The following is a 72,089-nucleotide window of genomic DNA, read 5'->3' on the forward strand; positions in this document are numbered from 1 at the left end:
TACAGAATGGTTTTATAGGGTGAGCGTCCCATCTCGCCCTAAATAATGCCTTTGTAATTCAAAATATAAATTTATAAAGAGGGATTTTTAAAGCCCATTTTTTTTAAGGCTTGAATTAATCGCTTCATTCTTCTGAAAGCTTTTGTTATTCGACCAAACGTGGTGTCTCTCCCAAACTCCTCCCCTCTGTGGGAGCCTCACACCAGCCTCATTCAGAGCTGTCTGCCATGTGTCTCATGAATCCGGTTGTGAGCAGCCTGTGGGCCCGCATCCTGTGGGCCAGGGGTGTGTATCTCTGCACCCCAACATGTAATTCAAGAATTATCAGCACACTGGAGGTACTGTGTCAATGTTATATTAAATTAAGCACTTTTACACTCTAGTGACTTAAGTAAGAATTTCGAAGGCCCTGTGGAGGAGGCGATCAGGAGACCCCTGTCCTCCAGTCACACTACTGTGACACTTAACTCCCAGCCAAGCTCAGGAGCCAGGCAGGAGCAGAGATAGGACAGGGGACAGGATGGGGAGAAACTGTCCCAGTCCCAGCAACGGAGCAGTTTGTCCCTGGGGACTCTCCCTCTGCTCTTCAAGATGTCCCTTTCCAGAAACGCTGAAGCCATAGCCTGTGAGAGAGGGGGGCTGGTACAGAAAAGGCCAGCACAGCCTTGAGATGCTGTGGAGCCCACAGGAAACTCTTGGCTATATCCTTGTCCCAGGATCCTGCCACCATTACTTGGCTGGCTGTCCTTGGACAAGTCTTTTTTAATCTTGCTGGTCTGTTTGGTCATCTGCAAAATGAAGACCAGGTAGGCGCTAGGATCCCTTCCAGCTCTAAAAGGAGCTAGGCCCAAGTTAGGCCTGTGTGTCCCAGTTATCTGTAGAATGGGGACGGCAACAATGACAGAGGAGACATGAGCATCCTCTAGTCTCAGATTTGGCAAGCTTGATAAACAAGTGCCAGAGACACGGGGTTACTTCTCCTGCCGCATGAGGAACAGATGCTCCCAAAGGAACAGGGCCACCGGAAGGCTGAGCCATGGGCAGGTAGGCTGGACCTTCTACAGAATCGAGAGGCTGGTGCTGTTTGGGAGGGAAACAATGTCGGAGCCCATCCTCACACCCAACCCAGGGGTCCAAGAGACAGACAGAGCCCTTTCCAGCTGGGAGCCTGCAACAGCTAGACAACCCATTCTTTTTTTTTTTTTTTTTTAAAGATTTTATTTATTTATTTGAGAGAGAATGAGAGACAGAGAGCACGAGAGGGAAGAGGGTCAGAGGGAGAAGCAGACCCCCCAGCTGAGCAGGGAGCCCGATGCGGGACTCGATCCCGGGACTCCAGGATCATGACCTGAGCCGAAGGCAGTTGCTTAATCAACCGAGCCACCCAGGCGCCCTAGACAACCCATTCTTAATGGCTCCTGCTTTTTGAGGAGGGGGTGGGCTATAGGAATTAGGAAGAGAGAGATGGGCCCCCACTGATGACAACAAACAGCACAGCAATTGCTGCCCATTAGAACATTTATTTCTCAGAGAGAAAATAAGTTTCAGACAGTCATATTATAGTAGGTAAAATTAACTTTTGTATTCTTTACAAGCATAGATTTTTCTCTGTTTATTACCTCTCTTATACCATCTGTTATAAACAATTCTAGAAAGCAAATAAAATCACTTTCTACAATAAATAGAGCATCGTGTGCTTCACAGCAGACGCGACTGAGACACATAGGCCCCATGCCACAGCAGGATCTGAGCCGCTTCCCGTTCTAAAAGAGCAGTTTTAAAAATGAGACTCAGAGAGAGACTGAAAGAGTCAAGGAGACTGGAAAAAAAAGAGACTAAGAAAGAGAAGGTGTTGGGGGGAAGAAAGAGATAGACACAGAGAGAGAGAGAGAAAGCCCCGAGATCTTACAACACAGGTTGAGACAAAGGTCACAGAGTCCACAGCTGACCGACTACCTGGGGAGAGGGGGACGCATTGCTCCTTTAAATAAACCACACTGTGTGCATTTAAAATACTCAGCCACACAACGGAGGACTCAAGTAATGGAAACTATAGGCCTGAATAATTTAGAACAGTATTTTACAATTATATACACCATGTCCTTCCCTAGCCATATGCTGTACTGTATTTTTATTATTGTACAAAATCCAAAACCCCATCCTTTATGTTATAGAGAGTTTCGTTGGTTCCCTTTTAAACTCTGGCTCGTGTCCCAAATGTATAAGAAGTTGTGGTGGTTGGTTGGTTGTATTTTTAAAAAGTCGAGTGTGTAAAAATGGCAGTGATCTCCCCAGTGACTTTGTTTTGTCCAAAACTCCCCTATGAAAAATTTAAAACAATTAAAAAGAACGTCAGGTTAAAAATCAACATGGCGATCAGTGGCCTGCGACCTGGCCCTGCGACTTTGGTGCTTAAGAGGTGAAAAGAATCATCCAGAGAACAGACATTGAAGCCTCTGAAAGTTGTGTTGGTTTGTCAGTCAGCATTCCCCATTTCACAGTTTTTTTTTTCCTTCCATTTTTGAGAAGGTGAAGGTGGGGAAGGGGGTTGAAAGGAGGAGAGGGAAGGGGACAGAGGGTGTGAAACAAAAGCGTGGTGTCCCCTGGAGTTTGGGAGCGGGAGCAGCAGAGGCTGGGCAGGGCAGAGCACAGGCGGGAGCGGCTGGACCGCGGGCACCACCATCCGTAGCAGCGAAGAGTGAGGCCCACAAAGATAGGAGGGGTGAGCAGCAGACCCAGCTGAAGAGCACGGCTGCACCCATAGCCCTCGACATCCAAGCAGACGGATGGATACTCGCCCAACCAGCCTGGTCTGACACGAGCCCGCCAAGCCTCAGCCCGCCACTCGGCACACAGGGAGAGGGCCAGAGGGGCCCCGCCTCCATTCAAGGGGCAAGCTTTCACAGCCTGGCCTTAGCTGTGTGTCTGCAGCAAATCTGGGGTGGGGGGAGATGTGCTGGTGGAGGGGTCACCCGAATGGGAGGCTGTCCTCTGTCCTGGGCCCTGAGGAGCCAGGCGGAGGCACCCACCTAGCATAGCAGCTGGCCTCAAACGGAATGAGACATAAAAAGAAAAAAAGACCAGTTTGGTGATGGTTTCTGTCCATTTGGCACAAAAGAAAGGAAAGGAACATGGGAAAAAGAAAAGACGGCACTGGTGCAGAAGATGGGACAGGGAAGAGATATGAGAATGGGTGATGGAGGGGAGAGAGGGTGAGTTCCGTGAGCTTCCCCGCGGGACCCTCGTGTATCCACAGCACCTCTGGGGTCAATGTCAGAGCCTCGCTTGCCCTGAGGTGTAGTTAGCTGGGAGTGGGGAGGAGGGGGCCAGGCACACCTTTGAGAAAGAGCCTAGGACCTCTTGCCTTCTGGGCTCAGGTCCATCTCCTTGGCCGGGCCTAAGCCTCACAGCTATTTCTACTTGTAACTGGTTCTTCAGTGGACTAGCCCCCGAGCGAGCTCAGGTGGGAGTTTTTGGCACACAGCAGGCCTACCAGGGGAACCACACAGTTGGTCAAAAACTGGGGCCTTGCCCGTGGGGAGGACACAGCCCAGTCCCTGGCCTGCCATGGAAGGGGGAAGCTGCCGGCCATACGACTGGCTGGGGCAGGAAGAGGCCTCTGTGCCTCATGGGACAGAGGCAGGGCAGGCGGACGCAGGCCGGGCCCTGCCCTTACAGGTAGCTGGAGGTGACGAAGGAGTGGGGCCCCCGGACCCGGCTCAAGTGGATCATTGCGCGGTCGTAAGCCACCTGCACCGACTTTCGGATGCTGGTCTTGCGGCCTTCCAGCATCTTGAGCTTGTCTACGGTGTCTTCCACACCCAGGGGCAGCACTTTGTCCCTTGGAAGCCACTGCCTAAAATACAAGCACAATAAGAGGCCTGGGCTGTGGTGGGTCGCATGAGGGGCTCCTCTGGGCCCATTTGCCAGGACAAGCAAAGCAGGGGAGGGGATACAGCAGGAGGAGACAGACTGGGACACCCCAGGCAGGAGGCCCCAAGGGACCCGTTTTGTAGCCATGCCCTTCCCTGAGCCCCACAGCACTCACTCTGCTTAGAGGGCCGTCAGGACCTGGGAGCCAAGAGAGGCCCATGTTAGCGTTAGCCCTCACCCTGCCTTGGGGCATCAGGGAGCTACGGCTAGGAACTGGGGCTGATACCAGGAATCAATGATTCCTTGGTGGTGCCCACACCTGGTGTGTGTTTTATTTTTTAAATCCCCAGGTGAATCTAACATACAGCTAAAAGCTAGCCTTTGGAGCCAGATCTTGGTTTGTATCCTAGTTCTGGCTATGGGGTCTTGGCTTTCCGAGCCTCAGCTTCCTCAGCTGCAAAATGGATTGGAGAGGATTGGTGAAGATTTAATGAGGATTAAATGAGATTATGTATGTAAATCAATTTGCATAAGGGCACGGAGTAGACAATAAATGGTAGCTATTATTATTTGGACTAGTTAGCCCTACCTCCTCATTCTATAGAAGCAGAGGTGAAAGAAGTCTCCTGCTGCTAAGAGAAACTTTGAAGGGCAAGTAAGCCCTTTGCCATGGACCCCGCACTGCCCAGAACCACGCTACCTCCACATCCCCCCACCTGAGGACTAAGATACACATGCCCACAGCCACAGGGAGGCTCTCAGCTGAGTCCTCTCCAGGAATCACCTTCCACCAAGGGAGCTACCAGGCCCAAGGTGACCTCCCCACCCCCACCCGGGGGCAGCCAGCATTCAATGACTAGTTAACACGAGGGTACAGAGGCACAGACCCAATTCCTGACATCACTAACAAGCCCCCCAGCTCCAGAGCTCCCCTGAGGATTAGCAGAGGCCTCTGTAGCAAGTGTGACGCCGTTCAACAGGTCCCTCCGCCCAGCCCTGCATCGCTCAGTAAGCCTCCTGATAGAAATCTCCATCTTGGTGTTTTCCAGGGAATCCGATCTGAGACACTTCTCAGTTACTATTAAAGTGTCAGGGGCAGGCCAGCTGCTGGTAATGCCTCACCTTACCTGGGTGAAGGCAGGGTCACGGAGTCCACAGCCCCTCTGCGGACCTCCCCAGCATGGCAGTGTGTGCACAGCCTCCCAGTCGGGCCCCTCAGCCCACACCCTGATGCAATCTCCTGGCGGTAGCACCCACTTACCAGGTGCGCTTGTTGTCAAAGAAGAGGACAAGGAAGAGCTTCTCTCCAGCCTCGGCCTGTTTCTGCTCTCCCAGCTTCAGCACATCCAGCGGGGGGACAGGGATGGGGACACCATTGTGCAGGAGGCCCTCCCGGGGCATCTTGGGATCGATGATCTGGAGGCAGGAAAGGAGACGGCACTTAGCTGCGGGTGGAGGGGGTGAGCAAAGCATACTGCGCCAGGGCTCCCTGCTGAACTGCCCCCCACCAACCTATGCAGGGCCTTAGCCAGGCCCACAACCAAGTGATGAAGGGGGCTGACCTCTTCTGTGACCCCCCGAGGACCCCAAAATGGAAGTCTTGGCTCTCCTTTCCCAGTTCATTGGCCTAATCCTCCAGCCCTGCCCAATCAATTCTTCCGATGAGGGAGCTTGCTCCACGAACCTTTGGGGCCCAGAGCTGAAACAGAAGCAATGTGAATCCAGTATGGCGGGGGTCAGAATTGAGGAGGTATCTGTGATGTCCAGGCCAGATTGGCAAATTCCTTCTTCCCAACGTCCCACAGAGGAAGGGAGTGGAGGCCATTTTTTTCCCTTGTCAATTTCCCTTTAAAACCTCTGCAATTCACTTCAAAGGCCCTGGGGCCTTCCTAGACACCATGGCTATGAAGGAGGTTCTGTATCAGCAGCAGGGCCCATCTCTTTGGTTCTACCTACCACAGCCCCTGGTTACACATTACTTTCCTGTCTGCCTGTAATCTTCGTGCTGTGTGGACTAGGTATATTTGTGGACACCTCCATGTAAGATCAGAAAGAAGCTGTAAGACTGAACTCGGAGGGTTGCTGGAGAGGGGAGAATGATATGGCTGGAAAGAAGGGCCACTGGAAGAATTAATGCTTGAGGCTGCAAGCTCTACAGGGCAGGGGCTCAGCAAAATGCCCGGTGGCACTGACAACCGTGATCTCTAGCTCTAGGAAGCACTGAAAAAGTGACCAAAGCTCCTAGTTATTCACACATCGCCATCTCATTTCATGTCCTTGCTGATGCCGAGAAGTCTGCTACAGCCATCAGCTGACAGAGGAAAGCACCAAGCACAGGAGGACATGGCTGGCTGTGGCCACGGCGGCTTGAGCCTCTGCTGCCTGCTGCCCTCCACAGCCCCCGTTTCCAAAGTAGTGGGGTGATCATCTCTGTGTGCTAAGGCCAGAGGGGCCTGGAAATGTACTGAGGAAGCAGCTTTCTCCAGAGATGAACAATCTTAGTTTCTATACCCTGTCCCAGGGGGCCTGTTCTCATAATAAACTGCTCTGGCTGTTTACCTTTGGGTATCTGCCAGCTTCCCTACTTCCCTCTCGAGATAAGCAGCTGAAAGCAGGTGTTCTGGTTCAGCGTTTGCTCTAAGGAAGAACCACCCCTCCCCTGACCCCAGCTGTGTAATTTGGTCAAAACTCTTATCTCCCAGCCTGTCTGTCCCCCCTGGGACTGAAGCTAACTAAGAGGGTCCTAATAAGAACCACCACACAAGCCCTCCTGAGCTTCCTCAGTTGAACAAGATAGCGGGGGCTACTCTTGATTAAGCCATGCTGGTTCCTGCCTTAGAACGGGGGGCAGATGGTGAAAAATGTCTCCCTCCACCAGCCCCAGCAGAAGCAAGGTGGGTAAGTTGCCCCTTGAGGAGAGCTCTCATCCCTTTTTAAAGAAGATACAGGCAAATATGTCCCAAAATAACAAACGATGGACCATTCGCTCAAATGTTATGCAGATGTAAAACAACATGGCTTGTGATACACTTTAACACATTATCTAATAAATGTGTATATACACTATTACAGCTGTACCACATAGACAAAGACAAGAAATGATGCAAAATGCTTACAGCTGACATGCTAGAATGGTGGGGTTCCTGCTGTTTTTCTCTATTTTTCCAAAACCTCTATAACACAGATACATTATTTTATAGGAAAAAAAAAACCTTTTTTTTAAAGAGCCAAAAAAAAAATTTAAAAACTGTATATTCATTATGGACACAATTACATATTTAAGTACGCATAGGAGAACAACTGGGAGAGCATAAACCAAAATAAAAACACAGGCTGTGTTCAGGTGGTGGGTTTTCTCAGGTGGTGGCTGAATTTATTTAATCATGAAAGAAAATGTATGATTAAGAAGATAATTAAAAAGGGGAAAAGAAGACTAGTTTTAGACTGTTGTTGTTGTTTATTTTTGCACTGTGAGACTTAAAAAAACAGTATCAAACCTGTACAGCTTTAAGCACTTCCTCGACAACTATGTTGGGGGTCTCAGTGACAACAGGGCACAGAGCCGTGTGAAGGCAGACCCCAGGCCCAAACTCCTCAGCAGCTGGATCACAGTGTGCACCCCCCCAGCTGCCACTGCTAAAGGGGAAGTGAGGTAGGCAAAAGCCATTCCAATGTGGCCCCAGCAAGTCGTATGACTTCTTAGAGCTGTAGCTTCCTCCAGTCCAAAAGGGTCAGAGTTCCTGCCCTCTTGACCTTAAGACGCTGCTATTAGGCCTGAAAGAGCTGCGAGAAGTCCAGAACTCTTGTAATACATGCAAGCAGTTGGCAGAGTAGTTCACAACCTGACTACATATCATCTGGGAAGCTTTAAAAAATATTTATAGCTAGGGGCACCTGGTGGCTCAGTTGGTTAAGCATCTGACTCTTGATTTCAGCTCAGGACATGATCTTGGGGTCGTGAGATCGAGCCCCGTGTCAGGCTCCACGCTGAGTGTGGAGCCTGCCTAAGACTCTCCTCTCCCTCTCTGTCTGCCCCAACCCCTCTCGTGCTTGCTCACTCTCTAATAAAATAAAATTAAGTTAAATTTAAATTAAAAAAAATATTCATTGCTTAGTCTGGCCTTATTCTCACTGGGTTGCTCTGAGATGGGGCCTCAGTATCTGTATTGTTTAAAAAATTCCCCCATGATTCTGGCATGCCCCAAAGGTTTAGAATCACTATCTTCCAGCGCCAGATAGACATTACCTTCCCAATACAGAGAGAGTTCTAAGAAATAACAATCAAAGTGGTAAAAATGAGAAATTTTAGCTACTACCGGTGGGAGAAGACACTAGAACTAACTTTCTAAAGGGCAGCTTGGCAATTTGTATCAGAATTTTGCAGACCTTGCCCCAAGAAGGCACCCCTAAGAATTCACTGTACAGAAATAATCATGATTGCACAGAGTAAAACTATGTTTACTGCCAGTTATTTATCATAGTGAAAAACTCAAAACAATCTAAATGTGGTTAAATAAGGTGCATGCATACAACTGAGGATAATGTAGTCATTAAAGGGATGTTGATAAAGAATGTTTAATGGCACAAGACATGCGTGTTCATGGTACACCGTTAAGTGAAAGGGAGGTTAAACAGAGTATAGTCTCATATTTATGCATTTAAAAAAAAAAAGAGCTGAGTGGATATACACCAAGAGGTACTCTCTGAATAGATGAGACTATGGGTGATTTTGAACTCAGTGGCTCGGAACACAGCCTTTGACAACACACACGTCGAGCTTTGGGTTCAAATTCCAACCCTACCATTTAATAGCTACATGACCACAGGCAACAGATAGATCTCAATTTTCTTCCCCACAAAATGAGAAAAACCATATCTTCCTCAGTATTTCAAGAATTTAGCATGACAAAAGTTTAATAAATTCTCTACGACAAGCATAGAATACTTTTATGCATAAGCAAATAAATAAATGCTATTAAATCCTTATGAGCCCTAGTCTCTATCTTCACACGTTTACCCTATTTTGAGTGCGCCAAGCTGGGGACCTTGATGGTTTGACCCACCCAGGCTGGGGTAAAACCTCCCTCTCTTCTGCAGCTAAAAGTACCCCTGACTCCCACCATACTCTGCTGGCTTAATCCAATCAGATAAGCCCCCAAGGCAAGACAGGGGCCAGAACAGCCCAGGGGAGGGAGGAGAGTGGTGTCTGGGGCAGACTCACCAAGGCAGGGTAGGAGGGATAGCCTCGGCACTTGGCCCACACCAGCTCCAGGGGCTCCAGGTCTCCGCGGTCTTCAAAGGGCATCAGGAGGCTTCTGCCTGGGGGTGGGGGAGGGGAGGAGACAGCACCCAAAGGGGACTTGGAATGGTGCCCAGGAGGCCTGCCTGTGGCCTCCATTTCACTGGGGCAACCCAGGAATGAGTCAATCACATCCCCTCCACCCTTCCTCTTCCCTGCCCTTTCCTTAATTCTTAGACTAGACCAGGGGTCGGCAAACTTGTTCTGTAAAGGGCCAAACAGTAAATATTTTAGGTTTTGTAGTCCACATCGTCTCTGTCGCAACTACTCAACTTTATTGTTGCAGCATGAAAACAGCCATAGATATTCTGCAAAGGAATGAGTATGGCTGTGTCCCCATAAAATTTTATTTTTAGACACTGAAATTTGAATTTCATGTAATTTTCATGTGTTACAAAATATCATTCTTCTTTTGATTTTCTTTTCAATCATTTAAAAATGTAAAAACCATTCTTAGCCTGTAGGCCCTACAAAAAACAGGTACTATGTTAGTTTGCTGACCTCTGGACTAGAACCCTAGGATGGTATTCCTTGGAAAAATATGACTGCTTCATCACCAGGACCCTAGGAAGAGAAATAACAACCCAGCTTGACAAAACCACAAACTGCTCTCTGGGCCTCCCTGCATGGTGGGCCTCATGATAGAGGCTTCATGGAAAAAGATGCCTGGGACAGACATCCCAGTAAAACCACTTGCTAAGTGAGTTCTTTCCTGACAGGGCCACTCCTGGCCATCCAGGTCACCTGGATACACAGCACTCAGCAGAGCCAAGCAGGTCTGCAGATCCTTCATGGGCATGCTTTTCTCAAGAACCTTACACTGCGTGTCCTGCCTGGGGCAGGCACCACATCTCTCCAGCTTACTCTGTTCTGCACCCGATGCACTAGCACACATGGACGGACTTCACAAACACTCCTGAACAGAAAGAGGAACCTCCCTTCCCCTCCCCACGGCTATAAACTGAGAACTCAAGGTGACAAAGCTCAACCAAGGAAAAAAGCCCAAACCCTGAAAAGTGGAAATTATGTTCTAAGGAACTATTACCACCCTCATTTATAATTTTAAAAAAATGTACTACTAATAATGAGGTATTGTTTCTTTTTTAAAGATTTTATTTATTTATTTGGGGGGGGTAGGGAAAGAGAGCACATGAGCAGGGGGGTGGGGTGTGCAGAGAGAAAGGGAGAAGCACACTGCCCGCTGAGCAAGGAGCTGGACACAGGGCTCGATCCCAAAACCCCGGGATCATAACCTGGGCCAAAGGCAACCGCTTAACCGAGTGAACCACTCGGGCGCCCCGAGGTATTGTTTTTTTTGCATTTGGTCAGTAGCAATAACAACAAAAAGATAAAATCCAATACTAAAGAGGAAGGCTGTGGGGAAATTGGTACAATTACACACTGTTGAAGAAACTGCAGACCAGCCTAATCCTTAAGAATATAATTTGGCGGGGGGCATGTGCGTGGCTCAGTCAGTTAAGCATCTGACTCTTGATTTCTGCTCTGGTCATGATCTCAGGGTCCAGAGACTGGGCCCCGAGCCAGGCTCCATGCTGAGCAGAGAGTCTGCTTGAGATTCTCTCCCTCTCCCTCTGCCCCTCCCCCTGCTTGCACGTATACTCTTTCTCTCTCCCTCTCTCTAAAAATAAATAAATCTTAAAAAAATATATATAATTTGGCGGTATGTCTCAAGAGCCATTAAAAAAAATGTATGAATCATCTGCTTCAGTACATTCCTTCCATGGGAATTTATTCAAAGAAAAATAACTTTAAAAACGAATAAAAGGATTTTGAACAAAAAATACACATTTACTACATTATATAGAACGTTAAAAGTTGGAAATAACCAAATGTCTAACAATAAAAGAGTTAAGTAAATTATAATGCACTGATTGGAAGATATATTGTTCCAATCATATGAGATAAATAAAGATTGTGTCGACATGAAGAAAGTGTGAGAGAACGTTGAAAAATGCAGAGAACGCAATGTTCTGGATTAACATTTTGTTAAAAATGTGCCTGAAATAAACAGAAGGCCACACAGAGAAATGAAGACAACTGTGTTAAGGTGATGATGGGACAGTAGAGGGTCGAAATTTTTAAATTTCCTTTGGCATCATTTTATAAGTATGTGCTTTTAAAAATAAGAATAAAATGTCACTACCAGAATCACAATGAATGTGCCAATCCACTGCCAGTTTTGCGCTAGATGCTGTTCCAATTCACCTAGATATGAGCCCTGCTTTCTGGGCGCTGACAGACAACAGTGAAACACGCAGGCATGCATTCCTCAACACACATATGAGAAAGAAAACTGATGCTAAGGGAAAGTAAAGCACTTGGGAAAAGGAAAGAAGAGAAGCCCTGACGCCTGTGTGTTATACGGAAGCTTCACAGACAGGGAAGCCAGAGCACCCCCCACCCCCCACAGGAGGGCTGCAGAGAGCTGCACTCGGAGAACAGCCCGCCCTGTCCCCAACTCCACCTGAGCACCAACCAGCCCTCTCCTTTGGCTCTGTCTTGTCTGTTCTTGAAACCCTTGGTCCATGTACTTCACTGTTTGGACCAGCCAGAGTAGAATGTCTCATGAGGACAGGGCTGAAAGCACTGGATCCCACGAAATCCCAGGGCAATGTGTGATATTCAGCAATCCAGGCTATCACTGATCACTCCAGTGAGGGCAGACTGGCAATGTCTCTGGAAGCTACAAATACACACTTCTCTCAAGTACAGCAACTCCACTTCTCTATGCAACTGTGTGCTCGCCAGCAATACAAAATGATCTATGTACAAGGTTGCTCATTGCAACACTGATTATAACAAAGGAGTGAAAACAACCTAAATGTCCATCTGTGGAGGGCTGGCACTCCTAGATAATGGGACATCAGGCAGCCAATAAAAAGCACAGAAGGATCTCCAAGATACATCATTAATTGAAAAAAGGCAGGGTTTAGAGGAACATGTGTATATTAGCTTCTCTACTCACTCTCTTAAACATACACACAAGTTTTGGCTTATATATGTATAAACTTCATCTAGAGAGACACAAAAGAAACTGCTAGCAGTGGTTGTTCTAAGGAGGGGACTCCTGGCTTTTCATTATGCACCCTTTTGTATCTTTTTGATTTTTGTTATCATAGGCATATATTACTATTCAAATTTAAGATGAACTTAAAAAAAAAAAAGAGTATGAATGACCTGGGAGGGGGTGCCATCTGCATGTCCAGTGCCCAAGAGTTTGGAGGAGCCATGGGTCTGGCTGCAGCTCACAGAACTGGTTCTTTGGAAGGCCTGGGCCCCCCAGATCCACCGTACACCACTCCTCACCTGAGCTGCTGTAGTCAGAATCTCCATTTACACCTTCCAGGAAGGGGACGCGAGATAGGGCTGGCTTCCCACGGCTGCGTTTGGGGGGCGTCAGACCACTGCATATAGAGCAAGAAGGCAAAGGGGGCGAAATGAGCAATTTCAATGACTAACACACCCACTGCTGCTCTCCTATCTCTGAGAGGAGCGGAGCTACAAAAATCCTTCAACAAGAATGGTTTCTCACCTTCCCCTAACAACTTGCACTAACCCATGATACGCTTCTGACCACAAAGTTCCCATGAGGCTCTGAGGGACCACTTCATCCACGTGGAAGGACTCTGGAAAGAGATGCCTGCTTCCCTGCCCAGGGACTTTTGGCCTTCATCCAGAGGAAAGGTCACTCCAGGCACTTGTCAATCCTTCCAGGGTCTAAGCAGCCTATTCATGAGGAGGGCCAGTCTCACATCTGTCCAGAATTCTTTTACTCTGTGGTTCATGCTGCTTCTTTAGAAACCAATTTATTTTTGAGGTACAAAAATGTGTCTCTTTCCCAAATTTTCTATAAAGGACACGTCTTACTTCCTTAATTAGAAAAGACATTTTTTAATTGAAAAAAAAAATCTACTTCTCACTTCCACTTTGTGTGTGAAGTTTTTCTTAGAGATGGATTTTTTTTTTAAACAAACAAGCAGACCTTTTTTCTTCCATATGGTTACTGCAGAGACGTAAAAAATATATATATATATGTATTAGACAAAAACTAGAAGGTAATAAAGCAAAAATGAGAATGATAATACCAGAGTAATGGTATAACTGGAACCCACCCAAGCATCTGTATTTTCAAATAGTTCTCAATGCAATTCTAACGTACGACCGTAGTTGCGAGCCTCTGGGCAAGAATGATGTGGCTAGGGCTTGTTCCCACCCAAACTTTGAAAAATATCACTCCTATGTAATTTTTTCAATGAAAAAGAAATGCTTAAAAGATGGGGCAACAATCTGAGGAAGAGTAGAAATGCTTAGGACACCCCTGGTGGGATAAAAGGAGGCTGGTGTCAGGACTGGCTGGAGAGTAGGATACTCCCGTTTTACTGAATCATAGCTGACTTTATTATAGTTTTATTCAGAAAACCTTGCACAACCAGAACCCAATGAATCCTAATCCTTTAGTAACTGGCAGGTTGGTAGTTTTTTCCTGCTAGTCAAAATTAGGACCTGTTTGGAAAAAAAAAAAAAATTAACACCTGCTTTACATTTCGGTTTCAGTTCCCACTCAACCTATAAAAATCTGCCACTGCGTTTAGAGACTCAGAGGCCTCTCAGAGTTCCTATCATGGATCTGGGGAGACATCTTCAAATATGACAAAAGAGGGCACAACAAAGTGGTTAAGAGAAACTCTGGAGCCAGACTACCTGGGTTCAGAACCTGGCTCTTCTATTCATGAGTTCTGTGACCTTGAGCAAGTTACCCACCCTCTCAGAGGCTGGCGTCCCCAGTAAGCACCCAGTACAGCGCATACCCAGTACTCAACAAATGGCAGATGGTAGTTATACAACAAATACTATTATATGAATGGCAGTAAATTTTAATGTCTCACTTTAAATATTATAAACTACTAATATTGTACTATCAAATGATGAGCTCTGAGGAGGAGGAGCTCAATAAAATAAGATGCACCACCACAACTAGGTCCATGTACTCCTGTTTCATAAAAAAAGCACAGGTGACTCAACCTGGCCTGCATTTCAGCCCTCTTTCCAAGTTACGCAGATCTAAGCAGCCAGCCCAATCTGTAATTATTTTGTTTACTGGTTTAACATTCATCTCTCCCTTCTAGAAGATAAGCTCCATGAAAATACACCTTATCAGTACTTAGAACAATGCCTGGCTTGAAATAGGTGCTCAATTATTAATAATTGAGTAAGTGACCCATAGAAAGAGGGCACAGCCCCAGTCTGCTCAGAAAATCATCAGGAAAGATAAAACCTGGGACAGGTCGGGAGCGGGATGGGATTAGTGAACACTGGTTCTTTCAAGGTTCTTTCTAATTCTGGGATTATATGATTCCAGTCTAATTAGTAAGTAAAGGGGCGCCTGGGTGGCTCAGTAGGTTGAGCAGTTGACTCTTGGTTTCTGCTCAGGTCATGATCTCAGGGTCCCGGGATCAAGTCCCACATCAGGCTCCGCAAACAGCAGAGTCTGCTAAAGTTTCTTTCTCCCTCTCCCTCTGCCCTTCCCCGCCCCCCATGCGTGCACTCACTCTCTCTCTCAAATAAATAAATAAATCTTAAAAAAAAAAAATTAGTAAGTAAAATCTTCCTATATGTACTTACCACCAAAGTGTAGGGGGAGAAAAGGGAAAGAAAAAGAAAAGAAAATCTTGCAGTTGGAGTCCCAAACCTCCTGTTTTAAACCCTGAAATTCCATTGAGATCCACTGAGTTAAAGAGGAAATGCCTTCCAAGGGCATTGTTCCCACACTGAGCAGGGCTCTAGAGAAATCGGGCATGGACTGGAGTTCTGCACAAAGGCAAACACACGGCCTGACCACAGGCTGACCAGAGGCTGGCCTGGCTTCCTTCCTGTGGTTCACGGCTGGGACGAGAGCCCTTCATGGAGCGAAGGGCCAAACACACCTTCCACTTGACTAAAGTCAAAGGCTAGGAGGGGACAGTTTGATAATCCCACTCCTACCCCACCCCGATGAACTGGGTTTCCAGGCATCGTTATCTTTGAAGGGAGTCAGGAATTCCAACCCAGGACTGGGGTGAAAACATCTTGTAAGATTTTGAAGGCTCTGCTTCCTCTATGCCTAATAACTGTGTTTTCTCCCATCCACTGCCTCTATATCTCTAGAGACAATGGAGGAAGAAAGCTAAGGTGATTCTGAGGCTTGGTGGGAGGAAAAATCTCAAAGGAACCACACGCCACGGCAGGGGTCCTCCTGTAGCCACCCCCCCACCCCCCCCACCCTCCCCACCCTCCCAGGAGCCCAGTAGCCAGGGTAGAGTGAGTCTCTAACAACACACACACTCAACCTGCCTTGGAAGCACTTCAAACCTAGACGCAGAGTCTTTTGGTGCTGCCCTGGGACCTTTCCTCCCCTACTCTGAACCCAGGATCCATTCAGTAGCCATGTTGGGGCACCATGAGTTAGCCTTCAGGACAACCTCTTTCTCCTCTGTGGCACTGAGGGTCTCCCATTTCCAAGAATCCCACACTCCCTGGTGTCTTGCAGAGCACCCATAACAGAGTAGGGATTCAATAAACTCTTGGACTTGAAAGAAACTTTAATGTTCTGGTCTCAGAAATCCTCCCTTTCGGTAAAAGAATGGAAAAAGAAACCCACCCTTTCCCAACTCAAGGATGGCAAAAGATCTAGGGCCTTTGAATAAATGGCTATTCCAAACTTCCTATCTGCTCATGTCTTATTTGCACACCACACCTCTGAAGACTTGCCTTTGCTACAATGCCCCAAAAGGCAAAGGGCAAAACCATGTCTGTAACTGGGTTATCAGAGTGGCCCAGCGGGGTAGGTGGGGGATTGGCTCATACGTTAACGTGAATCACTGGGCAATAGAGATCTGGCTATCCCTGCCCTCTGGAGCCAAACTCAGCTCTACAAACCCTGTAAAGCATCAGCACCACTCCTCCCCTCCCAGTGAGATCAGGCCTGAGAGGCAAGGGTCACCCCGTTTCCTAGGAGCTACCAGAGTTACAGACCAGAGGCCTCAGGAAATAGCAGGGGTGGGGGAAGAAAGAACTTAGATAAGCAGGAGAAGGTTTCATCTGGAGCTGAACAGAGAATAAAGGGGGAGGTGGCAGAGCTGCCAACAAAGCTTTGGGAACAACTGTTCTTACCTGCAAGCTTCAAATGCCAGTCCACCACTGAGACCCAAACTACATTCGGAGTCAGACCCGCTTTCGGTGTGTTTTCCAAAGCCATTGGTCACACCTGCCAAGGACACACAGAGTAAGCCTTGGTGCGGAAATCCCCTTCCCCTGACCCACACTGTCGTGTGAAGCAGCTGCCTCGGGACGGCTCAGTGAGGAGGGGTGGAAAGGGTGGCTCTTCCTTCCCACGTGGGAAATGGGGCTTGGGTGGCGGAAAGAACCTGGTGAAGATTTGGGGGAAATGTTGCCTAGAGCAATGAGCAGACACTGCATTTTCCTTCCCATCCCACTGGTTTAATTTTAAGGAAAACACAGCACACAGCTCACACCAGTTACTGTCATTTGGCTACAAAAGGAAATACCAAGACTTCCCTACTCCAGCTGGCTCCTAAGTCCCTGGATCTGCTTCTAATTTCAAGCCTCAATTATCAGGGAGTCTCCTCTGCCTCTTGGGGAGCCCACCCGCCTTGCCTCTTCAGATAAACACTCACACACCCTATCCATCACACAGCTGGCAACAGCTAGCTTCATTCTTTTGGGATGGTGTCAGGGGAGGTTGGGGCAGGGTAACGGCTGTGTCAGTCCCACCCCAAGATATCTGGCAAAGCTAGTCAGAGCTGAGGATGGGGGACTTCAACAGATCTAAAGCAGACCTGACCTGGCTGGCATGAGGAGTCAGAGTTCCCGGGGCTCTAGACGGGGATCTGAAATACAGGTCCCTTTTCCTCTTTAACTTCCACTTCTCCGTTTCCAAAGATAATACCTTCTTACAGAGGACAGTATTACGTATGAATAAGAGAAGGTCTGTTTACAGAAGGGAGCCCTTTGGAGGCAAATGAAGGCTGTCTGGTCATCCCAGGGACATGATGCTCATGAGCTGCAGAGGCTTCAACTCTCCTCTCTATTACCTGATTCCTAATCACAATCCAGAGTCCTACAACTCTGGTAGCTGAGCCAAGAGCTCAAAGCTCTCAGTCACAGATACCTTGGCCAGAGAACTGTGCGGCAAGTTACACCTGTAAGAGCAGGTGCCTGAGCCAAGCTATTTGGACTCTAACCTGGCTCTGTCTCTAACATTATGGCTTCTGTTTAAATCACGAAGCCAGCTGCATCTCAGCTGCCTCGGCTGCCAAGATCAACACCTGTTTTTGTGACACTCCACTAAGGTCGTACAGAAATATTCCTGGGTGCCAGGCCTCTGGAATGGTGGCGGATGAACAGATTCTAGCAGGTTCCCCAAGCAGTAGGCCCTCTCAGGTTGGATGAGCCTGACATCCAGACCTATTTTCTAATAGCGGGATTTTTCATTTTTAGAGCACAGCCTTCTCAGTGCTGTCTGGCTGCTCCTCACAGAGCGGAGATGACCACGGTAATTGCTACCATCGACTGCTGCCAACCAAGTACTTCATACAGGCTATTTCCAATTCTTAGAGCCCCGCAAGGGAGGTATCACCTGCCTCCTACTAGAAATAAGAAGCTTGAAAGGTTAATTAATTTGCCCAAGCCTACACAGCTGGTCAGAAGATGGGATGTGAACCCTGGTCTGCCTAACTCCAGGCCTCAGACTCTCGATTCTATATACTAATCTACTGCCCTAATACACGGAGGCTTGGACCAGACGGGGAAGGGAAGGTATTGCTAGAAACAAAGTGTTAGGTGGGAAGACAAAAAGCATGTGCTAGCCACACAGCCCAAAGCCACCACATAAAAGGACAAAAGAGCAACACGAAAAGCAAAAGCCAAGAGCAGGCCTCTGCCACCAAGCAAGCTGCCCTCCCCCATCCCACTAAGACTAAACGACACTGTGTCCACCTCCAGGCCCACCTCACCCATCCAGCAGTGGCTCCTGACAAGCCAAGAAGCCGCTCTCCAAACTGTCCCTCACAGGCACTCTGTCCTTGTTCCCATATACGCAGGCCTGAACCCTTGGCTCCATCTACTCCCTGCTATTCTGCCTCCTCCCACAGGACCAGCTCACGCCCCGCCTCCTCGTGGAGCCTTCCCAATTCCTCCAGCTCCTAGTCCCTCAACGCCCCCAGCAGTGCTGTCACCTAACACATAACCACGTACGGTCTGGCGCTCTAACATCTCTGCACCTCAGGACACCATCTGGTCTCCCCCCGGACTGTGGACTGTTTCAGAGCTGGAACTCAGTCTGACTTACTGTATGACCCCCTGTGACCAGCTTGTGCTGGACGGGTAGTAAGGACTCTTAAGTGATGGAGCCCCCGTTACCTACCTCTGGAGCCTCGTCTCCACCCATACCCCGGCCAACTCTGCGCAGCCGCGCTGGTTTCCTCACTGTTGCCCAGGCACACAGGCGTTTCCACCTCCAGGGCCTGTGCACTTGCTAGCCTACCTTTTTGAAGTGTTCTTCCCCTAGATACCCAAATAGCTCACACCTTCAACTCCTTCAGATCTTTACTCAAATGTCCCCTCCTCAGGCCTCCCCTGGCCACCCTGTCTAACACCACCCCAATATCCCCTATTCCCCTTCCCTGCTAGATTTTTCTCCACAGCTTCTAATACAAGATACAATCCACTCATTTGTTTTTAGTCTTTCTTCCCTACAAGGGAGATTTTTGCCTTTTGTTCATTGATCCCCGCCCCCCCCCCGCCCCAGTGCCTATGACAATGCCTGACAGGAATATCTGATGAATGAATGAACTAAAGTGAAGGTAGGAACCACTTTATGGCATATAGCTTTGCATCCCCTTCAGGGCCAAAGAGGGCCCCAGACACAATATGGCCGTCTCGAATTACTTTCTCAAAGCCTTTTCCTCCAGGCCCCTACTCATGTGCCAGGCCCAACTGTAAGCTATGGAGCGCTCAATGCTTCTATGGGTGTTCAAAGGGACCACTGGGGAGGCAGCCAACTAGGGGAGGTGCTGGCTGGCAAGGCAAAGCAGGAAAGCAGATGAGAAGTAGAGAAGTCACAGGCGTGGTCACCTGTCTCCTCCTCCTGCCGGGGGGACCTCTCCCCTTCGCTCTCACTACAGCTCCTGCTCCTTGGCCGTTTCCGGGAGTGCCGTTCATCCTCGATGCTGGCCGGAGAGGCAGGAGAGCCCACTGCACTGTGGTCCTCGCCATTCTCCAGGGCCCTGTCAGGGCTCCTCTGGAGCTTAACCCCATTCTTGGCCTTCTTGAAGAGGACTGAGGTGCGGCGGCCCACGCCACTGAGTGGGGCACCAGCCGGGGCATCAGGGGCCATGAGAGATACTCTGTTGATGCCATTGTCACTGAGCAGGCGTTGCAAGGGCTCACTCCCAATCTGCAGAGGTGATTTTTCCAAGAGCTCATCTTCTTCCACCTTTCTGGGCTTTAGGAATCGGCTTGGAGGTTTGCTATCATTAATGGGTTTCAGAGTAGGGGGATCCGGAGGGGAGTCTTGCTCAGACAGGGAAGGTGCAGGCCCAGTGGGCTCCAGGGTTGGTGGGGGAGGCAGTTTGGAGTCATCTGTTAGAGAAAAAGAGAACCTGCTTGAACATTTTAGAAAAAGTCTGCCCCTACAAACCAGATACTGACACTGCTAACCAAGAACCAAAGGCATGGGCTATTATAAACCTTGAGGCATATCCCAGGTCTCCTGTCTAAGGCAAAGAGAATGTAGGATTAAGTTTTATCAACATTAGTAATTCTAAACCATGTGTATTAGAATCACCTAGGAAGTTTCTTAAAAATTCCAGTGTCAAGGTCCTATCCCAGACCAACTGAAACTAAATCTCTAACGATGGGTATTTTTTAAAAAAGCTTTACCACGTGAGTCTGATGAAATGAGTGTTACAAACCATTACTCCACACCTGAGAAAACTGAAAGCCACCTGGCTTCATCAATACTCAGGCAAGTTCAGCTTTATAGATCAGAGGTGCACAACTCTCATTCGACTCAAGTGTTTTCCCTCTGTCAATGTATTTTGTCTCCTATCACCCAAGTGAAGCAAGCAGGACAAACACAAAGAGTAAGTTTACAGATGTGGAAAAATGAGAGCAAGTAAGTTACCTCAGTGGTTCCCAAACATGTCTGTTCGTTTGCCACTGTGAAACTTTTAAAAATTAAAACTTCCAAGCCACAGCCCAGACTTGCTTGGGAATTTTGTTTTGAAACCCTCTGGGAGGAGCTGTTGCAGCCAGTCGCTGGGCAGGACTCTGCACTGCCACCGCCCAAGAGTGGGATACAAGTGGCATGCTGACTGCCACATAGGGAGTCAGGAAGAGTGACTGCCAAATGGGACCTCCCAGTCATGTCCTTATTCTCAGTCAACCTAAAATAAAATGGGCCATTCCTTGCAATTTGGCCCCTTACCCTCTGGAGATAACTCCAAACACTTCTAGGCTGTGTGGATGACAGACCATCCCCAAGCTATAGGCTCAGCTCCCAGGACCTGTATGAGGAATACAATTCTGTCCCCACTGAAGGGGAAGAATGGAAAGCAGCTCAGCTTTAAGGCTGGGTCTCTGAGAATCACCTCTGGATGTCTTTTGCAATCTGGCCTTTCTGCTTGGGATGGGGCTGTAGACTTGGCCAGCTGGGGTCAAAGCCATGAGGTAGCTCAAGAAGCCAGACCATCTTTAGGGTCTTTCTTCCTTTTCTATCCTCCTACCCCACAACCTAATCTGCCCTAAGGGCCTATCTACACGATGGTCTAAGGTGAGCTAATATTTAACTAGTACGTGCAATACAACCATATCACGTACAAGATACTATAAATACTTCTTTACTGGTTAGTAAAGACCTGCTGGGCCCCAGCCTCTAAAACTCCCCAAACCTGTCCACAATCTAGCAACTAAACATCCACGTCAGTGGTTCCCAAGAGCACACTCCAATACCACAGCCAATATCTACTCTGCTGAATTTTGGTCTCTACAGATTATTAAATATTTTGGATATCATCCCTGGATATACATGGAAGTGTGACCCCTCCAAGGGTTTTTGCTTGCCCACAAGGGTCAGACCTAAACTCAGGGAAGGATGCTTCCACTATGGGATTTCAGCTTAACCCTCACTCCGTTACCTTGGCTTCCAACCCCCCGACTGCCCCTGTCTCTCACCTCTGTCCCCATCGTCTTCTGGCTCCCCCTGTGGGGCCTGCTCCAGCACAGCAGCGTCCCCCTGGGGCCCTGCCGGCAGCTCCCCATTAGACACAGTCTTGTTCAGTGATGGTGGCTGTGGTGGTGGGGGTGGCTGCGCCAGCTTCTGCCGAAGGGCATTGATCTCCCTGCGCAGGAGGCGGACACGGCGGGTCCGGGCCCCACTGGACCGCATGGCGCTCACCAGGTCCAATTTCTCCAGCAGCTCCTTCAGCTGCACCTCCGGGGACAAATGGGCCCGGTTCTCTGGGATGAGGATGTTGTCCACTGCCAGGGAGAAGGGAGGACAGAAGGGGCTGAAGGACCTGCCCAGCCCAAGGCAAGGGGAAGGGACCAAATCCTTCGGATGCAAAATATTCTCCTGGAATACCTGGGCCAGTGGCTTCCAGGAGCGTCACTGTGGGGCCTTGGCCCTGGTAACACCACTGCCCGGAGGGCAGCCACAGGCACAAGGTCAGAATCTGGGAAACATCTGCAGGAAGCAGTTCACAGTCGTAATTACAGGCTCCGTGGAGCAGGCACGAGGCAGCTTGGCAATCCCCCGGCCTGAGTGACTAGCCACTGCCATTGAGAAGCAGACCGCAGGGGCAGGCAGAGTGCGGGGCTCAGAGGCAATTCCGTTTTTCTGCTCCTCTACCTGCACTTTTCTCAAAGAGCCAGACATACACGAGCATTGCACTCTCCCTGCCCCATGCTCCAATGCCACAGAGAGGGCGTCCAGAAGAGGAAGACCCCTGGTAAGGATTTAGCTTTTTCAAACAGACAGCTAGTACCTGATTCCCTGTCCTGCCACTCAAGAAATACTCGGCGAATTAGTTCAACTTTAACTCTTGGAACTATTGCAGCCACAAGCAGGTATATCCCAGCTTGTGCCTACCCTCAGCTCTCCTCCTCGTGTCTACCCTATATAGCTCCAAGGCCCACCCCGATCCCTGGCTGGCTGAACTCTGTCCCTGTGCCTCCTCCTGGTCCCTCTTCTCCCCACCCATCCAGGCTTCTCACCGTCTTCCCAGGAGAAGCGGTAAAAGTCCTCCAATTTGGGTGACTCAGGCAAGTGGGTGCCCCTCTCGGGGTCATAGCCGATGTTCTCTGCCTGCCGCCGGGCATGCCGCAGGATGGCCCCTCCCAGGTCCCGCAGGCGGACAGCTGCTCGGTGGAAAATTGTGTCTTTAGCATTATACTTCATGCAGTTGGTAACTATAAGGTTAAAGTCCTCCTCAAACTCCTCCAAGGTGCGGTACAGGTGAGACTCCAGCTTCCGCCTCATAGTAGAAAAATCCATTGGCTTGGATATGAATTCCAGGTAATCTGGAACCTAAACATATAAAACCTGTACAATTACAACAACCATTTACTAGCCAAACAGGTGCACCCTTCACCGGCACTCTTACCACCCCGTTTTCTGGTTTGGCACGCTGGCTCAGGCAGAGCCCCAGGGCCCTGGCCTCCTCTTGGCCTGCTGATCCCTCACCATGGGCAAGTCTACTAGCTTTGCCAGAAACCCCCAGGTTTTGTCCACCCTGCGGCCCAACCCCTTCCTGGCCTACTCAGACCCTGTTTCTAGTTCAGGAGGGGCTCACTGCTCGGGAAGTGGTGAGGGAACTTGCCTCACTGAGGTTGACAGGTTCGGCAAAGATATGTGCCGGATCCTTCTCCTGCAGCAAGTCCAGTGTGGTCCTCAGCAGAACGTTGAAGGGCATGAGCTCCAGCTCCATGGCAGCCTGCTGGACCTTGACCTGTGGAGGTGGAAAGAGATCAGAACACCCCCTGCAAAGAGGCACCCGACTTCTTCTTGATGACTATCACCAATCACGTTCAACAAATTTTCACAGGATATTAAGCTGACCAGTATATGAGGAGCAATCACCCAGCCCTCAGCCTAGAAATAATGACCAACAGCTACCACTCTGTGACTGTTTCCTATGTATCAAGCACCATACCAAAAACTTACAATACTAAGTTAACACTTTCATAGTCCTTTCTAAATGCCAAGTGACATTCTAAACATTTTATGTAATATAACAAGTACATGAGGTAGGTACAGATGAGGTATTTTACAAAGAGGCACCGGCAGCACAGAGAGACAAGGTAACTGGCCTGAGGCTACACAGCCAATAATGGGCAGAATAGGGATTCAGTTCCAGATAGTCTGATTCCGGTGTGTGCTCTTGACCACTCTGCCACACTGCCTCTCTACTTAGATTACCTCAGTTAATCATCACAGTAACCCTGAGGGAGAAATGGCTATTCTCCCCATTTTACAAATATGGAATCTGAGGTTCGGAAAGAGTATGAGGAGTCACTAACCCGACAAGACAGGATTTGAACCCAGGTCTGACTTCGTTCAAAGAGCACACTGATGATTTAAAATGTGATTTGGGCCAGAATTCTCACTTAGTATGCTGAGATATTGATCCCATCGGCCCTTAGGGCACCTGGGTTGGCCCAGGGCCTGGAGCTCACCTCCTCAGGCAGCAGCAGCCTTGTGCATTTACAATAGTATGTTGCACAAATGTGATTCTCTATGTATGCCCTAATGTTACAAGGTTGGGAAGCCATGGATTAGGCTATGAAATGTTCCTTCATCCTGGTGACATCAAAACAGGCCTGCCTGCTTCCTTTTCCCTTTTATTTCTCTGAACAGAGGCAAGAAGCAAAGCTCAGCTGTGGGACCAGGCCTGGGATGGCACAGTTTGAATCCATGGAGAAGGTCCTGAGATGCCCTCCATGCCACCCACACACACTAGGTATGGCAAAAGCTGCCCAGTCTCAGAGGTGGAAATGGAGGCTTACAGGCCTCTGCAAGAAGGACTCGTGCTGGGGCTGAACAGTGAAGGAGGGTTTGGAGAAAGAAAGGAACATCTTTAACCCAGGCCTCTGAGGCATACAAGTAACAGCTGCTATTCCTAGACTAGAGAGAACAGTTTTGGCTTGTCATTTATTCAATTAATAGTATTTACTCTCTGCCATGTGCAGAGTGCACCAGTGGACACTTCAGGGAGGCAAAGACTATCAATAATGATGAGAAGGACAGCAGCTGACACTTCTATAGCCCCTACTACGTGCCAGGCACTGTTCTAAGCTCCTTATATATACTAAGACATCTCCTCTTCACAACCTTATGATGTGGGTTCTATTAATACCCCCATTTTACAGTCAAGGAAACTGAGGTATAAAGAGATTAAGCAACTTACCAATGTCACACGAGCACTAAGTGACAGAACCAGGACTTAAACCCAGGTAGTCTGATGCCACAGCTCATATTCCTAACCCCTGCATTACACAACCTGCCTCAACATTCCCCATGCTTAGAGGCTTAGACCCTCCTTGGCTAGATTGGAAAATCTGAATGAGTCAAGACCGTAAGTGTTTTAAGGGCCAAGTGAAAACCCTCAGAAGCTCCCAGGCCAGCAGTGATGCCCATCAGAATGTCCTGAGAAGCTTTTCAAAATACTTAAGACCAGACTCCGTCTGAGATTTTCTGAGTCAGCAAACTCCAGGGATGAGCCCAGGCATATGATGATAAGCCTCCGCATGAGGCCACCAGATGCTAAATCCCCGCAGTTAGAAGCCATGTGCAGCATCATACTCAATACAGACTAGCAGGCCTTGGAGCCTCCAGTGTTGGGCAGGAAGGGGAAGAAATGGACACCAGGCGGAGGCTCCTGGCTCTCCTGATGCCACACCGACAGTGGAAGAAAAAGACCTTGAACAAGAGCCCTGGGGCTGGCGGCTCTTCCCCACCTGTTCCCGCTTGAGCTTCTCTCTTTTCCGAATCAGCTCAATCAGCAGCCTCGCCCGCTCCAAGTCGTGCCGGAGCTTCTGCCAGTATTTTAGCTCTTCCTTCACTGCACTTGTCTTCTCGTCCTGCTCCCGCTGCAGGAAGAAAGGGAAAGGAAGGAGGAGCTGGAGGCCTGTCTCCTGCCCAGACTTCTCTCCCTGTTCCAGACTCACAGGGTCTCAGCAGGTAAGGGCCCTGCACCCTGGCTGACCCACGTTTCTGAGAGCCCTTCTGCCTCCTCTCCACCCCATGCCTTCCTCCTGCGCTCCCCCAGCCTTGCAGCAACATTTCTTAACTGTCCTGTGATAACCACGGCTGGAGTGAGAGCTGGGACTGCTCCCCCTCTCCCAGCCCCGAGGATACCAGGGTGCAGCTGTGCCCCTCAGGGCTGGAAAGAATTTCAGAAGGAAACTAACATATACCTTGAGGTGGAAAGAATTTCACCCTAGAGCTGCCACTTGGCTAGAAAACAAAGTGAAGTTCTTACTACAAGCTTGTACTAGCTGACCTGAACATACTTTAAAATACCACCAGCACCCAAAAACGTGATTCCTGCCCTAGAAGAGGTTACAGTAGAGTTGGGGGAAGAGGCCCAGTTTTGACACACAAGGGCATAGTAGCACAAATATAATAAAAACTCAACAGATAAACTATTGAAAGGATATAAAATAGAGAGGATCTGAGTGGGTTGGGGTTGGGTCAGGGAAGGCTTCCCACAGAAGCAATCTTACTAGGGTTTCACATGGTGATGGACATAGGTGAACAAAACAGTAAGCAAGGCCTCTGCTGGAACCAAAGAGACCACAGGGAAGAAGTGTGAAGGCAGAATTAATGATTCTTTGCTTCGTGAAAAAAATGGCCTGGCCAGAGCAGATAAGCTGGAGAACCACAAAAGCCAAGGAATATCCAGGATTAGCTGATAAGAAGCCTCAAATCCAGGCAAAGGAACCCAGATGTGGCCTGCCTGGAGAGGGGAAATATGTTCTGGAAAAGGAATATATTCTGGAAAATGGTGTGTGAGTAAGACAGTATCAGTTGCACAGCAAAGAAAGAATTAGAGGTGGAAGAAACAGAAAGCTATTGCTGAAACTGGAGCATAGGTGAGCAAGGGAGCTGTAGAATGGAGACAAAAGACCATATACTGATACATTCCCCCCAAAATAGCAATAAGGGATGATTGACTGTGGCTTGTTATGGAGAGAAGAATCAAAAGTAACTCCAAGAGTGGGAATATCTGAGGTCAGGAGGGAGAAGGTTCCATGTCAATAATGGGGAGGGGCACCTGGGTGGCCCAGTCGGTTAAGGGTCCGGCTCTTGATTTTGGCTCAGGTCATGGGCTCGTGGGATGGAGCCCCATGTTGGGCTCTGCGCTCAGCAGAGAGCCTGCTTGAGGATTCTTATCCTCTGCCCCTCCCCTTGCTCTCTCTCTCTCTCAAATAAATAAATCTTAAAAAAAAAAAAAAAGGAAAAATATGTTTACCGAGAGGAAGGAAGATAATGAATGGTTTCCAATATCTGAATTCTAGGAAACAACATCTACATGGACATCTGTGGTTCCCCTGCCCCAAGGAGTGAGGGCAGAAAAAAGGGATGAGGACAAGACAAGAAACGTGGAGCTATTGCCACACTTATTTACAACTGTAAGAGCGCACAAGCTCTCCCAGCAAATGGGCAGGCAGTGGAGCCCCTGGGACTGTTACTACTGAGGAGTAAAACGTCAGGTCAGCACAAGGTGCAGTCAGCCGGATAGAGGAGGAGGGAAATGGGGTCATAGAGGAGGAGGGAAATGGGGTCATAGAGAAGCTCTTAAGACAAGGTGATCCATGGTGTCAAATGCAGCCTAATGGCCAATACGGTGAGAATGTGAGGTAAGGCTCGCTGGGCTGGGAGGAGGTGGCTGATGTTCTAGGGGAGCCTATAGGGGAGCAGGCAGACCACTACAAGGAGGGACCAGACACAGACTTGCACTTCAGAACTTTAGTTACAAAAGGCAAAAGTGAAATCAGAACTCAGAGGGCATCAGAGTCATGTAAAAGATTGCTTCATCTCCGGGGTGGCCGTGTGGAAATATTAAAAGGCCCAAGTAATGGAACAAGTGAAGAGGGAAAAAGAACTAAAGAGGGTAAAAAAAAAAAAAACAGTAAAAAAATAAAAAAATTCAGGAGGCCTCCAACCAATTCAGAAAACACTAAACATGAAGCAGCTCTCTATGGCTAAAAGGCCACCACAACTGGCCAGGCTCTGTGCTACAACCTAGATGGCACATTTGTGTGTTTTCTATGAAACATTTTTTGGCAGATGTCAATATAGTGTCTTAAGGAAAGTGCTCCTTGTCCTAATTCATGCAACGCAGCCGCCTGGCCCTCATTCAACCCACTTCTTCCTTTCTGCCATGTCTACAAGGTTTTCCCCACATATATGGAAAGCTGGGCTTGCTCTTCACTCTCCCCTAGAATTTGCTTCAAAGTCAAGCCTCTCCCATCCAGAAGGAGCTGCTGTCTGGTCCCAAGAGCTCTACGTGCTGGAGGTCATTCCTGGGAGATGCCACCTGGAGGGGTGACCACCTATAGGCAAAGGCTCTGCAGAGGGCTCAGGGAGGGTGTCCCAACCATCCCTCCTTCTCCTTCACACTCCACGTCCTCCACCACCTTCAATCACTTCACCTACCTGCTCGGCGTTTCTTTGGGACTGCAGGTGGGAGTGCAGGCGCCGGATGAGGGGGACGCCATTCCGTGCCTGCCGCTTTAAGAGCCAGTAGTTGTGAAGCCGCTGTATGAACTGGTTTTTCCTCTGAAAGGAGAGACCACTACAGATCTTGTTCAACCTTGAGCAGAGGCACAGGGAAGTGAAAGACAAGGTCAGTGGGCAGCCCTGATTACAGCCTCCTCTTCAGACCCTGGGTTCATTTCCAAACCTTATATATAAAGGAAGATGGAATAAAGTGGCCAAATGCCTGACCTCAGAGAAAGGCTTAAAAAAAAGACAGCAAAGTTAAGCAGCTCAGATTCAGCATGAGATAGATATATCACTTGATTTTCCACATCCTACCTTACAGTCCTGATTCTCCAAAAGAACCCTCTCCCAGGAACCCTGTTTCCTGCGGTCCTGGACTCCTGAGAAACAGGCCTCTGCCCTGAACTCTTGATAAGGGCAGCAAAACAGAGCAGGAACTTGAGTAAACCGTGGGCAATGTGGTCACTACCTCCTCTGCCCTGTGGCTGGGAGGGTCCCTCCCAGATCAGGGAATAGTCCACAGGCAAGCTGGAAGGGAAACTAGTAAAAGTACACCAGGCTACTGTTTTCTGAGCTCACATGCAACACCTTGGAGCTGTCCGACCTCTGGCTTTTCATTAAAGATTTCAGCAGCCTAAAAATGTCTAATTTTAAACCAAATGGGGAAAAAAAAAAAAAAACTGGGTAAGAGGATGGAGAATCTGAAAACTTAGCTGGCTAAACTAACCCAACAGAGAACTCTTAAGGTCAGGATTTAAGACAATAATATGTGGGGGTTGGGAGAGGGTGGGAGTGAAAGGGGTAGGAATTAATGAGAGCCTATAACCTTTATCCTAATAGCCCTGTTGCAAGGTGGGTAACAGTCTCATGGTAACAAAAGATGGAAAGGCAGCTTAGGAACAGAGGCTGGATGAACTGTCAAAGTCACTAATGCAGGTAGAAAGATGGTGGAGCTGGGCGGGATGTGAATCGATGATCTCTCTGCTATACCATCCTGTGTCCCAAAGTTGGTTCTCCACAGAGTAAGCAAGGCCTCCGTGCCCCTGTTGTGTTTCCTCCACTTTTTCTCTTCATCTCACTCCACTGAAAGGAAGATAAATGTAGCTAAACAAGAAAGCAGAAGCTAAGGATGGGCATGGTGGGCTGGGCGTTGCTCACCCAGGCCCTGCGCCTTTCCACAGACGTTCCTGCCCCAAAGCCAAGCTTATAAAATCAAGGCCTAGGCCTTTCCCCAAAGAACAGATCCCCCACCAATGCCCATGCCAAGCACACCTGCCCAGCTGCAGGCAGCCCCTCCCTCTACAACCTCTTGGCCATGGTGGGCTCCCACAGCATCTGTGCAGGTAGGGAAAAGAATAATAAAATAGCAGCAGCAGCAGTAGCCACCGTTTATTGAGCGCTTACTATTTACCAGGTACTGTGCTAAATGCTTTACTTCTATCATCTCATTTACTTCTCACAACAACCCTATGAGGCTCATTTACAAGAAAAATAAGGCTTAAAGAAGTAATCTGCCAAAGGTCACACAGGTAGTGACAGGAGCAGGATTCAAAAGCAGGTCTGTCTGATTTTTTCTTAGCCAGCGTGCTATGCTGGCCCCCGCAAGACACACCTATCAGAGCAGACATGACAACCAAAAAGTCTAGTCCCAGGGCACAGCCACCCTACAGATGTTACTAATCATGGAGCAACTCAACAGCAGGGAGGAGGGTAGCCTACAACAGCTCTGTGCCTAGAAGACATTTCCAGTTGACTGAATTCTAACTCCAGCCATGGCTCGCCACAAAAGCCTCTCCCTCCTGTTCTTCTCCACTCGTGTGTCTCCCTCCCAGACTGATAAGTCTGGTTGTCTGTTCCCCTTACAACAACTCATTCCCTGCTACCCTCCAGCACTCTTTTCTCCCTATCCTTTTCAACAAGAGAAACAGACAACAGGAACAGAGCCTGGAGGCATTATGAGCCCCAGCTTGTGGTTCTATGCTTCCCATCTAGTTCCAGCCCTTTGAACAGGACTTGGCATATAGTAAGTGCTCAATAAACACCTCATTGAGTGAACAAAGGAGCAAACAACTTTACCTCCTGTGGCTGCGTTTCTTCATCTGGGGGTGTGGGAGAAGGTGCAAGGACTACATTAGATCAATAATCTCCAAGATTCCTTCCTGCTCTAACACTGTTTACTTTCTAAAGACTATCACCCTTGAGATGAGCTTCCACTGGAAAATCTTTCTGGTCTTTTGCTTTTCTGCCCTCCAACAGCTACTTCTCTGATGGTTAAAAATAGGTACAATGGTCCCTCTATAGACTCAGTAGGGACCAAGGTGGCTTAGTTATACAGCTGAACCGAGTGATCCTCTTTCCCCTAAATCTAAAAGCTTCTTGAAATAGCACATCTTCCCCACACCACCACCCCCTCACACAAAGCCCCCATCATTCCCAGAACAGAGCTTTCTGGATAGCAGACACCCATACTGACCCCCTGAAACAGCGGTTCTCAGTTCTCTCCCCACGGGGGGTTTTGGTAACATATGCGGGGAGTGTCTGAGTTTGTCACAAAGACCATGCAATGAGGGAGGGGATGCAAATGGCAGTTACAAAGATCAGGGATGCTAAACACTGAAATTTGTATGGGACATTCTTCTAATAATGAAGAATTATCCTGTCCCAAATGCCACTTGTACACCTGTTGAAAAATGCTGCCTTAGACACCCTTCACCTGGGTTTCTAAGCACCTTAACTGTTTGTCTCACCTTGAAGCAAAGGAAACACATTGCTCTCAGGGCACCATCGAAACCACAAACCAGACAAGGGTCCAAAGGAGAAGTCTAAATTTGAGGGCACAGAAGAGAACAAACGTTCACCAACCATGCTTGGGGAAGGAGGTCCTGGCTCAGGGCCAACACCAGGCCAAGAAGAAACCATCAGTCCATGGGGAGCACTCCTGGACAGGCTTACCTGTAAGAGGGTATCTGTGGGACAGTGACCATGGGGACAGTGGAGGGCGTATCTCGGCCCACTTCCTCCGGCTCCTTCTTGATCTTCTGCTTCAAAGTCATCTTGTTCTTCTTGGGCACCCCCTTAAGGGAGCCACCTACCCCGCCTTGGCCTTCATCTTCCTCCTCCTCTTCTACGTCTTCCTTCTCTTCTTCCTCTCCACAGCCCTCCTTCAGCCCTTCCTCCTCCCCAGCCTCACTGAGGTTCCCAGGGGAGTCACCCTTCCTCCTAGCAGTGGCAGCACCTGGCGGCGAGTGGGCCTCACAGTAGGCGGTCTTGCGTACTGTGAAGATGGTACCGTTGAGGCTGGTCTCACGCATGGGCTCAATCTTCATGAAGAGCCCAGCCCGCTGTGCACATGTCACATGGAAGGCTGTGTAGCAGTTCACCTTATGGCACTGGATGGCTGCCCCCAGCCCCTTCTGCTTGCAGATATAGCAGGTTAGTTTCCAGCGGGCAGGTGGGATGTTGTCGATGCCCTCAATGGGCTCCAGGAACACGGTGTTAGCGAAGCAGACTTCAGGGATCCAGATGGCACACACCACATGCGCCCAGTGCCCATCGCTGGTCTGTTTGAAGGCGCCGCCCTTATTGGGGCAGAGGACGCAATCCACGGGCCGGGAGGGAGATTGCAGGCAGCAGCGGCATAGCCACTGGCCCTCAGGGATGTAGGGGACACCATAGCACTCCTGGTGTACAGCCAGGTTGCAGATGTCACAGAAGAGAATGACGTTGCTGTTGTGGCATTCGTCATCCAGGCACACACAGCAAAAGGCGTCTTCGTCAATAACTGACTGCTGGGCGCCACTGCTGCGACTCTCCAAGTACGACTCCTTCTCAAGCCGGTCTACCAGCAGCTCAAAGGTATCTGCTGACACCAAACTGTGCCCATCTACACGCCGCTTCTCATTCACCATGTCCAGCCAGGCAAGGTCCTCCTCATCCATGTCATACTCTACCTCTGCATCCAGGTCTTCAGGTGGCTTCTCGATGTAGCGGTAGTAGGCAGCAGGCAGCGGGGGTGCTTCTGGCTGGCTGCCTGAGTCCACCATGCGAAAGCTGGGTTGCGGGAGGTGGAAGGAAGTGCCGGACGCATGCTTGGAACAGGACTCCTTCTTCTTGCCCTTGGAGGAGGGTTTTTTGGACTTGCCAGGGAACTGCGGCTGCTCACTGTTTTCCTTGTTGCTATTGCATTCGGTGATATCCTGGGCGGTCAGCTCATCCTCTGTGATGATCTTGAGTGGGTCATAGATGCTGATTCGGTGCAGGCGTCCATCAATGTCCACCTCGACGATCCGCTGGGCCTGGGCATATGTCAAGGTCTCCCGAGTAGGTGAGCACTTCAGACTGTAGGGGGATGGGGAGCGCCGGCCCTCGGCATTCTGCCGTGACTTCCGGCGAGGCTTCCTCATGGCACCTGGGAACCAAGGGGACAGGCCTAAGGAGAAACCAGGAGACTGAGCTGAAGGTTCAGGCATGCACTCATTCACCCATCCATCTGATCAAGTGGCCACCAGGAAGACTGTCTCTTCCCTCTGTCTGAACATCCTGCCCCTCAGACATCCACACAGCTTGCTCCTTCAAGTTTTTTCACGAGCACTGCTTCTCAATGATAGCCGCTCTCTGACCACTCTTATCTAAAACTGCAAACCTCTTTCCGCCACCAGCAATCTTTCCTTCTACTTTATTTTTCACTATTAACACTCACCATTTTTTATTATGCTAATTTGCCTATTTATCATGAATATTTGTTTCCTTCCACTAAAATGTAAGCTCCATGAGAGGAAATATTTTTGTCTATCTTATTCACTGCTGTATCCCCAGCACCTGGAATGGTGCCTGCCTCCTAAATAAGCACTCAATAAGTATTACTTGCATGAAAGGAGAAATCCAACATGCATGATCCCTGCCCTCCAGGTGCTCCATCTAATTGAAGACACAGAAAAGTAAAAAGATCATTACAATACAACATGGGGAGACATCTAAAGTTCTAATGATGTACATAAGGCTGTGGGATAGCTAACTATGCAAAAGGAGGGGGGAGGTCAAGGGTTCTGAAAAAAAGAAAACAAGAATAGCATCCACTTTCAAGCTCTGTACATGACCAGTGGTCCCACCATAGGATCAAAAGCTCACAGGTCTAGAGCCTCTCCCAACCCATCTTACAATAACCAAAAACCCTATCCCCTGACCACGCCCAGGAGTGAAGAGGCGAAGGCACCTGAAATGTCTACTATGTACAGTCTACAGACTTCAAACTACAGTATGCAGGGTTTTCTCTGGAAAAGGCAGCATTCAGGACCCACTGGCTAGTACATCTCTAGGCAGAAACACTGGAAGCTCTGGGAGTGGCCCCCAAGCGGCACTTAAGTTTTAAGTGGCCTATCTGGGAACCTCATTGGACCTACGGCCAAGGTGACTGGGGCAATATCTGACGTAAACTCTCAATGCATTCTGTTACCTCAAAAGTTCCTCTCTCCCCAAATACTTACATCTAGTCTATCCTCGTGCAGCAAGGAGAAAGCCCTAAAGTTTCCCACATCATGACAAGCTCATAAAGAGCTGTGGTAGCAGTTATTACCAGGAAAGACATTAGGGGATATGGTGCCCCAAGGTGTGGGCAGAGACTTGGAAAAGTAGAAACAGTGAGAGGATTTCAAAGAGAAAAGAGTTTGTCACCTTGGTTGCAGGATCTATCATCTTTATCTATAAAGCAGAGATGATGATGATGATAATTTAGCACACTTTTGCAAACTATAAATCCTCTTTACTTTTTAAAAAAATTTTTAATGAGTCTCTACCCCCAACATGGGGCTCAAACTCACAGCTCTGAGATCAAGAGTCGCATGCTCCACCAACTGAGTCAGCCAGGTGGCCCAATCCCTTTTACTTTTAAAATTTCTCTCAACTAGTTTGGGAGGTAGAATAGATATTATCATCTCCATTTTACATATGAAGAAACAAGCTCAGAAAGGTGTCACTCAACCCAAAGGTAGTTAAGTGATAAAGCTACAACTCAAACTCGGATGATGTGTTGAACTCCTCTCACTGGGAAGAACACCACAGAGATGCCATGGTCTGGTACAAAACTAGGCTCTGGGGCACTGTCTAGGTCCTAATCTTGGCTCTGTGTGACCTGGAGAAAGTCACTTAATCTCTCTGTGCCTCCAGACTCCACCAGTAGAATGAAAAAAAAATCTACCTCTTCAGGGTTTCTATACGTTAATAAGGTATTATTGGGCGCCTGGGGGGCTCAGTTGGTTAAGCGACTGCCTTCGGCTCAGGTCGTGATCCTGGAGTCCTGGGATCGAGTCCCACATCGGGCTCCCTACTCAGCGGGGGGTCTGCTTCTCCCTCTGACCCTCCTCCCTCTCATGCTCTCTGTTTCTCATTCTCTCTCTCTCAAATAAATAAATAAAATCTTTAAAAAAAAAAAAAGGTATTATTAACATCCTTATTTAAAAGGCTTTCCGATCCCCAAGTGTGACTGAAACAAACAAACAAAAAAACAACTTGGCTGAGCAACAGTGCCAGGCAGGCACACAACCCATTTGGGACAAAAGGCAACAGAATCATCACAGCCAATTCTGTCCAGGTTCCAGAGGCCCTTGGCCACTACATGCCTGACAAATGCCAACTCCCTGGGGGTAGCCCAGGCCAACAGACCTGCTTCACTGCCCCCACGCCCTCATGGGCAGGGAGATCCTTGCAAAGGTGTGGAAATCTACCTCAATACTAACCTGAAATAGTTTAGACAGAGGGTGTGGAGCCTCCTTTGTTAAAGCGCCGTATATTCTTCCTCCCTACCTGCTACCGCCTTGGCAGCTTTGGTTAGCCCTCACCCAAGCAGCAAGTATCTATGGAAAACCTCTTGGGACCTACCGGAGCCTCTAGGCACTGGGAGGGCAAATTCTGGAGAGGGAAGGGCTGCTGCTGAGGAAATGAGTTTCGCCCACAAGGAGCTTACAGTCCAATTTTTTGGCGGGAGTTTCTCAACCCACACAGCCCTTCCCACAAACACACCTCCAAATACCCCCAACACCCCCAGGTCTCCTCAGCACCCCCTAAGCCCCCACTAGCCCACCCCACCCACGTCCCCGAAGAACGAGGAGTTTCTGCAATTACACTGTATCCCCTGTACCCCACGAGAGACTCATGAGACAGGGGACAACCCCAGCCAAGGCTCCTGCCCCTATAATGGGGCACCTCTTCCAGAAGAATCTTGACCCTTCCGAGGAGAAAGGAGGGAAATAACATCACCTCCCCTGAGGGGAGGGGGCGAGCGCGCCAGAGACAGACTGACGCGGAGTCCGACCCTCAGACAGAGAAAGCTAGCGCCAGCGAACCAGCGGGGCAGAGAGGCGAGCGCCCATTGGTCGCCTCACTTGCCCGTCAGGAGAAACAGGGGGGCCAAGGGACGACCAGGGGGTGGAACCCTCCTCTGGTCTGACCAATTGGAGAACATGGCGGGGGCGGGGTTCGGCGGCTCGCCAGCCAGGGCTGGGGGGGAGGGAAACAAGATGGCGGCTGCGGGAGGGGGTCCTCGCTTTTCAGCTCCCCCCTCACCCGCCTTCTCCTTCCCCGCCGCCGCCCTCGCTCCAGGAGAGCGCTTTCGCGCCGCCCCCGCCCCGCTCGGGAAGCCCCCCGCTTCACTCTCCCCGCCCCCCCCCCGCGCAGTCCCTGGTCCCCGTAGGCCCCGCTGCCCCCGCCCTCGCTCTGTCCGGCCCCGCTGCCACCCCCATTACCTCAGCCGCTGGCCCGGCCCCACCGTTCGGGGCCCCTGGGCGCGGGCGGGCCGGCCGTCGAGCAGGTCGGCGCGGCCCGGGGAGCGGAGCGCGGCCTCCTCCCGCGCTGGCCTCCGCGGCCACCGCCGTGCCCCCTCCTGGCCCGCGCTGGGGCCCCGGCCCGGCCGCCGCCGCCTCTCCCGGGGGAGGAGGGGGAATGAAGCCGCTGCCGCCGCCGCTGCCGCCACGGAGCCCGGCCGAGGGGAGGGAGGGATCAGCCCCCAGGCAGGATCCGCCCCTCCGGCCTCCCCCCCGCCACCTCCACCCCTTCCCTCGCTCCCTCCCTGGCTCCGCGGGCTCTCCCGCTGAACAGGAGCGAGAGCGCGAAAGAGGGGGGAACGGGAAGAAAATCCCCCCGCCCGTGCCCGGCGCGGCGGCGGCCGGGGCGGCGCGGAGAGGAGCGCTGAGCCGCCGCCGCCACGGGGCACCGTCCCCGGCTCGGCCTCACGGTGGCGGTGCGGACGCGGCAGGGGCGCCGAGCAGAGACGGGGTCTGCGCTCGCCGTGGCCAAGGCTCGCCCTGGCCCAGCCCGCCGCGGGGCGAGCCCCACAAGGGAGCGGGGGACGTTGGGGTCTGGTTGGGAAAGACGGGGATTCCCTAACTGTAGAGTGGTCAGTCGTTCCCTCCCCCTAGCCCTGTGGGAGAGGTGACTACGGTTTGGGGCAACAAACCCCCTCCCCGACTAGAGGGCCCCTCCAGAGGTTAAGCCAGGGCAGTTATCGGAGTCAAAACCGGTCTGTAGTTTCTCGGGGTGGAGGTACCTGCACTACTCCCAGAAAGTCGCCCTCCCTTCCCGGCCGTGCTCTGGTCCGGAGGACAAAGGTCTAGCGATGTCCATCCCCTCCCCCAGTGAGGACAGCCGGAAAAGACCCTCTGTTGTGTACAGGTGAGCGTCTTGTTCCCCATAGGACATCCTTCTTGAGAAACAAACCTGACTTTTCGTTATGTGCTATTCTCTCCCTTATGTGTTTAAAAGGAGTAAACATAAAAGTTTGACAGTCTACTTAAGGACGTCTGGTAACTCGTTTGTCACTGTAGACACGGGAAACACTCTCTCCTTAAACCTGGTTTGGCTAGGAATCGGTTAATTTAATGCAATAAGCGGCTTTCTAAAAGACTCTTGACAAATGGCAACTTCAGACTTTTAGATGTAATCACTGGCTTTGTTTCGATAAGTAAATTTATAGAAGAGGAGACGACTTCTTTGCCATCCCCCCCCCACACACTTCGCCTATAAATCAGAAAGCTTACCTCATATGACTGAAGTCTTAAGTACCAATATTTAATGATGTGTATAAAAGATGTATGGATAGACTGCCTTTAAATGTGAAGATGAATGACATATTTTGAAAGCGTTTCCTCTGCCCGCGCTGGTGGTGTAGCTTGGTGAGACTTTTCACAATTTCTTGCCTGGTTCTGATGATCAAGGACACCGATTCTAAAGTCAGAGGATGAAAGATAGTCTTAGGATGCAAGTCTCCCAAATGTTTAAACGGAGCATATTGCTACTTTTGAAGTATAGATGTTCATTATCCTAAGGAATTTTAAAAATTATGTTTTGAATTTGAAAATTTGATGAAAGTAAGGAAGCTAATTGTATTACAAAGATTTTTTCTGATTACATGGTAGCACCTTGTAAAAGTGATAACAAAGTGATAGCAAAATTCTGTTAACCAGTTTTCTGAAAGAAAAGGGAGTGTCTTGTGGAGCTAAGCAAGGGCAGGGCAATGTTTTGAAAACTGTGATGATGAAGGAGTATGAATTAATGTCAAGTGTTCTAAGGCTAGGGGGAATAATCATTTGGAGGGAAGGTGTAGATAAAAGATAATTAATTGTGAAAGGGAAAGCCCCAGAGGCAAGAGAATATTACAATTACTTTTAGTTAAGGGGGAAAAAAAAACCCTGAAGACTAAAAGAAACAAGAATACTGAATTTCTTCTTCTTTTAAAATATGAACTATATCCATTTATACATATGACCAGTAACTTTTATTTCTTGGTAAATGTTCACAAAATTTATTTAGCACAGTTCCTATTTGTGTGATTGGGAGCTATCTTTTTCCACTAAAGTAATGAATAGATACCTTGGGAAAATGCATTGGTTTTCACTTGCAACAGTTAAGTATAAAATAATGATTTAAATGCTCTTGAAAAAGCATGAAGTTAATACATTTGATTTCCAGGTCTTTCTATTCAGAGTTTTCATAGTAAGACCTTATGCAACGGAGTGTTTCCCTTCTATTTTCAACTTCCACTTTCTTAATGGTAACATTACAGTCGTCCTCAACTTTTATTTTTTGACATTCATTTTTGACATTTATTTACTTATTTTTGACATTTGGGATTGGTTTCTGTTAGTGTAACTCCACACATAACCAGTTCACAATGATGTAATCTTAAATGTAACATGGGACAATTATGTCATTAAAAACAAATTTGGAACATGTATCAAAAATCCCAGAGGCACTAAATTTAATTAACTTTAATCTTTAGCTATTTTAAAGAGCTTAAATTCACTAGCCCTCAGCCCTTCCATTAACCCATATAGCAATTAAGTTCAACAAACACAGGCACAGACCTTTGTTTACAAATAGTTGTTTTTCAAAATTTTGCATTTTTGAGTAGAAACTAACTTATTTGGAGTGGGAGCATGTTTTACCATTTAGATCTAAAAGAGGAAACGTGAATATAAAAATTTCCCCCCTCAGTTTTTTTTTCAGCATCTCAGGATATCTTTGTCAATGCTTTCCTATTATCATTAGTTTACCGAGGCAAGAAACCTCTGAAGGGTCAGAAGCAATACTACTGGATTAATAAAATATGTACGGTGAGAGAAGATAGGTTTTGATTGATTGTTACATTATTTTTAATAGAATATTCCTTCCTTAGACCTTGGCCAAAAGAAGTATGAAACCATAAATGGGAAGAATGTTTGAGTTTGGAATCATTGTGATATTTTTATACCATAATGAAATGGTTTAAGAATATAATATTTGCTTAGAAAAAGGAAAAAGTTTAGGCTAACAACAGGCTTTAAACTGAATACCACACCTTCTAAATTTAATTCCATTCATTTATTCCTCTAGCAGACACTTATTGAACACTTACTGTGTGGCCAACCCTGTACAAGTTGCTTTGGAAAATAATGACAAAATCTCAACCTAAAAAGGTCCCACTGATCATATTTTTCCTTGCTTTGAGTAATGTACAATCAAGAAGCAAGCTAGAAATAACATGCAGGAGAAATTAGATAAGGCAGTGAACAGTGTGGAGCTGCCATTATTCAAATGGAAGATGGGAGGCTTTTTTTAGCCAGATTCTGAATAATGATGGATGTGAATTGGTGAAAAGAATGTAGAATGATGTTATTAGGTTGGTGGCAGGGCAGCCCAGGCAAAGGAACAATATGCAGGAAATAATAAGGAAATTATTCTAGCTGGTCTATATGGGCAGATGTTAAGAAAAGAAAAGGTTGAATGGGTTAGCCTGGTGATGGGTATTGAGGAGGGCACGTTCTGCATGGAGCACTGGGTGTTATGCACAAACAATGAATCATGGAACACTATATCTAAAACTAATGATGTAATATATGGGGATTAACATAACAATAAAAAAATTAAAAAAAAAAAGAAAAGGTTGAATTGGATATGGGATATGGCAAGGGTATAAGGATAATAAAAATAATACCTAACACTTACGTGGAAGGTAGTATGCTTAGTGCTTTACATACTGTATTATCAAAAATCTTTGTTGCACTTAGAAAACAAATTAGTTTAATAAAGGAATCTACTGACTCACATAACCAGACAGTCCAGAAGTATATCTGGCTTTAGGCAAAGCCAAGAGACTCAAATTATGTCATCAGGATACTGTCTCTAGCAGTCTCTCAGCCAACCTGAACTGATAGCTGTGACCAGAAAGACATGATACTCTGATGAAGTCTGACCATTGTCCACTACTAGAACCAGAGGACAAGGGCAGGAGGCATTTCTCCAACGGTACAGTGGGCACATATACAAATAGGTCCAGTATATATGGACCTATTTCTCATTTATCAATTTATTAACTCAAATTATTATTATATTATTATTATTATTATTATTATTATCCCCATTGTATATAGGATAAATTAGAACTAGGAACAGTATTAGGTAAACCAAGAAGAATTTAGTATAAGTAATTAGGTATTAAGACAATAAAAGGGCATTAACCAGAATGATAGATAGGATGGTAGAGAAAGAGGAAGGAAAGGAAAATTCAAATCAGAAATCAGAAGACAGGGGCGGCTGGGTGGCTCAGTTGGTTAAGCATCTGCCTTCGGCTCAGGTCACGATCCCAGAGTCCTGGGATCAAGCCCTGCATCGGGCTCCCTGCACAGCAGGGAGTCTGTTTCTCCCTCTGCCCCTCCCCTTCCCCTGCTCATGCTTTCTCTCTCTCTCTCTCTCTCTCTCTCTCCCTTTCTCTCTCAAATAAGTAGAATCTTAAAAAAAAGAAATCAGAAGATAGATCGATAATTTGATGCATTTTAACAGGATCACCTTCACCAATGTGGATGGGCATTATCCAATCTGTTGAGGACCTGACAGGACAAAAAGGTAGAGGAAGGTTAAATTTACTTTCTGCTTGAGCTGGGACATCATCTTCTCCTGTCCTTGGACTTGGTGCTCCTGGTTACTGGGCCTTTGGACTTGGACTGAATTATACCACTGGCATTCCTGTTTCTCCAGCTTGCAGATGACAGATTATGAGATTTCTGGACTTCCATAATTGCTTAAACCAATTCCTGTAATATCCCCATCTCTATATATGTATATACACATATATGCATATATATGTATACACACACATACAAACATACTATTTCTCTGGATAACCTGGACTAATACAATCAAAGTTAAGAAGCAGTGGATTAGAGCATATTAGAGAATTCCAGGATTAAAGTGTTTTAAAGTCCTTGAATTGTCTGGGAGAAGTTCAAAGACTAATATTACTCTTTGATTAGTCAAGAATACCTGTTGTAACATAAAGTATGATTCCATTACATGAAATCCTTAAAAACGCAAAATCTATAGTGACAGAAAGACTGTAGCTAGCTGCCCACAGGTGGAAGAGAGGACTGACTATAAAGGGGCATGAGGGAACTTTTGGAAGTGATGGAAACAATCTGTAAGTTGATTGTGGTGATGGAGAAACATTTGTCAGAAGTCTTCGCACTACTGAATAGTTGTAGTTTGTTTTATGTAAATTGTACCACAATTGAATTGAAAAAGAATACCCCTGTTATAATTTTTAGACTAACCATTAAGAGAATGAAAAAAAAGGACATAACTCACAAGCTAGTAAAGAGGAAAAAAGGAATAATAAAATAACCAACCACAAAGAAAACAAGGAAAAGGAACATACAAATAAGCAATGAAATGAAGGCAGATTTAAACTCAGTCTACTGGGGCGCCTGGGTGGCTCAGTCGTTAAGCGTCTGCCTTTGGCTCAGGTCATGATCCCAGGGTCCTGGGATCGAGCCCCGCATCAGGCTCTCTGCTCTGTGGGAAGCCTGCTTCTCCCTCTCCCACTCCCCCTGCTTGTGTTCCCTCTTTCGCTGTGTTTCTCTCTGTCAAATAAATAAAATCTTTAAAATAAATAAATAAATAAATAAACTCAGTCTACCTTCTACACTGTGGTACTCTATCATGAGAGGGAGACATTTCTGGAAAAGTTTAATGATGGATGGTTAGAATGTGTGAATTAAACACATGCATGTATCCCCCAAACTTCATTAATATGTTAGAAAAGGATAAAAAAAAAAAAATAAAGTCCACAAGAACAAAGAGATTGGGGGAATAGCAGATGAGACTATCAATAAAATTTTGGAGACTGGAAGTAGATGGATGAACAAATCAGAAAAAGCTAAAACAAGTCCGCAAAAAGAGCCAGTAAAAACCTGATTCATATTAGACCACTATAAAGGCTTAGAAGTATGAGACCGCAAATAATCTCTGAAGGAGGGTTGGGCGTGGTAACTGGGAGAATAGACCTGAAGGTAGAATTGGCTGAAAAATCTGTTAAAGGGGCAGTTAGAGGCTGCCAGATCTCCCTACTACTCCTTGGACATTTACCATCTCAAGAAACTGAAATAAAGAGATCTGGACTTAGGGATGTAGTTTAACAGTTACCAAAGATGGTAGGGACGAAATGCCATTTTGAAAATAATGAAGCTCTACATAATGATGGTGAGACAACCCCTTCCCCACCTCATTCCCCTTCTCAGGGCTGCTAAAAAGGAAGGGGGAAGCTGGCACAAATTGCTGGGACTTGTGGTCCAGAAGGGGGCTGAGAAAAAAAATCCCATGAAAATATTTTTAGCCAGCCCATTTTTTCAGTGGGGAATTGTAAAAAAAAATGTTTTCATGAGATCAAAATCCTTAGTGGCCCTGCCCTTTCCCCAGCTCATATTTGAGAACACTGGAAGCCAAGTTTATATGAGAGCCATGATAGATACTCAGATTGTTATCCAAGAACCAGTAGTACTGGCATCCCCTGGGAGCTGGTTAGAAATGCACAGTCTCAGGCCCCACCCCAGACTTAACAAACCAAAACCTGCATTTTAACAGAATTCCCCCAGGTGATTCACATGCATATTAAAGTTTCAGAAGGATATTAGAGAATTCCAGGATTCCTCTCTGAAAGTAGAGAAGACCCATTAATGAATAGTGATGGAGGAACATCTCTAATAAAAAAAAATCCAGCTTGCCATTTTTGCTTTATACTGAAGCCCACCAGATATCAAGTACTGTCTCACCCTACCCCATCACACACAATTTTAAATAGCCTTTTTTATTTAAACCTCTTAAAATTGAATAGACAGTCGAGAACCAACAGACAGATGAGAAAAATCTCTTGAGAGAGCCCAAAACAAAGGAAAACAGTCAATGTAGAGAACCAAGAAATCTTGACAAACAAATGAGTATCTTAGCCTCAAAGAGTAACATCCATGAAACAGGAACATGATATTATTAGGGAAAGAGAGACAAAAATGAAAATAAGAGGAAAGTCTTGAAATTAAAATATGAAAGATTTTTAAATATATAAAGGGACATTTGGAAGGTGAAGTTGAGGAAGTCTCTCAGAGAGGAGAAAGAAATAGAAAAGTAATCAGAAAAGAGAATTTGAGGATGAATTCGGGAAGCCTGATATCTCCTTTAGAGTAATTCTAGAAAGAGAAATGAGAAATTTTCCCAGAAAGGAAGGTAGTGAGTTTATAGAATGAAGGCTCCCCCAGTGCTCTGGTACAGTGAATGCAAAAAAGCCTAAAACAAGAACACCAGCACTAGAAAAAGGGAGGATCCTAAAAGCTTCTGGAGAAAAGAGACAGATCTCATAGAAAGGACTAAGATCAGAATGATACCAAGCTAGAAGCCAACAGAAGAACCCTTTCAAATGCTGAGAGAACATTGTGTTACCTATAGAAGTCTATGCCTAGCCAAAATTTCACTCAAGTGTGGAAATAGTATAAAGACGTCTTCAGATGTGCAAATTCTCACTTATCCTTTCTCAGGAAGCACCTGGAAGACACTTTCCACAAAAATGATGGAGAAAATAATCAAGAAAAATAAAAGTCACGGGATCTATAAAATGGGATCCAATACAAGAAAGAAGCAAAAGGCAACCCCAGGGAAATCCTGGGAAGAATTGTGCGCCACCCCTAGAGTACAACCATTGGACTTGGAGGACAGAGGGAGGACCCTGGAAACAATTGGAATGGATAGATTACCAGAAGCATTTGACCATATGACAGGAGGTTTTCAAATACTGATGAAGAGTTTGTAGATGAATTTAATAATATGTACATACAAAATGAAAATTTTAAAACAGGCACTTACTAAATCCAGGAAAGACAACTCACATGAAAAAGAAATGTAATTTCAGTTGAGGCAATGTGGCTCATTTGCAAACATTTATATAATAGTGGAAAACAGAATAGAGAGGTAGCTAAAAATTATGATAAAACAATTTTGGGAATATGAGGTGAGTGGTAGGAGACCTAAGAGGGTTAAATCCTCCTTGTCTATAGTTGAAAGATAATAATGTATAAAATCAAAAGATCAAGAACTAACAATAAATGCATGCTATTTAGAAATGAAAGATAAATACTGTAAGAAACGACTGATGAGTTTGAAATAGCAGCTTTTGAATTGGGAGAGCAGGAGTTGGGGTAAAGCAGGGATCTCTGGTTTTATTTATTTATTTATTTATTTTTAAAGATTTTATTTATTTATTTCAGAGAAAGAGAGCACAAGCAGTGCGGGGAGGGGGAGAGGAAGAAGGAGAAGCAGACTCCCCACTTAGCAGGGAGCCTGATGCTGGACTTGATCCCAGGACCCTGGGATCCGAAGGCAGACACTTCACCAACTGAACTACCCAGGCATCCCTCTCTGGTTTTATTTTTAAGCCTCATAGTATTATTTGGCTTTTTAAAACTGTGTAATTTCATAAAAGTTAATATGAAATATATTCAAAGATATATGATATTATTCCAGAACTAAGTAAATGGATTGACAAGTGGCTTTAATAAATTAGCTTTCCAATTCAATATGGCAGAAAGAATGCCTATCATAAAGAAAAGAGCTGGCATATCAGGTCTGACAGCCATCCTTTGAAAGGCCTGCTTACAAGGTTGGGCTATGGCTGGCATCTGCGAACTTGGATTTTGTGAAGGTTCTCACCATCCTAACTGATAAGAGTGGCTCACTGTGCCTAAACTATTTGTGCAAACAATATAGTTTATGCTAAACACCTGCTTTCCTTCTGGAAGTCTGAAATTTGAGTAAATTCAAGAAGGCAGAAGGTGCCTATGTAACCAGCCCCTGATAAAAACCCTGGATAGAGTTTCTAATGAGCTTTGCTGGTAAACAACACTTGCTTGACAGGTTGTTACTGAGGGAAATGGGTTGTCCTATGTTACTCCGTGGGGAGAGGACTCATGGAAGCTTGGTCCTGGTTTCCTCCAGACTAAACCCCATGTGCCTTTTTTCTTTGCTGATTTTGCTCTGTATGCTTTCTCTGTAATAAATCATAGCCATAAATACAGTTGCATGCAGAGTCCTATGATTCCTCCTAGCCAATTATTGAATTTGGGGTTGGTTTTGAGGACCCCTGACACATATTTTATTCCAAATATCAATTAATATAGCATAAGTACAGGATATGTGTCTGCAAGCAACAAAACTCCAAATCTAGCTGTTTTCAGGCAAAAAGAGAATTTATTGGAAGGGCTTAAGGAGGGCTCACAATTGACAGGAGACTGGAGGACAAGCTAGAAATCAAACAATTTGACCAGGTCATTGCCACCACTGCCTATATTGTAAATACTATCTTAAATATTTTTCTGTTAGTTGCTTGTATTGGGACTACAATATATTATTGCATATTCATCTCATATTTAGCGACCTTGCTAAACTTTCTTATTATTTCTAATAATTCGGTATGTTCTTAAGGGTTTCCTCTTTAGATAATTATTTGTGAATAATTGTTTTGATTTTCCCTTTTCAAATACCCTTTCTTTCTTTCTTTCTTTCTTTCTTTCTTTCTTTCTCTCTCTCTCTTCCTTCCTTCCTTCCTTCCTTCCTTCCTTCCTTCCTTCCTTCCTTCCTCCCTCCTCCCTCCCTCCCTCCTTCCTTCCTCCCTCCCTCCCTCCTTCCTTCCTTTCCTTCTGTCTATCTGTCTGTCTTACTGACCTTCAGCACAATGTAGGATAGAAGCAGTGATCATAGACTCCTTATCTTGTTACTCAATTTAAAAGGAAAGCTTCTGGGGCGCCTAGGTGGCTCAGTCATTAAGCGTCTGCCTTTAGCTCAGGTCATGATCCCAGGGTCCTAGGATGGAGCCCCACATCGGGCTCCCTGCTCAGTGGGAAGCCTGCTTCTCCCTCTCCCACTCCCCCTACTTGTATTCCCTCTCTCGCTGTGTCTCTCTCTGTCAAATAAATAAATAAAATCTTTAGAAAAAATAAAATAGGGGCACCTGGGTGGCTCAGTCGTTAAGAGTCTGCCTTCAGCTCAGGTCATGATCCCGGGATCCTGGGATGGAGCCCCACATCGGGCTCCCTGCTCTGCGGGAAGCCTGCTTCTTCCTCTCCCACTTCCTCTGCTAGTGTTCCCTCTCTTGCTGTGTCTCTCTCTGTCAAATAAATAAATAAAATCTTTAAAAAAAAAAGAAAAGAAAAGAAATGCCTCTGACATTTCCCCATTAAGAATGATGTTTACTTTAGGTGTATGTTAAATACCCTTTAACAGATTAAGAAAGATCATTTCTATTCTTACTCTGCTAAATGTTGTTTTATCATGATGAGTGTTGAATTTTATCAAATGCTTTTTCTGCATCCATTAAGATGATAACTGGTTTTCTCCTTTACTGCTAATGTGAAGAATTGGTTCTCTAATAATAAACCATTCTTGTATCCCCGGAATTAGCCTGACTTTGTCATGATTTATTACCTCTTTTATACATCACTGATTTGATTTGCTAATACTTTAATATATTTGCATCTAGGTTCACTTGTGAGATTGGCTGTAATATGATTGCTTGGAATTAAGCTTTATTAATCTCATACAGTGAATTGGGAATATTTCCTCTTTTTCTGTTTTCTGGAAGAGTTTATATAAGATTGAAATGAACCACTTCTTGAAAAGTTGGTAGAATTCATCTAATAAGTTATTTAATCCTTATGACTTCTTTGTAAGAAATTTTAACTATCCTCAGTTTCTTTAATGGGTATGGAATTATATGAGATTTTTATTTCTTGAGTTCTATTTCTCTAGGATTCTCTTCATCTAAGTTTTGCAAAATATTATCTTTAAATCTCTGCTGCATCTGTACTTTTGTCCCCCTTTGCATTACTAATATTTTTTCTTTTCTCTCCCCTTCTTGTCAATTTTATTAGTTTTTTTCCTCCTAGATAACCAGTTTTTGGCTTTGTTGATCTTCTTTATTCTATTTTCTTGATGCTCTAATTATTTTTATTTGCTTCTTTCCACTTTCTTTGGGTTTATTCTGTTATTTTTCTAATTAAGTTGAGTGTCTAATTCTTTAATTTTCAGACTTTCTTAATTTCTAATATAAACATTCAAGCCTATAAGTTTACTTGAATCATCACTATTATTTGTTTGTTTCTCAAGCCTTGAGACATAGTATTTTTATTATTGCTCAGTTCTAAATATTTCTTACACTTCTATTATGATTTCATCTTGGACTCGAGAGGTGTTTTTCATATGTGTGTTTGTGTTTCATTAAATTTTTTATTTTGAGATAATTATAGATTCACATGCAACTGTAAGAAATAATACAAAGAGATTCCATATACACTTTATCCAGTTTCCTCCAATTGTAACACCTTGCAAAACTATAGAAAATATCACAACCAGGATATTGACCTTGATGAGAATTCAGCTATTAATCTTACTGAGGCTTCCTTATATGTGATGAATCATTTCTTTCTTGCTACTTTCAAAATTCTCTCTGTCCTTGGTTTTCAACAGTTTAATGTTGATGTGTCTAGGTATGGATCTCTCTGAATTTATCTAACTTAGAGTGTGTGGAGCTCCTTGGATGTGTGGATTAATGGTTTTCACCCAGTCTGGGAAGCCTTTGGCCATGACTTCTTCAAATATTTCTTTCTCTCTCTCCTCTCCTTCTGGGACCTCCGTTATGTATATATTGGTATACTTCATGGTGTTTTATAGATCTCTGATACTCTGTTCCTTCTCTTTATTCTTTATCTTCTTCAGACTGGAGAATCTCAGTTGACCTGTCTTCAAGTTTGGTGATTCCTCTTTCTGCCAGCTTGAATCTATAGCTGTGCCCCTCCAGTAAATTTTTTATTTTAGTTATTGTACTTTCCAATTCCAGAATTTCTATTTGGTTCTCTTTTATACTGTGTCTTTACTGATGTTCTCTATTTGGTGAGACATTCTCAAACTTTCCTTCAGTTCTTTAGGCATGGTTTCCTTTAGTTCTTAGAACATTTTTTTTTTTTCCAGAGAGAGAGAGAGATCGGTGGGGGTGGGGGGCAGAGGGAGAGAGAGAGAATCTTAAGCAGGCTCCACACCTCAGTAAAATTTATTTTATTTTATTTTTTATTTTTTAATTTTTAAAAAAGATTTATTTATTTATTTTAAAGAGAGAGAAAGAGCAGGAGGAGGGGCAGAGGGAGAAGGAGAGAGAATCTCAAGCAGACTCCCCGCTGAGACAGAGCCCTACGCAGGGCTCAGTTTCACAACCCTGAGATCATGACCTGAGCTGAAATCAAGAGTCAGATGCTTAACCGACTGAGCCACCCAGGTGCTCCTTTTTGAACGTGTTTATAATAGCTGATGTAAAGTCTTTGTCTAATGAAGTCTATCCCTCTGGGCTTCCTGAGAAATAATTTCTATTAACTGCTCCCTCTCCTCCCTTCATATATGTCATATTTTCCTGCTTCTTGGCATGTCTCATAAGTTTTTGTTAAAAACTAGACATTGTAAATAATGTGGCAACTCTGGAAATCAGATTCGCTTCACTTCCCAGAGGGTGTTTTTGTTGCTGTTTATTGTTTTTACTGCTGCTGTTTGTTTAGTGACTTTCCTGAACTAATTTTGTAAAGCCTCTTCTTTGTCATATGTGGCCACCATAATCTGTGCTTGGTTAGCTTAGCAATCAGGTAATGAATGGACAGACACTTCCTTACATGCCATTCATTACTAGGTCTTCCAGCCTTTGCTAAGGGTGTGTGTGTGTGTGTGTGTGTGTGTGTGTGTGTATTAGGGTATATCTTCAAGACTCCAGCACACTGTGGACAACTCTGCTTTAATCTTTACTTCCCGCCTCAAGGTCTGCCAGTGGTGAGAGAAATTATAGTCTTCTCAGGCCTTTCCTAGGCATACACGTAGTCCTGTACATGCATGCGGTCTTCTAGATTTCCAGGAATGTGTTGGAACTTTTCTAAGGTACTCATAAATATCTTATTCCCAAGTTTTTCTTTTTAAGTTCTTGTCTACTTCTTTGCCCCACCCAATTGTTATCCCCTCTAAAACACCAGCGATGTTAAACAATTGCCACTGATTGTTTTCCATAAATGTTCCAGGGGAAAGTGTATTCACACTGAATGAGCTCTGAACCAGTTCAAATAAATGCAAGCCCTGAGTGAGGTGCTTTACCTGGAACTTCCAGACAGGTCAAATAATTACTATTCTTCGAGGATGGGGCCTTTGAGAAACTCCAAAACCCATTCTGTCCCCTCTAGTGATTACCAGGCTCCTGGTTTTCATGGGTACCGTGATTGCAGGGCTGTTGGTTTCCAACACCACTGTGAAACTGAAGAGAGAGGGATAGGAATAGAGAAAGCTAAAATGCCACAAATTCTCTTGTTTACTGAGATACAGCCATTTTCCGTGAATAAATATTTAGGTTGTTATGAGCCTTTGGTTAATTTCCAGAGTTCTGAAAATGTTGATTTTGATAATTTTTGCCAGTGCTCCCATAGCTTTTATCAAGAAGCAAATTTTTGATAGTCCTTACTCCACCATTTTGAAAGTGGCTTCTGTCGTAATGACATCAATACAGTCAAGCTAAAGAACTATTTCATCACCCCAAGGATCCCTTATGTTGTCCTTTTATAGCCACACCTATTTCCTTCCCAAGGAGCCCTCCTAAATCCTGGCAACCACTAATCTGTTTTTTATTTCTATAATTTTGTTATCTCTGGAATGTTTTGTAAATGGAATCATACAGTATATAACCTTTTGGGATTGGCTTTTCTTCACTAAGCATAATTCTTTGGAGATCCATCCAGATTGTTGCCTTTATCAATAATTTGTTCCTTATCATTGCTAAGTAATAATCCATGATATGGATATACCACAGTTTGTTTAACCATTCACCCATGGAAGGACATGTGAATTGTTTCCATTTTGAAGCCTTTACAGATTAAGTGCTATGAACATTTATGTACAAGTTATTATGTGAATATGTCTTTATTTCTCTGGGATAGATGCCCAAGACTGCAATTGCTGAGTCATGTGGTAATTGCATGTTTAGTGTTTTTAATAAACTGCCAATCCAGAAAACATAAAAAAATAGGCAGATATTCCATGTTCATGGATTAAAATAATTAATATTATTAAAATGTCCATTCTACCCAGAGTGACCTACAGATTCGATGTAATCGTTATCAAAATTCCAATAGCATTTTCCACAGAAAATAGAGCAATCTTAAAGTTTGTATAGAATCACAAAAGACCCCAAATAACCAAGACAATCTTTTTTTTAATTTAATTTTATTATTTTTTTATTAAATTTTTTTTAAAAAATTAAATTAAAATTAAAATTTAATTTAAATTTTAATTTAAAATTTAAAAAAATTAAAATTTAAAAAAATTTTATTAAATTTTTTTAATTTAATTTTATTATGTTATGTTAGTCACCATACAATACATCATTAGTTTTTGATGTAGTGATCCACGATTCATTGTTTTCGTTTAACACCCGGTGTTCCATGCAGTACATGCCTCCTTAATAGCCATCACCGGGCTAACCCATCCTCCCACCCCCCTTCCCTCTAAAACCCACAGATTGTTTCTCAGAGTCCATAGTCTCTCATGGTTCATCTCTCACTCCGATTCCCCCCCCTTCATTTTTCCCTTCCTTCTCCTAATGTCCTCCATGCTATTCCTTATGTTCCACAAATAAGTGAAATCATATGATAATTGACTTTCTCTGCTTGACTTATTTCACTTAGCATAATCTCCATGTTGATGTAAAAGTTGGGTATTCATCCTTTCTGATGGCTGAGTAATATTCCATTGTGTATATGGACCCCATCTTCTTTATCCATTCATCTGTTGAAGGGCATCTTGGCTCTTTTTTTTTTTTTTTTAAAGATTTTATTTATTTATTTGACAGAGAGAGACACAGCGAGAGAAGGAACACAAGCAGGGGGAGTGGGAGAGGGAGAAGCAGGCTTCCCGCAGAGCAGGGAGCCCGATGTGGGGCTCAATCCCAGGACCCTGGGATCATGACCTGAGCTGAAGGCAGATGCTTAACGACTGAGCCACCCAGGCGCCCCGGGCATCTTGGCTCTTTCCACAGTTTGGCTATTGTGGACATTGCTGCTATGAAAATTGGGGTGGATATGGCCCTTCTTTTCACTACATCTGTGTCTTTGGGGTAAGTAGCCAGGAGTGCAATTGCTGGGTCATAGGGTAGCTCTATTTTTAATTTTTTGAGGCACCTCCACACTGTTTTCCAAAGTGGCTGTACCAACTTGCATTCCCACCAACAGTGTAAGAGGGTTCCCCTTTCTCCACAACCTCTCCAACATTTGTTGTTTCTTGCCTTGTCAATTTTTGCCATTCTAACTGGTGTAAGGTGGTATCTCAATATGGTTTTGATTTGAATTTCCCTGATGGCTAATGATGATGAGCATTTTTTCATGTGTCTGTTAGCCATTTGTATGTCTTCTTTGGAGAAGTGTCTGTTCATGTCTTCTGCCTTTTTTTTTTTTTTTTTTTGACTTGACTATTTGGTTTTTGGGTGTTGAGTTTGAGAAGTTCTTTATAGATCTTGGATACCAGCCCTTTATCTATAGTGTCATTTGCAAATATCTTCTCCCATTCTGTGGGTGGCCTCTTTGTTTTGTTGACTATTTCCTTTGCTGTGCAGAAGCTTTTTATCTTGATGAAGTCCCAAAAGTTCATTTTTGCTTTTGTTTCACTAGCCTTTGGAGATCTTGAGAAAGAACAAAGCTGGAGGCATCACACTTTTTTTTTCAAACCATATTACAGACTACACTAATCAAAACAGTATGGTATTGGGGTGCCTGGGCGGCTCAGTTAGTTAAGCATCCAACTCTTCATTTCAGCTCAGGTCATGATCTCAGGGTCATGAAATCAAGCCCTGGGTCAGGCTCCATGCTCAGTGGGGAGTCTCCTTGTCCCTCTCCCTACCCCTGCTTGTGCTCTCTCTCTCTTTCTCTCTCCAATAAATAAATAAAATCTTTAGAAAAAAAAAAAAACAGTATGGTATTGGCATAAAGCAGACACATAGGTCAATGGAACAAAAAAGAGCCCCGAATAAATGCACACATCTATGGTCAATTAATTTATGACACATGAGCCAAGATATACAATGGGGAAAAGACAGTCTCTTCAATAAATGGTGCTGGGAGAACTGGACAGCCACAAACAAAAGAATGAAACTGGAGCACTATCTTACACTATACACAAAAATTAACTCAAAATAGATTAAAGAATTGAATATAATACCCTGAAACCATAAAACTCCTAGAAGAAAACAGGCAGTAAAATCCTTGACATTGGTCTTGGCAATGAGTTTTGGATCTGACTTGAAAAGCAAAGCTACATAAGTGGGACTACATCAAACTAAAAATCTTTAGCACAGCAAAGGAAACCATCAATAAAATGAAAAGAGAATCTACCAAATGGGAGAAAATATTTGCCGATCATAGATCTGATAAGGGGCTAATATCCAAAATATATAAAGAACTCATACAACTCAATAATAAAAAACCCCAACAATCCAATTTAAAAATGGGCAGAGGATCTGAATAGACATTTTCCCAAAAAAGACATATAGATGGCCAAAAGGCACATGAAAATGTATTCAACATCACTAATCATCAGGGAAATGCAAATCAAAACCACAAAGAGATATCTCTTCACACCTGTTAGAATGGCTATTATCAAAAAGACAAGAAATAACAAGTGTTGGCAAGGATGTGGAGAAAAGAGAATCCTTATGCCCTGTGGGTGGGAATGTAAATGTGTATAGCCACTGTGGAAAACAATAAGGAGTTTCCTCAAAAAATTAAAAATAGAACTACCATGTGATCCATTTCTGGGTGTATATTCAAAAGAAATGAAAGCAATAGCTTGAAAAGATATCTGCATCCTCATGTTCATTGCAGCATTATTTACAATAGTCAAGACATGGGGGTGCCTGGGTGGCTCAGTAGATTAAGTATCCAAATTTTGATTTCAGCTCAGGTCATGTTCTCAGGGTCTTGAGATCGAGGCCCGCATTGGGCTCTGCTCTAAGCGTGGGACCTGCATAAGATTTTCTCTCTCCCTCTCCCTCTGCCTCTCCCCCAACCCTAAAAAAAAAAAAAGTCAAGACATGAAAACAACCTAAGTGTCCACCGGTGGATGAATGGATAAAGAAAATGTAGTACATATACACACAATGGAATATTATTCAGCAATAAAAAAGAATGAGATCTTGCAATTTGCAATAACATGGATGGATCACGAGGGCATTATGCTAAGTGAAATAAGAAAGACAAATACTGCCTGATATCATTTATATTGGAAATCCACCAACTCATAGATACAGAGACTAGATGAGTGGTTGCCAGAGGTGGAGGTTGGGGTAGGGGACAGGAGTGAAGGCAGCAAAAATGTACAAACCTCCAGATATAAAATAAATAAGTCCAGAGGATGTAACATACATCATGGTGACATAGTGACTAATAATACTATATTTTATATTTGAAAGTTGCCAAAAATGGAGATCTTAAAAGTTCTTATCACAAGAAAAAAATGTTATAACTGTGTATGGTGATAGACATTAACGAGACTTACTGCGGTGATCATTTTGCAATATATACATATATCGATTCATTATGTTGTATACCTGAAACTGCTAGAATGTTTTATGTCAATTGTATCTCAAATTAACAAAAAAATATTTTCCCAGTGACTTATTTTTTCACCCTATAAAGCAGGGACTAAATCAAGAAAGAGTTGCCACCACAATATGAAATTTATTCAAAATTGGTGAGGAGGTAAGAAAAATGTATCTTTTAAGTCAAAAAATTTTTAAGTTGAAATTACATTGTCTTCCTGAACCAAAACAAGTGTTTAGATAGGACACCAAAAGGACAATTGATAAAAGAAAAAAAAATGGTAAATTGGATCTCATCAAATTAAAAAATTTATATACTTTAAACACCATTAAGAAAGTGAACAGATGAGTCACACTGAAAAAATATTGAAAAGGCTTGTGTCCTTGCAACTCAGTAATATCCAATTAAATAATGACCAAAAGATTTGAATAAACACTTCACCATAGAAGATATACAGGTGATAAATAAGCACATGAAAAGATGTTAATATCATTAGGCATTAGGGAAATGCAAATTAAAACCATAGGAGATGGGGCACCTGGGTGGCTCAGTTGGTTAAGCATCTGCCTTCGGCCCATGTCATGATCCCAGGGTCCTGGGATCAAGCCCCACATCGGGCTCCCTGCTCAGTGGGGGAGCCTGCTTCTCCTTCTCCTGCTACCTCTGCTTGTGCTCTCTCTCTCTTTGTCAAATAAATAAGTAAATCTTTTTTTAAAAAATGTGAGATACCACTTCACATTCACTAGAGTGGCTATAGTAGAAAAGACAGACAATAAAAAGTATTGACAAGGAGGTGGAGAAACTCCCATATATTGCCAGTAGGAATGTAGAATGGCTCAATCACTTTGGAAAACAGTTTCAGTCTTACAAAGGATTTGTTTACTTGTTTTAATTTTTTTGAATATTGAAATGCCATTTTTGTGGTATATTTCACATGCCATTTCTTTTGATGTAAAAAATTATCTTACATAAAAAATATTTTAAATCCTTTAAAAAGTGAAATCGTTAGACTTAGATCTTGTTGTTGTTGTGCAACAACTAAAAGAAACTGCCAATCTGTTTTCCAGAATGACTGTATTATTTTACATTTCCACCAGCAATGTATAAATGATCCAATTTGTCTGGATCCTTGTCAACATTTGATATTGTCAACATTTTTAATTGTAGCCATTCCAATAGGTATACATGTTGATATTTTAGTGTGGTTTCAATTTGCAACCCTGTGGTTAATGATATTAAATATTTTTCAATGCACTTATTCCCATCTGTATATCCTCTTCAGCAAAATATCTCTTAATGTCTTTTAACTATTTTCTAATTGGATTGTTTGGTTCTTACTGATTATTTTTCTGAGTTCTTTAAATATTCTAGATATTAGTCCTTTTTGATATGCATTTTACAAATATTTTCTACCAGTTTGTAGCCTTTCTTTTCATCTTCTTATCAGGGTCTTTTGCAGAGCAAAAGTTTTTAATTTGGGTAGTGTTCAATTTATTTTTTTAAAGATTTTATTTATTTATTTATTTATGAGTGTGCGCTCATGAGTGGGGAGAGGGGCAGAAGGAGAGGGAGAGAGAATATCTCAAGCAGACTCTGTGCTGAACGTGGAGCCCCATGCAAGGCTCGATTTCAGGACCCTGAGATCATGACCTGAGCCAAAACCAGGAGTTGGACGCCCAACTGACTAAGCCACCCAGGTACCCAGGTAGAGTTCAATTTATTAATTTTTACTTTTATGGACTGTGTTTCTGGTGTAAAGTCTAAGAAATCTTTGTCTAGAGCTAGATCTTGAATATTTTTTCCTTTTTTCCTCAAAGTTTTGTAGCTGTATGCTTTGTATTTAAGTCTGTGATATATTTTGAGTTAATTTTTATATAAAATATGAGACTTGCATCAAGATTCATGTGGGGTTTTGTGCACAGATGTCAATTACTTGCACCATGTGTTAGAAAGGCAGTCTTTCCTCCCTTGAATTGCTATTGCAACTTTGTCCCAAATCAGTTGGACATTTTTGTGTAGGTCTATTTCAGAGTTCTCTATTCTGTTCCATTGAACAGAATACTACACAGTCTTGATTAGTGTAGCTCTTTTATAGACTTAAAATTGGGTAATATGATCCTCCCACTTTATTCTTCTGTTTCAAAATTATTTTAGCTATTATAATTCCTTGGCCTTTTCATACAAATTTTAGGATAATCTTGTCTAATCCACATAAAATCTTGATGGGATTTTAATAGGAATTCATTAAACCTATATATCAATTTGGAGAGAATTGACATCTTTAGATGTGTTTTTAAATTTCTGAATACATGATGGAGAATTTTAAAAAATCTTTTTGTTATTAACATTTAATTTAATTCCATTACAGTCACAAAATGTGATCAATATAGCAGTTCTTTGAAATTTGCTGAGACTTGCTTTATTAACTAGTATTTAAGTTTTATAAATGTTCCACATATGCTTGAGAAGAATAAATATTGTCTAAGTTTTAGGTTCTATTGTGTGTTCAATTAATTGTATTCTTCAGATCTTTTTAAAAAAACTTTATTTATTTATTTGAGAGAGCATGCACGTGCTAGAGAGAGAGACAGAAAGAGAGAGTGCACGAGCGGGGGCAGAGGGAGAGGGAGAAGCAGACTCTCCGCTGAGCAGGGAGACCCTGGAATCATGACTTGAGCCAAAGGCAGATGCTTCCCCAACTGAGCCACTCAGGCGCCCCTAATTGTATTCTTTAGATCTTCCACACCTTCATCAATAGAATGTGTTAGCAAACCTTTGGAATTTCGCCAATCTAACAGGTTAAAAAAATAATTTGGTGTAGTTTTAATATGCATTTCTATTACTATAAGAGAGTTTGAGCACCTTTTCATATGTTTAAAGCCATGTTATTGCCTTTTCCCTGAGAATTGACAAGGGTATGAATATATCAGTGATTGTATACGTTTGTCGAAACTGGTGGAACTGTGCACTTAAAATCTGTGCATTTCACTGTATGTAAATTATATTTCTAGTATCATTTCTTAAAGACACTTTACTTTTTCTATTTAATGACTTTGTCAAAAATAATTTGACAATGTGTGTGTGGGTCTATTTCTTGAGCGATTCTATAACGTTGATCTATTTGTCCTTTTGCGAATACCACAGTCTTGATTTTCTTAGCCTTATAGTAAGCCTTGAAGGCAGGTAGAATAATTCCTCCAAATTTACTTCCCTTTCTCCAAGGTTATTTTGAGTGTTCTATGTCCTGTGCAGTTTCATATAAATTTTGGAGTCAGCTTGTCAATTTCCATAATAAAACTTGCTGGAGATTTTGATTGGGACTACATTGAGTCTATGTATCAGTTTGTGGGGCATATCTTTTTTTTTTTTTTTAAGATTTTATTTATTTATTTGACAGAGAGAGAGAGCACAAGTAGGCAGAGTGGCAGGCAGAAGGAGAGGGAGAAGGCTCCTCACCAAGCAAGGAGCCCGATGTGGGACTCAATACCAGGACCCCGGGATCCTGACCTGAGCCGAAGGAAGACACTTAACCGACTGAGCCACCCAAGCGTCCCTGTGGGGCATATCTTAATGAGTCTGATAATCCACTAACGGAATATTTTTAGCATGGATGTGCATCTTTAATTTCACTCAAATTGGAATCCCTGGGTGGCACAGTTGGTTAAGCCTCCAACTCTTGATTTTGGCTCAGGTTGTGATCTCAGGGTCATGAGACTGAGCTGGAGGTCTGGCTCCCCACTCAGCAAGGAGTCTGCTTAAGTTTCTCTCTCCCTCTCCCTCTACACTGCCCCTGCTAAATAAATAAATAAATCTTTAAAAAAAATGTTTTCTAGATTCCAGTTCAGGGGTTTTGCACATTTTCATTAAATTATCTTAAAATATTTTCTATTTTTAGATGATCATAAAGATAACATTTTGATGACTATTCTTATTTGTTTTCGATGCCAACTTTGGGATGAAATTGTTTTAAAAAAGGAAGAGACTTTTTTTAAGATTTTATTTTTTAATTAATTAATTAATTAATTTTTTTTTTTTTTTTTTTTAGATTTTATTTATTTATTTGAGCGAGAGAATGAGACAGAGAGAGCATGAGAGGGGGGAGGGTCAGAGGGAGAAGCAGACTCCCCGCTGAGCAGGGAGCCCGATGCGGGACTCGATTCCGGGACTCCAGGATCATGACCTGAGCCGAAGGCAGTCGCTTAACCAACTGAGCCACCCAGGCGCCCATTAATTAATTTTTTTAAAAGATTTTATTTATTTGACAGAGAGAGAGAGAGAACACAAGCAAGGGGAAGCAGCAGGCAGAGGGAGAAACAGGCTCCCTGCTGAGTGGGGAGCCCAACGCAGGACTCAACCCCAGGACCCTGGGATCATGACCTGAGCTGAAGGCAGACGCTTAATGGACTGATCCACCCAGGTGTCCCAAGACTTCATTTTTTTAAATAATCTCTACACCCAACATGGGGCTTGAACTCACAGACCTGAGATCAGGAGTCGCATACTCTACAGACTGAGCCAGCCAGGTGCCCCAAAGAAAGAGATTTTAAAAAGAAAAAGGAAAACATTTTTAAAAAATATTTTTAAAGGAAAAATTGAAACCTCTTTGATATTAAGTCTCACTGTTCAAGAAAAGGTCTTTTTGCTCAAATCTTTTGTGTGTTTAATAATGTTTTAGGCCCCATCCTCCTCTGCACTAGGTCTTACAAATTTCTTGTTAAGGTTATCCTTGGGTATTTTATATTTTTGTTTCTATAACAAGTGGAGCCTTTTTTTCAGTCTATCTTCTGATTATTGTTTGCATATATAAAAACTACTTCTATTCATGTATTTTTTTTTTTTTGTACTCTACCTTACTGGATTTTATTATTGTTTGTAGTAGTTTTCAGTTGATTATCTTGCATTGTCCATGTATACATAGTCAAATTGTGTACAAATAGTAATAACTTCACCCCCTCCTTTCCAATGTTTATACTACTGATTTTTTTCTCCTCCAATTGTATTGGTAGTATTTCTAGTATAATGTTAATAACAGTAAAGGTAGTAGACATCTTTGTGTTTTCCTGATTTCAGGGAAAATGCTCCTGCTGTTTTCTCATTAAGCAGCATATTTGATTTGGGGGTAAAATAAGTTTATTTTCTAGTGTGAAGGAAGAATCTATTCTTACTTTTAGAGTATTTTTAAATCAAGCATGGTTGTTGAACCTTACCAAAGCTTTCTTAGTATCTGTGCAAATGATATTCTTGAGAATATTTCTGAAATAATCACCATCATAATGTGTTGTCTTTCATGTTTTTGTTTCATGTTTCATGTTTCCTAGTTTTTGTTTGCTATATTTTAATTAGTGAAGTAGGCAGCATTGTACACCCTCGTATAACCCCCTTCCCTTGAGGGTGGACAGGTTCTATGAAAACTCCCATGATTATGCTATGTTACATGGCAAGGGGGAAGAGATTTTTGCCAGTATAATTAAGGTGTCTAATCTGTTGACTCTGAGTTAATGAAAGGGAGATTACCTTGCATGAGCCTGACCTGATCAGGTAAGCCCTTTCAAAGAGGTTTTAGGACCTGCTCTGAATTCAGAGAAGCTTTCCTGCTGGCTTTGAAGATACCGACTGCCCTGAGTTTTACAGCTGCAAAGAAATGAATTTCTGTGAACCACCATGTGAGCTTGAAGATGCTGTGAGCCTCACATGAGACTAGCTTGGCTGACCTCATGAGACTCCGAGAAGACCCAGCTAAGCCATGCCCAGACTTGGGGTCCACGGAAATTATAAGGTAGTAAGTGTACGTTGTTTTAAGCTACTGTATTTGTGGTCATTTATCACACAGCAATAGACAACTAATACTCAGTATTTTTGCATCAATATTCAGAAGTGAGACTGGTCTGTCATTTCCTTCCTTCCTTTCTTCCATTGTCAGATTTGGATATTAATGTAATACTTGTTTTATAGAAATAATTTGGAAGTGTTCTTCATTTTTCATTGCCTTGAAATAGTTTAAAAAGCTTTTGGGAAAGAAGCATTGGACAGTTGTCTGTTTCTTAAAGGCTTGGTAGAATTTTTTTTCTGAAACCTGCAACTGAATTTTTTAGGAGGGGTGTTCTTTAAAAACTATCATGTTTTGATTTCCTTCTTATTTGGGAGTTTGTTTTGATAAATTATGTTTTCTTCAGAAGTAATATATTTCGTGTATATTTTCAAAATGGCTTGCATAAAGTTACAGTGATTTTTAAATGATTCTCTAAAATTTTTTTGTTTGTTTCTATGGCAATTTCTTATTTTGTGTGTTCGTGCTTTCTTCTATTTTTGCTTCATTAGGTTAGGATTGTTTTATTTTTCTCCCCACACCTTTTCCATTTATTTATGGTTTCTTTTGTTTTTGTTTTCTAACTTATTAATTTCTGCTTTTATTCTCATTTTTTCTATCTTCATTCCTTAACTTATTCCTTTGTTATTTTTCTAACTCTTTGAGTAGGAATGCATTTATTTTCATTCTCTTTCACTGACAGAAGTATTTGAAGCTGTGAATTTTCCTTTCAGCTTTAGCTATATCCCTCAGATTCTAATATATAGCTTTATATTATTGTTTTCTAGAAATTCTGTAATACCAGTTTTGAGTTTCTCTTTGACTGAAATGTTGCCTAAGAGAGTGCTTTTAAGTTGCCAGGAAGAAGAAGTCTTTGTTTTCTGATTTCATTGTTAATTCCCACGTTTGAATTCAGAGAATGAAGTTTGTGTGTTATCTTTATTTTTGAGAATTCAGTGAGGTTTCTTATGTGTGTTTTTGATAAGTATCCATGGTCCCTTGAAAAGACTCTACTTTTGAGAATTCAGTGAGGTTTCCTATGTGTGTTTTTGATAAGGATCCATGGTCCCTTGAAAAGAGAGTATATTCTCAATATAAGAGTATAAAATTATGTGTGTGCACACACTAGGTGTGAATGTGTATGTATGTGTGTTTTAGCCTTGTTTTTATCCATGGGGATCTTACAAATACTGAAAAGAATGAATTAAAGTATAATCCTGCTAGTATATTTCTTTCTATCTCTCCTGACATGTCTGCCTTATTAATTTGACTACCGTATTATTTATTACATAGATATTCAGAATTGTATCTATACTGTGAATTGTGCCTTTTAAAATTATGGAGCAATCTTCTTTGCCTCATTTAATTCTTTTAGTGCCTGGATTCCACCTTTCTGACATTAAGAGCAAGACCCCACTTTTCAAAATTCGTATTTACCTATTATATTTTTTGTACTTTTTGTGTATCCTTTTACATTTTACCTTTCTGAATTATTGTTTGGGTAAATAATTTTCTTTTCATGGATGATTTAAGCTCATTTATATTTGTTGATATGATAGGTATATTTGGTTTGTCATGTATTTTATATTATATTTTTCTGTTTAAGTCTTTCAGTATGTTCCCTATGCTCTGCTTTTTGTTGTATGGCTGTTCTGATTTTTAGAGAAGTTTTCACTTTTGTTCCAATGTTACTTTTTATGATTATAATTTTATATAATATCCTTAATTCTCTATTTCTTTAGATAGTATGAATTTCCTACTGTGACTAATGTTAAAATCAATGTGTTTTGTCTTCTTTCCCATTGCCCTCCTTTTCTTCTACAGTCCAATATTATTTATAAAAAAAATACCTTTCTATGTGTTTACCTTTGAAATGTTAAATATGGCTCTGCTTCTGTTACTTGATTTGCCAGCTCCAAACGGTGTTATTTGACCCCCAGCTGTTACAGATGAGGCAGTTATCCAATTTAATATATTTGCCATCTTCTTTTTCCCTTCCCCTCCCATTTTTTGTTCGTCCTATCATGTATGTATCATCAGACCATATTATGCTTAAATACTGAAATGCCATCCTGATCTCCACATTTACCTTAATATTATTCCAATGGTTATATATTAGGTTAAATGTTCACTACCATACTATAGTCATAGTCTTTGCAATCATCTTTTAGTTGGCTGAAGTTTATCCTTTAGATGTTTTCTCAAGGAGAGCTCATGTGAACAATATCCCCCGAGGTTTTGTTTGTCTGTTGTCTTTATATTGAAAGACAGCTGGCTGGATGGTAAATCCCTGACTCACACTTTCTTTTGAGTATTTTTCAAGTATTGCCCCACATTCTACTAGCAATGAGTGTTGCTATGAAGAAATCTGAAGGCAGTCTGAATTTTTTTTCTTCTATAAATGACTTTCTTTGGAGGAAGGAGAAGATACCTGGCTAAACATTTCTTTGTTCTTAGGATCCAGTAATTTTATTAAGGTGCTTGAATCCATTTTCCCTGGCACATGATACATATTTTGATTCGAAAAGAAGATCCAAATCTTCTTTTATTTCAGGAAAGATCTTTAAATTTATATCTTGAACTAGATATTGAACTATATCATACATACTTAAGTCTCCATTGGTTTGGTTTTCTTCTTCAGAGATTCCAGTTACACGTGGGGTCCTGTCTCCTTTGCCTATCTTCTACATCTATCATTTTCTCTCTCATCCTGCACTGCCCAATATGGTAGCCACTAGCCACATGTGGTCATTTAATTAATTAAAATTAAATCAAATTAAGAATTCAGTTCTGCAGTCTCACTGCTCACATTTCACATGCTCACACATGGCTAGAGGCTACCACATGGAACAGCACATATATAGATCATTTCCATCATCACAGAAAATTCTAGTGGACAGGGCCACTCACTTGAACTTTATTTCCATTTCATTTTGTTCGCTTTTGTCACTTTTGTCCTCTATGTCCCTTTACTGTATTTTGCATCATGGCTGTTCTCCCTTGGGTCCTTAGTAACTAGATCTGAATTCAGAGATGGTCTATTTTTCCTCTTCTATATCTTTCTTAAGTTTGGCCAATTCATATTCCATCTTCTGTTTTCTTGCCATCTCTTCCCTGATTTCTTGCATTTCTGCTATGAAGCCTTTCTCCATTGAGGCAGGTACTTGTTTTGTTTATAGTTAACTTTTTTAAAAATTTTATTTATTTTGGGGTGGGGAACAAAGGGTGAGGGAGAGGATCCTTAAGCAGACCCTCGGCTGAGCACAGAACCTGAGGCAGGGCTCGATCCCAGGACCCTGAGATCACGACCTGCACCGAAATCAAGAGTCAGACCCTCAACCGACTGAGCCACCCAGGTGCCCCTATAGTTAACTTTTGATCAGATTTTAATCTGTTCCTTGTATGGTTTTTCATCTCTTAACTTTTACTATCCCTTCCCACCTTTTTTCTTATAGGATTTTTGGTAACGCTGATGTGCCAGTTCCCTTTTTATTATGCTTTATGCAATGACAGGAGGTTCCTTCAGTGAATGTATGATGTGGGCATTTTCTGAGATCTGCCACCTCTGGGCATTTCTCTGTTCTCCCTTCATCTTTATTGTACTTCCACCCACACAGCTTCTGACCAATTGCTTCCTGCCTAGTGGTTTCCAGCTCTCTCAGCGCTTGCGGTGTGTAAAGGTTGCAGGTTGCTCATTTCAAGCTGAGTGTTCTTTACCCACAGGAAGTGTAGTTTTACTAATATTTTCTGAGATCTGTCACCTCTGGCCTCTTTCTGTTCACTTAATCAGCTGTAGTATCTATTGTACTTGATCTCTGTGTAGCTTCTGTGAAGCTTTTTTAAAAAATTTATTTGTTTATTTATTTGAGAGAGAGAGAGAGAATAAGCAGAAGGGGCAGAGGGAGAGAATCTCAAGCTGACTCTGCACTGAGCACAGGGCTCCATCTCACAACCTGAGCCAAAACCAAGAGTCAGATGCTCAACCAACTACACTGTCAAGGCTCTGCATCTTCTGTGATGCTTTGGGCAGCACTTACGCCTTTTTGAGTGTGCAGATGGTATCTACCCCTCAGTCTTGCTGAACATGGAGTTTACTGGTTTTTAATCTCCCGTATATCTTGAGGTTTATGCAAGACGTCTTTAAGAAGAGAGAAATTGCTCTCACCAATCCCCTTTTACCACATCTTGACCTTTTGTTAACCCTATGTATTAGACATTTTCATTATTATCATTTTACAAAATGCTTGTTCAGATTTGCCTACATGTTTGCAACTTTTTTTAGCCTTCAATTATTTCTTACATCTCAGAAGTTCTTTTTTTTTTTTTTTAAGGATTTTATTTATTTATTTGGCAGAGAGAGAGAGAGAGCAAGAGAGAGCACAAGCAGGGGGAGTGGCAGGCAGAGGGAGAAGCAGGCTCCCCACTGAGCAGGAAGCCAGATGTGGGGCTCCATCCCAGGACCCTGGGATCATGACTGGAGCCAAAGGCAGATGCCTAATGACTGAGCCACCCAGGCGTCCTGCATCTCAGAAGTTCTTACTGGGATTATTTTCCCTCTTCCTGAATTATACCCTATATAAATTCCTTCAGAGAGGCTAGTTGATTTTGTTTATCTCAAAATACCTTTAGTTCATAATTTTTCTTGAAAGATAATTTTCTAATGTATAATTTTAGGTGGATAGCTATTTTCTCTCAGCATTTTGGGCACTATTCCAATATTTTAGAATTTGCTGTTGCTATTGAGAAGTCTGCTCTTAGTTTGTTTCACTTTGTAGGTGATCTGCCTTTTCTCTTTAGCTGCTGTTAAAGCCTTCTCTTTGTCTTTGATGTTCTGAATTTTACATTACTGTGTTTAGATGTTCTTTTTTAAAAAAATTATCATGCATGGTACATTCTGCATCCTAGATCTAAGGATTCATGTCTTTCATCTGGCCTGGAAAATTCTCAGTGATCACTTTTCCAAACATTTCTTCTCTCCAGTCCCTTTCTTCTCTTCCATAGCTTAATAGATTATATTAGACCATCTCATTCTATTCTCCCATATCCCTTAAACTCTCTCAGAGTTTTTCAACTTCTTAGCTCTCTGTGCTCTATTTTGGGTCTCTTGTTCACTTATAGTGTGATTGCATTTTTACTTCTTTAAGCATTTCATACACTTAAAAATATTCTCTGCCAAGTGAAAGACGCTAGACACGAGGGGAACATAGTGTGCAAGTCCATATATATGACATTTTGTAAAAGCCAAAAGTTTAGTTTCAAAATTCAGGTCAGTTATTGCCAAGAGCTGGGTGTTATGGAAGAAAATTGACTTCAAGAGGGCATGAGGGAATTTTGGAGGTAAAGGAAATATTTGATATCTTGATTGTGGTAGTGGTTATATGACTGTACACTTGTCAAAATTCATTAAGCTGTATACCTAAAAAGGATGAATTTTACTGTCTAAAATTAGACCTCAATAAACCTGATATTTAAATAGTGTATAGTTTTTTTTGTTTTTTTGTTTTTATTTTATTTTATTGTGTTATATTAGTCACCATACATTACATCATTAGTTTTTGACGTAGTGTTCCATGATTCATTGTTTGCATATACACCCAGTGCTCCATTCAATACGTGCCCTCCTTAATACCCATCACCGGGCTAACCCATTCTCCTACCCTCCTCCCCTCCAACACCCTCAGTTTGTTTCTCAGAGTCCATAGTCTCTCATGATTTGTCCCCCCCTCTGATTCCCCTCCCTTCATTTTTCTTTTTTTTTTTTCTCTAGGAGATTTATTTATTTATTTATTTATTTTTTTGCACTCCTGGGTATTTATCCCAAAGACACAGATGTAGTGAAAAGAAGGGCCATATGCACCCCAATGTTCATAGCAGCAATGTCTGCAATACCCAAACTGTAGAAACAGCTGAGATGCCCTTCAACAGATGAATGGATAAAGAAGATGTGGTCCATATATACAATGGAATATTACTCAGCCATCAGAAAGGATGAATACCCAACTTTTACATCAACATGGATGGGACTGGAGGAGATTATGCTAAGTGAAATAAGTCAAGCAGAGAAAGTCAATTATCATATGGTTTCACTTATTTGTGGAACATAAGGAATAGCATGGAGGACATTAGGAGAAGGAAGGGAAAAATGAAGGGAGGGAAATCGGAGGGAGAGATGAACCATGAGAGACTATGGACTCTGAGAAACAAACAGGGTTTTAGAGGGGAGGGAGGAGGGGGGATTGGTTAGCCCAGTGATGGGTATTAAGAAGGGCACATACTGCATGGAACACTGGGTGTTATATGAAAACAATGGATCGTGGATCACCACATCAAAAACTAATGATGTATTGTATGGTGACTAACATAACATAATAAAATTTAAAAAAAAATAGTGTATAGTTAACCACTACTTATATGCCAAATATAAACAGTAGAAGTGGGGACTAGGAAGACAAAAATTTATTAAAATGTAAAAAACATTTATGCAATAAGGAAAAAAATATGTGTAGAGGTGACAGTCTTATTCTGTAATGACTTATGAGGATGTAGTTGGTATGTATGACTTTCCCTGTCTGTAATTTGTGCCATGTTCCCTTTGCCTTCACACAGGCACTCAGGGAGTTGGGGTTTCTTACCAAACTTCACAAGGGATCTGAGCCCTTGATAATTCTGTCCTTATAGGGGTAGAGTAATCTTCCATTAACTTTTTCCATTGGAGGGATGTTTGGGTTGTGCAGTTGGTTAAGTCAGACTCTTGGTATCAACTCAGCTCGTGATCTCAGGGTCATGAGATCGAGCCCCATTACGGGCTCCGTGCTCATCGGGGAGTCTGGTTGAGATTCTCTCTCTCTCTCTCTCCCTCTTCCTCTCCCTCCCTGCTCTCTCTTTCTCTCTCCCTAAAATAAATAAATCTTTTTAAAAATTTTAAAAATTTGTTTCCACTGGATGTGGTAGTATAAGACCTGCTTCAGAACAACATATCTGAGTTCTGTTAAGATTCTTCCATGCCCACCTTGAAGCTGCAGTATATTTTGCTCTTGATAGTCAAGACTATTCAGGATCAGTCACCCCAGTTAACACTATGACCCCCTTTTTGCCTACTCATTTGTGGTATAAAAGCCCAAAATGACCAGCAGTGGAAAGATTTTTTCCCTTAAAAAAAGCAGTCATTTCTTGTATGCCCAAAGCCCAAGTCAGCAGATTCCCAAGTCACAGAGAAGAGATGCAATTATTTGTTAAGCCATTTGACTTAATCATGAAAGGTACTGTTCCACTTTCACTTTATAGTTCCCATACTTGTATATTCTAATTATAGGAGAAGCAGTGCTATGGATATATTGGTTCATGATTCTGAACATATAATACGTCCTATAGGCCAGCATGCCAACCTCAAGAGGTGTTGTCCCATTTGGAGGCTAAACTGGATCCTCAATAGGCCACTTGGCTGTTCTGTAAGGCAAGTTGCTGGTCTGGGCATGGAGGGAGTATGAGTAACACACTCATACAACTTACTATGTCTTCAGAAATGGCTGGGGCCTAATCCTGTATATTATACCTATTCTAGATAATGATAAAGTGTTGCTTAGAATGCCCAACTTTGTAGCTTGGTGGCTCAGATATCTCATAGTGGGCAGCTTCAATATGTACACCAACATTTGAGCTCCCCAAGTACCCTGGAGCACAGCTAGAGCAGTTTCTCAAAATGAAAATAACTACTTGCGTGAGAGGTCAGAGTTTTGCTCCATGACTCTAGGGGCTTCTGCTCAGGTTCCTATTGAGGCCTGCCATAGACTCCACATGGCATTCTCATCTGCCACCCATTCATGGAACACCAGTGGATCCATTGGGTCATAAAGTCTAAGTGAAAGAATTCTCTGCCTCTTCACTAGGGTTTTTCAGCAGGACTTGAGTATATTGCCCACTTTCTTCCATCCCAGGGACTCATCAGAATGCTTTTGACTATAAGAAAAACTCTAATTCAAACTGTCTTAAATGATAAGAAAAGCTACAATCTTACATAAAGTGGAAGTTCAGAGGTAGGGTGAGTTGTGAGTCAGTATGGGGTGTGATTCAGTGGGGTTCATTATGATCAGCACTCAGTATTGTCATCACAGAGGTTCGTTCCTCTACTTTCCATTCCTCTGCATGGTGGCCTTGCTCAGTCTGGCTTCCTTCAAATTCACAAAGTGGCTATGGTAATTTTTGTGTCACATCCAGACATAAAGTCCAAGGGAAGAAAAAAGTTCCCTCCCTGCCCCTTCCTGTGTTTGGGGTAGGTATCTTATTTTAGGAAAGAGGACACATTTTCCAAAAGCTTCCAGGAGAATTCCCTTCATATCTCATTGTCCAGAATTGATGACTTGTCCAGTCCTAAACCAATCACTGGCATATGGGCTAAGAGTACCATAATTGACTTGGAGACTAATCATTTGGGGTGGAATGGATGTTGGAAAGTCAAACACCATGACAAATATAGATTCAAACGAAACACCTCTAAGCTCTTCACTGCCTATTTGAGTAATATACCCACTTTGCCTCTGATGGTTAAGTGCCACTGTATGACGTCTGCCACCCTGGAAACTCCCAACCCCATTAAAATTAGATATTCCATCTCATTTCCATGTTCCTGCAACATCAGTGGCTCCCAAAAAGAGACATTAAAGTGTTTTTCAAAAATGGTGGCACTCCTTCACCAATGTCTTAAGCCTTTGGTGAAGAGAATATCTTCTGGGTTGTCTGAGAGCCCATAATTGTATGTACATGGTGGTGGTGGTGGTATTTACATAGGATGAATTGTTCCAACCTTTCTGTCTTCCTAAGTCTTGAGGTTTCTTTTAATGCATTATTTCAAGAAACTTCTGGCACCTCAGTTTGGTGTGATCCATTGTTAAGTGAAGGCCAGAGTGGATTAGGGTTTTGGTTAACCAGCTGAGCAAATTGTTAGAACTATGCTCAGCTGCTAGCACAATGAATATAAAATCTTGAGTAAGGACACCCACATCAATAAATTCAGTCCCAATCTAAAATTACATTCCTCCTAACTTGGTGGGCAGACACAGAATCCAGTCATGCTATAAATCAGCAAAATCCCTATAATTATTTTTTGTGTGTAAGCCTCTTCTCCAAGATTTAACTTGAATTTTTCTCTCTGAGCATGCCCAGAGCTGACTCTAGCTATAAAGGATTGTTCTTCTCTTGCAAAGGAAGGGGGTAGATGTGTTTTCAAGCAAGGGAGAGACAGCTTCATCAGATAAGGAATGAGAGATTGTTTTAATGGGTATAAAAGCGGAAGTGAATGATGCAGCTAAACAAGGAAGGTAATTGACAGTCCCTTCCACCCAAGTCCTAGCACAAAGAGCACAGAATAATTCTTTAAAAAGAACTGAACACAAAGTCAAGAGGGACCTAGGGCAGCTAGTGTGATTTTGGCACCCCAAGTAAAGCCCTCCTTATTCTGGAATTTGAGGAGTTCCCTCAAAACAAGGTCCCAACACTTTACCCAAAGGAATGCAGCCCTCCCACATACATAGACCTCATTGAAATGTTCTCTTTTGTATTTTTACAGTATGAACAGAAAACCAAAGATCACCCAACATTGAGAAAGGTCTATAGCATGAAAGGGGAAAAAAACAAGATAAAAAAATGGAAAAAAACCATTTGAAAACAGAGACAATTCAAGAAATAGAATAGAAGCAGTAATAGCAACAACAGATGATTAATGGTCCCAAAGATACAGCTTTTTTACAAAAACAAGTCATAATACTATGAAGAAAGGAACAAAGAACAGTAAAGAATCTTGAAAATTAAAAATACGATTGCTGAATTTAGGACTATGATGATAGCATCATAGTATTTTTTTTTAATTAAAGCTTTATTGTGGTGTAATTGATATAAGCTATACATGTGTAAAGTATAAATTTATAAGTTTTGGCTCATGTATATACTCATGAAACCATCACCACAATCAAGATAATGAATATCCATCACCTCTTAAAGTTAGGTCAGGCCATTTTATATTTCCTTTCTCTTATTCCTCTGTCTCTGCTCCCAGGAAACCAATGGCATATAAATGAAATGATACAATATGTACTCCTTTATGTCAGGTTTATTTCATTTAACATAATTCTTTTAAGATTTATCTATCCTGTGGCTTGTATCAGTAGTTCATTTCTTTTGATTAATGAATAGTATACCATTGTATGGATATACCATAGTTTGTTTGCCATTCACTGTGGATGGACACTGGATTAATTTTTTAAACATTACAAATAAAGCTACTTTGAACACTTGAGAACAAGTTGTTTCATTTTGTTTCGTTTTTTTTAGAAGAGAGAGAGTGGGAGTGAGCAAGCAGGGGTGGGGGGTAGGGGCAGAGGGATAGGGAGAGAGAGAATCCCAAGCAGGCTTCATGCCCAGCACAGAGGTCCAAGTGGGGCTTGATCTCACGATTCTGAGATCATGACCTGAACCGAAATCAAGAGTCGGACACGTAACCAACTGAGCCACCCAGGTGCCCTGAGAACAGGTTTTTATGGGCATATATTTCCTTTCTCTTGGGTAAATTCCTAAGAGTGGCATGGCTGGATCATATAGCAGATTTATGTTTAACTTTTTTAAGAAACTGTCAAGTAGTTTGCAAAAATTTTTCACATCCCACCAGCAGTGTATTAGAATTCCAGTGATTCTACATCTTCACCAATTCTTGGTATAGCAAGTCTTTTTAAAGAGGCTTAATTGAGATATAACTTACATACCATAAATCTCACCCATTCAAAGTATACAATTCAATGATTTTTAGAATATTCACAGAGTTGTAAAACCATCACCACTATTTAATTTTTAGAATATTTTCATCACCCTCCAAAAAGCCTCATATCCATCAACAGTCACTCCCTACTCTCCACACACACCCCATTTTAGGCAGCTACTAATCCACTTTCTGTCACTAGATCTGTCTATTCTGGACATTTCATGTGAATTGAATCATATAATATGTGGTATTTTGTGACTGGCTTTTTAACTTAGCATAATGTTTTCAAGGTTTATCCACATTGTAGCATGTATTCATTCCTCTTTTCAAAAATTTTAAACTGTAAAATAATTTTAGGTTCACAGGAACTTGCAAAGATGGTACAGAGACACAGGTCTCTTGTATTCTTCACCCAGTTACTCCCAATGGCTACATATTACCTAACTATAGTACAATATCAAAGCCAGGAATTTGACATTGGTACACAATGTGTGCATAATCTTATTACATGTGTAGATTCATATAACAACCAATACACTCAAGATACAGAACTATTTCATCACCACAAAGATCTTCCTTGTCCCTCCTCCTGTCATGCCTAACCAGTGGCAATCACTAATCCATTTTCCATCTCCTTAATTTTGTCATTTCAAGAATGTTATGTAAATGGAATCACACAATATGTGACCTCTTAAGATTATCATAATGAATTTCCCCAATGTTAAAAAAAGAAGTATAACTAGATAGTGAAACCAAAATCTTTAGATAACACCTATTACAAAATTCAATGACAAACCCCAAAACAACAGGGATTGGGACCAAAACGACAGCACCAAACCTGCACAATATCAGAATATGTGTGAGAGGAAGCAGAGGGAATAATGGTGTGTCTGGAGGACCTTAGAAAAAGAGAACCCCGAAATAGTCCAAGGAAGTATTACTGGAAAGTGAAATTGGGGACTCTGAGAACAGCAGCAGAAACCAGGAGTGGTTTTGCTCACTCCAGTAGCTTGTCAGTGTAAGGCCATCCCCAGGAAGGTCTGAGGGGGCTGGAGAATTCTAGCACTATACCTTCATGAGATTGACCACCCAGGACCACCAAACTGAGGAGAAACTGGAGAGTGGAGTCACAATTGAGCAGAACAGGGACATATAAGTAGCAAAGGAAACATAAAGACAAAATAAAATTCAGTGGGGTAGGGAGGAGGAGAGATAGAGCCAGGAAATCCCAGAAAATAAGCTGCCATTTATTTGAACACTACACAAAAACAGAAAAGAGAACTCTGTAAGGTTAGGAAAGCTCTTCTGGCTACACCTCCTTTTCAAAGTTCAGGGAAACTAGTTTCCCATAAAAATGAGCAACAGAAAGAACAAGGCAAGGATGCCTGTTTTCGATACTTCTATTCGACATAGTGTTGGAAGCTCTAGCCAGAGAAATTAGGCAAGAAAAAGAAATAAAGACATCCAAATTGGAAAAGAAGTAAAATGATTTCTGTTTACAGATGACTGATCCTACATGTGGAGAATCCTAAAGATTACACACACACACACACACACACACACACACGCACGCACACACACACTGTTGGAACTAATAAATTTAACAAGGTAAGAGGATACAAAGTCAACACACAAAATCAGTTGTTTCTCTAACATTAACAATGAACAATCTGAAAAGGAAATTACAAAGACAATTTCATTTACAATAGCATCAAAAACAATAAAATGCTTAGGAATTAACTTAACCAAGGAGGCAGAAGATATTGAAAACCACAAAACATTGCTGAAAGAAATTAAAGAAGACATAAATAAATGGAAATACATCCTATGTTCATGGATTGGAAGACTGAATATTGTTAAAAATGTCAATACTACCCAAAGCAATCTATAGATTCAGTGCAATTCATATAAAAATCCCAATGACAGTTTCTGCAGAAATAGAAAAACTCACCTTAAAATTCATATGGAATCTCAAGGGATCCAATTAGCCAAAACAATCTGGAAAAAACTAAAACAAAATAAAACCAGAGGACTCACACTTCTTGATTTCAAAACTTACTACAAAGCTACAGTAGTCAAAACAGTATGGTACAGGCATAAAGACAGATATACGG

The 72,089-nt window shown here is 43.4% G+C and overlaps 1 protein-coding gene across 5 annotated transcripts; it reads right to left on the reverse strand.

Moving 5' to 3' along the window:
* Positions 1-1,500: 1,500 nt before the first annotated feature.
* BRPF3 (bromodomain and PHD finger containing 3) lies at positions 1,501-35,885 on the reverse strand. 5 transcript variants are annotated; one of them, XM_036097017.2, is made up of 13 exons: positions 35,714-35,885; positions 30,930-32,406; positions 27,912-28,068; positions 25,208-25,339; positions 23,071-23,199; positions 22,466-22,778; positions 21,425-21,730; positions 19,325-19,831; positions 16,343-16,436; positions 12,500-12,597; positions 9,095-9,192; positions 5,135-5,289; positions 1,501-3,856 (listed from the first exon to the last, which is right to left on the reverse strand). In XM_036097017.2, the coding sequence occupies exons 2-13, from the start codon at positions 32,378-32,380 to the stop codon at positions 3,673-3,675; spliced, it is 3,624 nt and encodes a 1,207-aa protein (XP_035952910.1). In that variant the 5' UTR covers positions 32,381-32,406; positions 35,714-35,885; the 3' UTR covers positions 1,501-3,672. The 5 variants fall into 5 exon arrangements, 4 of the variants coding, with proteins under 4 accessions (XP_035952910.1, XP_035952919.1, XP_077911534.1 ...); XM_036097026.2 differs by having other exon boundaries at positions 30,930-32,385; positions 35,714-35,851; XM_078055407.1 differs by lacking the exon at positions 9,095-9,192 and having other exon boundaries at positions 3,716-3,856.
* Between the last annotated feature and the right edge of the window lie 36,204 nt (positions 35,886-72,089).

This window comes from Halichoerus grypus, chromosome 9, assembly GCF_964656455.1.
Source record: "Halichoerus grypus chromosome 9, mHalGry1.hap1.1, whole genome shotgun sequence".
Taxonomy (NCBI): Eukaryota; Metazoa; Chordata; class Mammalia; order Carnivora; family Phocidae; genus Halichoerus; species Halichoerus grypus.

Bases quoted from the DNA above. Each gene is read 5' to 3' on its own strand.
- BRPF3 (XM_036097017.2), bottom strand. From the start codon at position 32,380: ATGAGGAAGCCTCGCCGGAAGTCACGGCAGAATGCCGAGGGCCGGCGC. The intron at 23,200-25,207 runs GTGGGGAAGAGC...CCACCTCCACAG, and splicing joins AGAAGCTCAAGCGGGAACAG to GTCAAGGTCCAGCAGGCTGC. The intron at 12,598-16,342 runs GTAAGAACAGTT...CTCTATATGCAG, and splicing joins CTGGCATTTGAAGCTTGCAG to TGGTCTGACGCCCCCCAAAC.